At 42.0% G+C, this 72089-nt stretch overlaps 1 protein-coding gene across 1 annotated transcript; it reads right to left on the bottom strand.

Annotated features, from left to right (window-relative positions):
* Positions 1-39055: 39055 nt before the first annotated feature.
* On the bottom strand, positions 39056-65370 carry PRSS38 (serine protease 38). Its single transcript, XM_066360236.1, has 5 exons — positions 64938-65370; positions 64026-64188; positions 63136-63407; positions 39770-39912; positions 39056-39310 (listed from the first exon to the last, which is right to left on the bottom strand). Exons 1-5 carry the CDS (start codon positions 65368-65370, stop codon positions 39056-39058), a joined length of 1266 nt encoding a protein of 421 aa, XP_066216333.1.
* Between the last annotated feature and the right edge of the window lie 6719 nt (positions 65371-72089).

Raw genomic sequence — 72089 nt, 5'->3', positions numbered from 1 at the left:
CCTTGGCCCAGGAGTTCAGCTTTCTCTTACCACCTCAGACAGACCATTGGATTGCAAAGCCCTGTCTCTTCAGGGCTAGAGCCCAACCTCAAGGACCCCTGAAGCCCCAGGTCCAGGGTGGGTGCTGGACCCAGAAAAGTAGGGAAAGGGCAGAAGGGACAATAGGCCACCCCCCACCCCACAGAGCTTGGCACTCACCCACCTTGCACCCACACTCCCTCTTAGGCCATGCACCTGTGGCATGACACCATCCAGGAAGGGTACCCTACCCCCATGGAAAGGGGTTTGGGATACTGAGGGGAGGGAGGGAGGGAGGGAGGGGGCAGGCAGAGACCAGTGGGAAGAGCAGGCTCTAGGCCCTCCCATGGGTGGGCCACTCTGGTTTCCATCCCAGTGAGTGTCTACTCCCAGGACAGAGGTATGCCAGGTAGAGGAGAGGTGGGTGGCAACCCAGAGCCTCCACTGGGCCCAGGGAAGGAGACAGGCTGAATGAAGACCTGGAAAAAGGTTCTCACTGTGAACTGTAAACAGGGCTCTGCCTCCACCAGATGTTCCTGGAAAATATTTTAGAATCTGTGTGGACAAAATGAAATTTCCATCAAACCTTTATTAATGGAGACATTTGCAGCCAACTCCCACCTGACCCCTCTGGACGTTCCTGAGAGGGCTTGGGCATGGGGGTGGTCTAGCTCTGCCTTGAGGTCAGCTGGAGGGTCGCAGTGCAGGGCTGCAGCTGTTTGCACTGTCTCAGGCCAGACTGGCTGCACCCGAGGCCATCACAACCAGGCCCAGGCCCGCTGAGAGACCAAGACCAAGAGGCCATCTCTGTGGGCATGCTCTGAGAACACAGGGTGGGGCAGGTAAGAGAGGGGTGATCTGGGGCCCGGCAGAGCCTCAGGACTGCGGACAGCTGTTTCCAGAGGTTCTGGACTGTGCACAGTGGCAATCTTTTTATGGAGTGGGTTGCTTGTAAAGAACCATCAGCCCCATTTAGGAGATGAGAGCTGGGTTGGCTCCCTGGCCAGGGAGAGGGATGGCTAGCAGGACTCCTAGGGGAGGGTTCCTGGGGGAAGAGGGGTGACCTGGTGGGGCTCCAGAAACCACCCAGGATTCCCTCCTGATCGGGACTGAGACAGTGTGGGTGTGATCCCCCAGACCTGGAGCCCCACAGGCCCATCTCTGGGCTTGCACATGCTCCTTGCAATGGCCGCACACCTTCCCCAGTACCCCCTTTCCAAGGTTTGTGTTGGTGGGTCAGTCTCTCCTGTTGTGGGAAGGAGACACGGGTAGGGGTGGCTGGACGCTGATACACATAGAATCACTGGCTGCTTTCTTAAAGGCAGCATGGACCGATGTATGTACAGTATTTCCCCCAGCTCTGGCCAGGGTGAGGGAAATGGTAGAGCATTAGAATAGCCCCCCACCCCTGTTGGGCCACCCCACTGACCCATGACCCTCTGGGATAGAGATGAAGGGAAGGAACACTGCAGTCTGCTCTGGGGTCTGTCCTGGCCCGGCCTCAGAGAGCCTTGGGCCTGGGTCTGCCGGTGTGTTAAGCTGCATGCTAGAGGCAGTGGTGGCTGTGAGTGGGTGACCAGCAGGGTCTGTGCCATCTGGGCTACTGAGCTTGAGAGGGCCCACTCCCCACAATTCCAGTGGTGCCTGCTTACTCAGGTCTCCCTTCGGCTGTGGGGGTGGTGGCTCTGACTGAGACTGAGGCTGGGGGCTGAGGGTAGGGGGGTTCGTGGAAAGCATGACCTTAGATCCTGTGCACCTGGTCAAAGGTGGTGTGCCCTCATCTCAGTCCTGCCTGGGTCCCAGGGCTCAGTCATCAGTGAGATCTCAGGGAGCTGGCCTGACCACAGAGCTCGGCTAGGGGAGCAGCACCAAACATGACCTGTCTCTTGAAGCAGTTCTGAGACCATCAAAGGTGGAAGACTCCCCCCTGTTCCAACACACAGGGTTGGTGGGGGGCCCATGCCACCCACTTGTTTGTGGTGGGCAGCTTTGCTCCAGCCCTTCTTAAAGCCATAGCTGTGTGTCACCCCCTGGCACTTATTAAGGATGCCGCACCAGGAGCTGTGCTGAGTGGAGGATGGAGGGCCCTGGTGGGAAGGGACAAGGAGGGGTGTTTAAGCGAATGGCCTGGGTTGCATCCCTCTAGGTTACTCACATGCAAATGGAAAGAGGACCCCTGCCTTAGGGTGTGTAAGCACTTTTCCATGGGCCCCCTAGAATAAGGGGCAGTCAGACAATGGCCTGTGGCTGCACCACTCCAACCCCAGTTTGTACAGAACAGATATCAAACTTAATTCTGCTTCTCCACAAAGGATTGCTTCAGGCCCACCCTGTGCACCAAACTCAGAGCAAGCATAGCACCTAGAGGCATGGGGTGAGGAGAGGGGCTTTCCCAGAAAAGGTGGGGGCTGGGGAAGGGTAAAGAGGGGGTTGGACAGAGGCCTGCCAAAGCTCCAGGGTGATCAGAGCTGAGGTGGTGGCCACATCAGCAGGCTGGGAGAGGAGGAGGGCAGCAGACCCACTGCCCGAATGTTCTGCTTAGTCCTAAGGAGTCCCAGGCTTCTGTATCCTGGAGCCCTCTTCCTGTCACTTCCATCCCTTCGGTCCCAGTTCCACCCATGCCAGGGACCCCAGCTGGACTGCTCAACAAACATTCACTCAGAAGCCATGGGCTGCAGGAGATCTGAATGAGTCTGGGAGGAAACAGCCCTCGTGGGCCCCAGGCAGGCAGCAGAACCAAGGGACAGCCTGGTGCCTGGGGTGGTTGGCCTAGTCTCTGTGACCTTCCCGGTGCCTTGCCATGAGATGGGTCTCACAGCCTTCTCCCTGACCAAGGAACAGCTGGTAGCTGCTGTCTTGGCCGGACCCCTAGGGCTTCCTGGAGGGTCTTCCCAGACCGTTGTGTGGAGAGGGCTATGCTGGGCCCATCTGTCCCCACACTCTCTTGTCCATCTGAGCATGAGGATCAGGGTGGAACATCTTCCTCAGGGACCTGTTAGGCTCTACCTTGTACAGGGCTTAGCCACTGACCCAGTAGACAGGGACTGGAGAGTCAGCCTAACCATGGATACTGGCTCAGAGCACTATTGAGGGCAGTGTGTTATGATCAATCTCAGGTGAGGAAATAACTTCAGAGGTTAAAATACCTCCTTATTCCCAGGTAGGAATACAGCTGGACTCAGATTCCATGGGGGTCTCCTTACCTGGCAGATTGGGATGGCATAAGGGGCCATGTCATCCCTTCGTTTGGAAGCTGAGAGGCTGGCTGGGTCTTGGTTGGGGTAGTGGGGGCTATCTGACTTTTGGGATTTGGGGGCATGAGAATATCCCTTCTGTTGATCTGTGAGAAGTTTTAAGGAATAGGAGTCTTGCTGGTCCCCACCCCTACTGTATGAGGTGAGAGGCAAGGGTCAGCAAATGCCACACCCTGTCTCCGAACACCCAACAATCCACATGGTGTTCTCACCAGATACATAATCAATTGAGGCTTTGAGAGACTGAATGGTCAGCCTGAACCCACACTGGAAGCAGGGTTGAAGAGGGAGGTAGACCCATCTGACGATGGGTATCCATGTGCCAGAGAGACGGACAGTGAGACTGACAGGAGGAACAGCAGGTAGAGGGATGGGTGTGGTGGCCAGGCCCTAAAAACTAGAAGCACAGGTAGGGTGGCCCATGGAAGATGTACTCTATCAGCCTGCCTGCTCTTCCCATTGCCCAGTCCTTGAGCATCCAGCACACAGCTTTGTCCAGATCCTCAACCCAGCAAGCTTCTCAGGCCTCACCTTCCATCCCACTTCCGCCATCTGTCCTCTCTGCTCCTGCCTAGAGCAGCTCAGTCCTGCTGAGTGCACTGCTCTTGCTGACTAGTCTTTCTCCTGTGACCAAGAGTCAAGTCCAGGGCAAGGGCTTCCCAGAGTGGGCCCAGCTTCTGCTCAGTGACCTTGCTGATCCCAAGGCTCAACCAGGGGCTGAAACCTCCACCCTATCCCAGGTGGCAAGTCTGGCATGGAATGCAGGAGCCTGTGAGGGATGACCTTGAGCCAGGGGAAGGGGACAGTGGCCTCCCTGATGGAGCCTCACCCCTAGCCTTGCAGAGGGGCCTTCAGCCTACCTTCTACTGCACCTCTGCAAGGAGAAGCTTGTTTTGGCCATTGAAGACTTAGACACTATGTGTCCAGTTCCCTGCAAAGTCTGCCTGCTACCTGTTCCCTGTGGTACCCTGGGGACCTAGCCTGGGACCCAGCATGCCCCCAGTGGCCATGTCTGAAAGGTGGGGAGACCGTGGATGAGAAGCGCTTAGGCCATCATGTCACCAGAACCCTCAGCTTGCTCGCTATGTCCCATCAGGGTGCATAGTTTATCTGGTCCTCTGGCTTGTCCAGCTTCATTTTTTTGAGGTTGGTATACCTGTGAGGACTCAAATCCTTGATTCTAATGAATTTGAGGGGAAGGGTGACCCGGGTTCACCATCACGGGCCACAGAGGCCTGGAGAGACCTGTGCCCTCCCCTGTGAAACACTGGCCAACCCCCCAACAAATGCTGTTCAGCCCTGAGCACACCCCTGACCACTGACCTTCCCATCACTGGATCTTGGCAGCCTTTGCTTCTGGCCCCTCAAGATAGGGCACTGGGGTGGGAGCCAGTCCTGCCATGCTGCTTTCCCTGCTCCCTTCTATAGTCTGCCTCCACCTCCCTCACTCCTTCTCCTCCTTTCTTAGCCTTTCCCACCCCCCAGAACCCCCAGGCACAGAAGAGTGGCTCACTCTCATCTCAGATTCATGTTTTCAGTTCTAGGGTAGGGACACACCCTGGGTACACCTCAGCATGGTTGGCTAATGATAGAAACTATGAGCAGTACATTTTAAAAACATTCAGGAAAAGGGATGTCTAAAGGTCATGAAACCTTCCTCAGCTTCATAATCCTGTCTTCTTCCATGCTGGACTCAGCCCCAGCATCTGACTCCTAATCTATGTTCCCGCGGGGCATCACTACCACCCACGGCACTCATTGACTTCTCCCCACGCTCCTGGATGCCAGCCTATCGGCCCACCTGCACCTCCCAGACACGTGTGCCCTTCTGTGGCTGGAGTCTTTTTTCCTGTTTGATACAATTGTGAATAATGAGGCTACAAACCAAACTTCTTCGTATTTCCTGGTGTACATATGTATGCATTTGTGTGTGTGTGTGTGTGTGTGTGTGTGTGTGCTTAAAAATAGATTGCTGGTTAAAATATGAAAGCCTATTCAACTTTAGTCGCTAATACTTGACTGTTTTCCAAACCAATTGAACCAATTAAAAATTTTCCCAGCAGTGCATAAAAATTTTAGTTTTTCCACATGGTCAGGCTTATTTTTCTCTTTAAATTAGGTATTGAGCTGCGTACGTCGTTGTATCCTGTTATAGTTTTAATTTGCACTTCCCTGATGACTAATCATGTTGGTAATTTGAATATTCTCTTATGAAGTGCCCATTCAAATTTCTTATCCATTTTTCTATTGGGTTATCTGTCTTCTTCTTGTTTTGGGGGGAATTCTTTATATTTGTCAGTTTTGTAAGTTACAAATATTTTCTTAAACTCTGTGGATTTATATTTACTATCTTAATAGTCTCTTCTTCTGATGAATAGAAAATTTAAATTGTGATCTCAAAAATTTTACATTTTCCCTCATGGTTAATGCTTTTTCTGTGTACACACCTTTTTAAGGAAATATTTGCCTACAACCAGGTTGTAAAGATATTTCACATCATCTTCTAGAAACTTCATCTTCCCGGCCCTGGCCGGTTGGCTCAGCAGTAGAGCGTCGGCCTGGCGTGCGGGGGACCTGGGTTCGATTCCCAGCCAGGGCACACAGGAGAAGCGCCCATCTGCTTCTCCACCCCCCCCTCCTTCCTCTCTGTCTCTCTCTTCCCCTCCCGCAGCCAAGGCTCCATTGGAGCAAAGATGGCCCGGGCACTGGGGATGGCTCCTTGGCCTCTGCCCCAGGCGCTAGAGTGGCTCTGGTTGCGGCAGAGCGACGCCCCGGAGGGGCAGAGCATCGCCCCCTGGTGGGCAGAGCGTTGCCCCTGGTGGGCGTGCCGGGTGGATCCTGGTCGGGTGCATGTGGGAGTCTGTCTGACTGTCTCTCCCCGTTTCCAGCTTCAAAAAAAAAAAAAAAAGAAACTTCATCTTCCCTAGTGAGATTTAAGTGCATCTAAAATTGACAGTGTGGGAGGGAGGGGTTGAGTTTCATTATTATTCCACATAGATACTGAAATACCACTTTCTCTACCACCCTGCAGAGTTAGTTTTTCTTTTATCAGACGTCCACATGGAGATGTGTCCACTTCTCAGCTCTCTGTTCCCACCCACCTGGCCTAATGTCCACTGTCTGAACTCTGTGGCTTGATTATGCCAAGTGGAGAAAAATCCTTCCACCATTTTCTGTCTTTAATAATTGTATCTTGGCTACTTGTACCTATGCACTTCTATATAAATTTTAGAGTCAGCTTGTCAATTAACAAAACTCAATGGAATTTTTGTTGCGATAGCATTGACTTCATAGTTTGGGAAAAATTGACACCTTACAGGATTGGATGTTCTGACTCATGGCCATGACATAGCTCTCTGTTTATCTACAGATTCTTCCATTTCTCTCAATACTGTTCTTGTAGTCTTTTGGGTAGAAACTATGTATATACTTTGCTAGATTTATTCCTGGGTGGATGATATTTTTTATCCTGCTTTAAATGGCGACCTATCTTAGGCTGACCTTAACAAAGCAGACTTGTGGGGGGAGGCTGCTCAGGAGAAGTACACTGAACAGTCAGGCAGAGGAGGGAGCTGAGCCAGGATGTGGCTGGCACAGAAGCCACAGGAAAGCTCCTGCCCAAGAGCTGTTGGATGGCCATCCCATCAGTCCATCGGGCTGAAGTTTTCCCTCAGGGGATGATGCTAGCCTTCCAAGCCAGGTACTCCCACTTGGGCAAGGATGGCCCTCCGAGAAGGAACAGCTGTGAGCTGTTTCAGACAATACTAACGGCAGCTGGCCAGTGGGCACTGCTCATATATATACAAAGGATCTAGGAGCATGCTTCTCTTGGTAATTCACTCTATCTAGACAGCTTCCTTAGGATTCTGCTGGTCAAAATTTCTGAAAAAGATTGAGGAGAACAGTTAGTGGGATGAACACAATCTGACTGTGGCAGTTGCTCCTTAGCTCTGATTCTTAATGTCTTCCCCATTCCCTCCATTCTACATTCATTCCCCTTTGCTGGCCTTCCAGCTTACAAGGGTGAGAGATAAACCAGGTCTTTCTCCCCGAGGATTCTGAGACCCTTCTTAGGCCATGGTGACTGCATTTGGCACTTATGGGCATGGGAAGAGCGAGAGACACCCCCAGGGTTCACCTTGGTCCCACATACATATTTCTGCTCCTGCCTCCATTATGTGATCCCGGACCATAACCTCGTGATGACCAAGGCCCACTAGGCCTGGCAGAATAGGGGTTGATCAGGTGGAAGCTACCTCTAGAAGTCTGGTGAGACTCTTACTGCATCCCCAGGTAGAGATGTCTTCACGTTTGGTGTATGCCACATCCTGAGATGGCACTTACAAATGGTCCTTATAGGTTTTTGCCTCCAGGCTGGTGCCTCAGCTGCATCTCTCAGAGGTCAATCAAAATCAGCCTCTGAACTGTGAGAGCTGGTGGGACCAGTGGCTCCCATGGTCATGTAAATGGGATCCTTTGATGAGGTTCTGTGGGACCCTGTGTAAAAAAATCAGACCTCAGTGAACTGAGATTGGGTTTGGCTAAACCACTGTGAGCTGAAAAAGCAAGCCATCAGGCAAGCCCATTCTTGGAAACAGATCAGTTTTGGTCAGAAGGAAGCCTTGTCCTGTGTAGGCAATGTGGCTCCAAGTTGGTTGGTTGGTCTCTTCAAGGGGTTGTAGTGTATTGGCTTTCAGCTTTAGTCTCTCTGGCTGGCAAGTGGGCATTGAACGGGGCAGCAGCAGCCAGATCATCCTTGGGGAGAGGCAGAGATCCATCCACATAGTGGTTGCTGCCTTTTCTGCAGTGGATATTCTCAGGTGGCTTCAGCATTTGCTGAAACAATTGTACTAACTCCCATAAGCCACCACTGTGGCCTCTTCCCCAGACCTCTTTCCCCCTAGTCTTCCACTTTAGCTCCTTCCAGGCCCCTGACAAACCAGCTAAGTCCTTTGTTTCTCATCTTTAGCTAGATTTTCACCCCTGATCTTTAATACCCTTATCTCGGGCCACAAGTTGGATGGCCAGGTGCCCTACCAGGAGTTCCGCCTAGTGGGGGATCTCACCACTGCTTTCAAGACTTGTTCTGGGTGCAGCAGCAGCAGTTTGCTCATGGAGCCAGCTCAATATTGAGCCAATGTTGGGCTTTTTCCTTCCCTGTCAGCCAGATTTAGGGGCCCCCAGGAGGCCAGGTGGGGTTGAGAAAATGCATCCAGACAATACCAGAGGGTGGCAGGGAGGAACCTCCATGCAGTTTACTGCCCTCCCCCCCCATATTTGAGTGGAACCAATCCCAAGGAATCACGATAATGAGAAGGCCCACCTGCCCTTATGTCTGGTGGGTAAGCTTGTCCTGGGCAGCTCTGGCCATGTGGCCACTTGGATTTCACAAATCGAATGCTCACTTTCTGCTCTAAAATATTAGTTCCTTATTTGCTTCTAACTTGGGTTTAGTTCCCCTCTTCTCTGTCTAGTTCCTTAGGATATACAATTAGGTTATTGATTTGAATAGTTCTTTCTTTATGTAGATGTTTTCAGTTATATATTTCTCTCTGAGCACTGCTTTTGCTGTATACTCAGACTTTGGTATTTGTATTTTTGTTTTATTATTCATAAAATATTTTCTAACTTCCTTTTGTGATTTCTTCTTTGACCCATTAATTGTTTTAAAATAACATGTTGTTTAACTTCTACATATTTGCGAATTTTAAAGTTTTCCCTTCTGTTACAGATTTCTAGTTTTATTTGATTGTGTTTGGAGAAGATACAGTGTACGATTTCAATGTTTTTAAATTTATTAAGACTTGTTTTGTGATCTAATCCTGTGGTATATCCTGGAGATGTGCATTTGAGTGAAATGTGTATTTTTCTGTTGTGGGGTGGAGTGCCTGTGTAAGTCAGTTAGGTCTGGTTGGTATATAATGTTGTTTATGTCTTCCGTTCCTCACTGATCTTCTCTCTGTTCTGTCATTGAAAGTGGAACACCCACACCTTCAGCTATTCTTGTAGAACTGTCCATTTCTAACTTCAATTCTGTTGATTCTTTTTTTTTTTTTTTTTGCTTCGTATACCTTAGGGATCTCTTGTTAGGTGTACATACTTTTACAATTGTTATACCTTTTCTAATGTATTGCTCCTCCTTTCAATATATAATGTCCTTCTTTATCTCTTGTAACAGTTTTTACTTAAAGCCTAATTTGTCTGCATAACCACCTCAACTCTTTGTTGGTTATTATTTGCATGGACTATCATTTTCCATTTTTTCATTTTCAACTTGTGTCTTTAGAGCCAAAGCAAGTCTCTTCTAGACAGCATATAGCCAAATTTGGTTGTGTTTTGTATCCATTCTACCAATTTCTGCCTGATAAGGAATAATTTTGTTCCTTAATTCCTTCATTACTGCCTTCTTTTCTGTTTGAGTTTTTCTAGCAAAACATTTTGATTCCCTTCTCATTTTTATTTCTGTATTTTTTTGGTTATTTTCTTAGTGATTACTTTGAGGATTACAATAGACATCTTAAAGTTATAATAATCTAGTTTTAATTAGTAACAAGTTAGTTTTAGTAGTGTATAAAACCACACTTCTGTCCTCCTGTATGTTGTCATTGTCAAAAATTACATCTTTATGTCTTGTGCCCATTAACTTTGGTTTATAACGACAGGGGGTCCTCGGGTTACAACAGTCCTGACAAACGATGTTTCAAGTGTACGACACTCATTCCCATAAAAACTTAAAATAATTGAGACGTGAGTGTTTCGGCTTATGCCGTTGGCATTGTACTTAGGGCTATGTGGGCTATTGCATACGGCAGAATACGCAGCAACGTGGTGTGTTTATGTTTTTACGTTCTAGGTTATGATGTTACAACTGTATTATAATAGGTAGTGACATAGGCTAGGGTGTGTTTCAACTTACACCAAAATTTGGGTTTTGTCACTGTCGTGGGAATGAAACTGTGTCATAACTTGAGGACCCCCTATATTACTTTATGCATTTGTCTTTTCAATCATATAGAAAAGGAAGAGTTACAAACCAATAATACAATTCAATGAGGGCTTCATTCTTATCAATATAGCCTGTACCTGTGCTGTTTCCTCGTATGGCTCTAAGCTGTTATCTAACATTTTATTGCAGCCTGAAAGACACACTTCATGTTTCTTGTAGGGCAGGTTTTAATATTTCCTATTTTCATTATAATTCAGTTTACTAAAAGGTTATTTAGAAGTGTATGTCTTAATTTTGAACACATGGGATTTCCTAAATATCCATTTGTTACTATAATCAGAGACTATACCTCTGAGAGCATTTGTCTTTTTACTGCAGTATAGTTCATAGCAACTTCAGTGAGCTTCTGTGTGTGGTTTACAGTGTGTTTCACAAAACTTTTGTATTTCATTCCTACTTGTGTATTTTTATTTGACTGAGTGTGGAAATTTAGTTCAAATTTATTTCCTGTCAGTCTTTAAAGATAAGACTTTATTATCTCTGGTATCCAGTATATTCCTAGGTCTAATTTTTCATTTGTATCTCCTTTTTGCCTTTTTATTTGAAGCATTTAAGATTTTCTGTTAATTATTGGTTTTCATAAGATACATCTAAGTGGACTTTTATTTATTTATTTATTTTTATTGATTTTAATTTATTGTGTTTACATAGATTCTAGTGTCGCCCTGAATGCATCCCTCCTCCCCCGTATTCCCCTCAACATCTCCCTTGCCACCCTCCCCATAGCGCCCTCCCCCCTTCCCTTCAGGTTTATTCCATCCTATCATCCCCTTTCCCTCTGTTCTCTTTTCCTCTGATTCCTTTTATCTCTCCTCTGTCTCAATTCCATTCCTTAGTTCATATTGTTCATTGGATTCCTCAAAGGAGTGAGGTCATATATATTTTTCTTTCTCTGACTAACTTATTTCACTTAACGTAATAGTTTCCACATTCATCCATGTTGTTGCAAAAGGTAAGATTTCCTTCTTTTTCATACCCCATAGTATTCTATTATATATATATATATATATATATATATACCACTGCTTTTTAATCTACTCATCCAGTGACGGAAATTTGGGCTGTTTCCAGATCTTTACTACTGTGAACAATGCTGCCATAAACATGAGGGTGCATTTCTCCTTTTGAAACAGTGATATGGTGTTCTTGGAATATATTCCTAAAAGTTTGATGGCTGGGTCAAAAGGCAGTTCTATTTTTAATTTTTTGAGAAATCTTCATACTGTTTTTGCACAGTGGCTACATCAGTCTGCATTCCCACCAGCAGTGCAGGAGGGTTCCCTTTTCTCCAAATCCTCACCAGCACTTATTCTGTGTTGTTTTGTTGATGAGTGCCATTCTGATTGCTGTGAAGTGATATCTCATGGTGGTTTTAATTTGCATTTCTCTAATGATTAGTAATGTAGAGCATTTTTTCATATGCCTATTGGCCATCTGTATGTCCTCTTTGGAGAAGTGTCTATTCATTTCTTTTGCCCATTTTTTGATTGGATTGTTTGTCTTCCTGGTGTTGAGTTTTACAAATTCTTTATGAATTTTGGTTCTTAACCCCTTATCAGACATATTGTTGAATATGTTCTCCCATTGTGTAGTTTGTCTTTTTATTCTGTTCTTATTGTCTTTAGCTGTGCAAAGGCTTTTTAGTTTGATATAGTCCCATTTGTTTATCCTGTCTTTTATTTCATTTGCCTGTGGAGATAAATCAGCAAATATATGGCTGTGAGAGATATCGGAGAGCTTACTTGCCTATATTTTCTTCTAAGATGTTTATGGTTTCATGACTTACATTTAAGTCTTTTACCCATTTTGAGGTTTTTTTTGTGAATGGTGTAAGTTGGTGGTCTAGTTTCATTTTTTTTGCAGGCAGCTGTCCAATTTTCCCAACACCATTTGTTGATGAGGCTGTCTTTACTCCATTGTATGCCATTACCTCCTTTATCAAATATCAGTTGTCCATAAAGGTGTTGGTTTATTTCTGGATTCTCTGTTCTGTTCCATTGATCTCTATGCCTGTTATTATGCCAGTCAGGCTGTTTTGAGTACAATGGCCTTGTAGTATAACTTGATATCAGGAAGTGTGATACCTCTCACTTTATTTTTCCTTTTCAAGATTGTTGAGGCTCTTCATGTTCTTTTTTGGTTGCATATAAATTTTTGAAATATGTGTTCTATATCTTTGAAGTATGTCATTGGTGTTTTAATAGGTATTGCATTGAATTTATAAATTGCTTTGGGGGAGTGACGTCAGGGAAATGGCTCTGTGAGGAGCGCAACCAACAAATCTCCCAAAAATTTCAACAAGTTCATCAACCAGAGACAGAAAAATTTATCATTGGAGCATCTGGGTGTTCCACACACTGAAAATTAAGTGCTATCAACAAGATCACCATCAGATGCCATTAAGAAAAAGGAAATCGAATATCAAGGATACAAAATATAGAGAAGTAACACAGATAGATGTGGAAAAATCTATGGAGAAAAAATTTAATATATTGGAAACCTTGGAGCTAAATGACAGAGAATTTAAAATAGAAATCCTAAAAATACTCAGAGACATACAAGAAAACACAGAAAGGCAATTTAGGAAGCTCAAAAACAACTCAATGAACACAAAGAATATATTACCAAGAAAATTGAAACTATAAAAACAAATCAAACGGAGATGAAAAACTCAATTCATGAACTGAAAAACGAGGTAACAAGCTTAGCTTATAGAACAGGCAAGATAGAAGGTAGGATTAGTGACACAGAAAATAAGCAACTTCAGGTACAACAGAGAGAAGAGAAAGACTCAAAAATTTAAAAAATGAGAAAGCCCTACAGGAATTGTCTGACTCCATCAAAAAGACTAACATAAGAATAATAGGTATATCAGAGGGAGAAGAGAGAGAAAATGAAATGGAGAATATATTCAAACAAATAATAGACAAGAACTTCCCAAGCCTGTGGAAAGAACTAAAGCCTCAAGTTCAAAAAGCAAACAGAACACCAAGTTTTATTAACTACAACAAACCTACTCCAAGGCACATCATAATGAAATTGGCACAAACCAACAGCAAAGAAAAAATTCTCAAGGCAGTCAGGGAAAATAAGAATACAACATATAAAGGAAGGCCTATTAGATTATCATCAGATTTCTCAGCAGAAATTCTACAAGCTAGAAGAGAGTGGACCCCAATATTTAAAGCCCTAAAGAGAGAAACTTTCAGCCAAGAATACTATACTCATCAAAGCTATCCCTCAAATATGAAGGAGAAATAAAAACATTCACAAATACAGAAAAGATGAAGGAACATCAGAAAACCCCCACTCCAGGAAGTACTAAAGGTGGTTTTCCAACCAGATACAAAGAACAAAACAAAACAAAACCACAAGTAAAAGCTCCACCAAGAACACAATAAAACCAAATTTAAACTGTGACAACAAAAACAAGAAAAAGGGGAAAGGATGGAGATTAACAATAGCAAAGGATGATGGAGTACAGAAACACTCATAAGATAGGGTATTACAATGAATATGTTAGGTACCCTTTTCATTACTGAATGGGAACCACCCTTGAAAAAACCACCACAGAAGCACATGACTTAAAAAAAGTAGCAACAGAGAAAAGAAGTATGGAATACAACCAAACAAAAACAAATGATAGAAAAACGAAAGAGAAGAATCAAACAAGATACAAAACTAACAGAAAGCAATTTATAAAATGGCAATAGGGAACTCACAAGTGTCAATAATTACACTAAATGTAAATGGATTAAACTCACCAATAAAAAGACACAGAGTAGCAGAATGGATTAAAAAAGAAAATCCAACTGTATGCTGCCTACAAGAAACACATCTAAGCAACAAGGATAAAAACAAATTCAAAGTGAGAGGCTGGAAAACCATACTCCAAGCAAATAACATCCAAAAAAAGCAGGTGTAGCAATACTCATATCTAATAATGATGACTACAAGACAGCAAAAGTACTCAGAGACAAAAATGGTCATTTCATAATGATTAAGGGAACACTGAATCAAGAAGACATAACAATATTTAATATATATGCACCAGAACAAGGAGAACCAAAATATACAAGACAGTTACTTATTGACCTAAAAACAAAACCCGACAAAAATACAATCATACTTGGAGACCTCAATACACCACTGATGGCTCTAGATTGTTCATCCAAACAGAAAATCAATAAAGATATATTGGCCTTAAACAAAACACTAGAGCACCTGGATATGATAGACACCTACAGGACACTTCATCCGAAAGCGAAAGAGTATACATTTTTCTCTAGTGTACATGGAACATTCTCAAGAATTGACCATATGTTGGGCCACAAAAATAACATCAGGAAATTCAGAAAAATCAAAATTTTACCAAGCATATTTTCTGATCATAAAGCCTTGAAACTAGGATTCAACTGCAAAAAAGAAGGAAAAAACCCCACAAAAATGTGGAAACTAGGCCCTGGCCGGTTGGCTCAGTGGTAGAGCGTTGGCCTGGTGTGCGGAAGTCCCAGTTCGATTCCCGGCCAGGGCACACAGGAGAGGCGCCCATCTGCTTCTCCCCCCCTCCCCCTCTCCTTCCTCTCTGTCTCTCTCTTCCCCTCCTGCAGCCGAGGCTCCATTGGAGCAAAAAATGGCCCGGGCACTGGGGATGGCTCCTTGGCCTCTGTCCCAGGCGCTAGAGTGGCTCTGGTCACGACAGAGTGATGCCCCAGATGGGCAGAGCATCGCCCCCTGGTGGGCGTGCCAGGTGGAACCCGGTCGGGTGCATGCAGGAGTCTGTCTGACTGCCTCCCCGTTTACAGCTTCAGAAAAATACAAAAAACAAAAAAAAAAAGGTGGAAATTAAACAACATACTTTTAAAAATGAATGGGTCAAAGAAGAAATAAGCACAGAGATCAAAAGATATATACAGAAAAATGAAAATGACAATACGACATATCAGAATCTCTGGGATGCAGCAAAAGGAGTAATAAGAGGAAAGTTCATATCACTTCAGGCTGATATGAACAAACAAGAGAGAGCCCAAGTAAACTACTTAACTTCACACCTTAAGGAACTAGAAAAAGAAGAACAAAGACAACCCAAAACCAGCTGAAGAAAGGAAATAATAAAAATCAGAACAGAAATAAATGAAAATAGAACAGAAAAACTATAGAAAAAATTAATAAAACAAGGAGCTGGTTCTTTGAAAAGATCAACCAAATTGACAAACCCTTGGCAAGACTCACCAAGGAAAAAAGAGAAAGGACTCATATAAACAAAATCCAAAATGAAAGAGGAGAAATCACCACAGACATCATAGATATACAAAGAATTATTGTAGAATACTATGAAAAACTATATGCCACCAAATTCAACAATCTAGAAGAAATGGATAAATTCCTAGAACAATACAACCTTCCTAGACTGAGTCATGAAGAAGCAGAAAGCCTAAACAGACCAATTAGCAGGGAAGAAATAAAAAAAAACTATTAAAAACCTCCCCCAAAATAAAAGTCCAGGCCCAGATGGTTATACTAGTGAATTCTATCAAAAATTCAAAGAAGACTTGGTTCCTATTCTACTCAAAGTCTTCCAAAAATTTGAAGAAGAAGCAATACTTCCAAACACATTTTATGAGGCCAACATAACCCTTATACCGAAACCGGGCAAGGATGGCACAGAAAAAGAAAACTACAGACCAATATCTCTAATGAATACAGATGCTAAAATACTAAACAAAATACTAGCAAATCAAATACAACAACATATTAAAAAAATAATACATCATGATCAAGTGGGATTCATCCCAGAATCTCAAGGATGGTTCAACATACGTAAAACGGTTAACGTAATACACCATATCAACAAAACAAAGAACAAAAACCACATGATCTTATCAATAGATGCCGAAAAGGCATTCGATAAAATACAACACAATTTTATGTTTAAGACACTCAACAAAATGGGTATAGAAGGAAAATATCTCAACATGATAAAGGCCACATATGATAAACCATCAGCCAACATCACATTAAATGGCATAAAACTGAGGACTTTCCACCTTAAGTCAGGAACAAGACAGGGTTGTCCACTCTCTCCACTCTTATTTAAGGTGGTGCTAGAAGTTCTGGCCAGAGCAATCAGACAAGATAAAGAAATAAAAGGCATCCATACCAGAAAAGAAGAAGTAAAGGTATCACTTTTTGCAGCTGATATGATCCTATACATCGAAAACCCCAAAGACTCTACAAAAAGATTACTAGAAACAATAAACCAATACAGTAAGGTCTCAGGATACAAAATTAACATACAAAAGTCCATAGCCTTTCTATATGCCAACAATGAAATATTAGAAAACGAACTCAAAAAAATAATCCCCTTCACGATTGCAACAAAAAATAAATAAAATACCTAGGAATAAACATAACAAAGAATGTAAAGGACCTATATAACGAAAACTACAAAGCATTGTTAAGGGAAATCGAAAAAGATGCAATGAGATGGAAAAATATTCCTTGTTCTTGGATAGGAAGAATAAATATAATCAAAATGGTCATATTACTCAAAGCAATTTATAAATTTGATGCAATTCCCATCAAAATTCTGATGACATTTTTTAAAGAAGTGGAACAAAAAATCATCAGATTTATATGAAACTATAAAAAACCCCAAATAGCCAAAGCAATCCTAAGGAAAAAGAATGAAGCTGGGGGCATTACAATACCTGACTTCAAACTATATTATAGGGCCACGACAATCAAAACAGCATGGTATTGACAGAAAAATAGAAACTCAGACCAATGAAACAGAATAGAAAGTCCAGAAATAAAACCACATATATATGGTCAAATAATTTTTGATAAAGGGGCCAACAACATACAATGGAGAAAAGAAAGCCTTTTCAACAAATGGTACTGGGAAAACTGGAAAGCCACATGCAAAAGAATAAAACTCGATTACAGCCTGTCCTCTTGTACTAAAATTAATTCAAAATGGATCAAAGACCTAAATATAAGACCTGCGACAATAAAGTATATAGAAGAAGACATAGGTACTAAACTCATGGACCTGGGTTTTAAAGAGCATTTTATGAATTTGACTCCAAAGGCAAGAGAAGTGAAGGCAAAGATAAATGAATGGGACAACATCAGACTAAGAAGTTTTTGCACAGCAAGAGAAACTGACAACAAAATAAACAGATAGCCAACTAAATGGGAGTTGATATTTTCAAACAACAGCTCAGATAAGGGCCTAATATACAAAATATACAAAGAACTCATAAAACTCAACAACAAACAAACAAACAGTCCAATAAAAAAATGGGAAGAGGACATGAACAGACACTTCTCCCAGGAAGAAATATAAATGGCCAACAGATATATGAAAAGATGTTCATCTTCATTAGTTATTAGAAAAATGCAAATCAAAACTACAACGAGATACCACCTCACACCTGTTAGATTAGCTATTATCAACAAGACAGGTAATAGCAAATGTTTGAGAGGCTGTGGAGAAAAAGGAACCCTCATTCACTGTTGGTGGGAATGTAAAGTAGTACAACCATTATGGAAAAAAGTATGGTGGTTCCTTGAAAAACTGAAAATAGAATTACCTTATGACCCAGCAATCCCTCTACCAGGTATATACCCCCAAAACTCAGAAACATTGATACGTAAAGACACATGTAGCCCCATGTTCATTGCAGCATTGTTCACAGTGGCCAAGACATGGAAACAACCAAAAAGCCCTTCAATAGATGACTGGATAAAGAAGATGTGGCACATACACACTATGGAATACTACTCAGCCATAAGAAATGATGACATCGGATCATTTACAACAAAATGGTGGGATCTTGATAACATTATACGGAGTGAAATAAGTAAATCAGAAAAAAACAAGAACTGCATGATTCCATACATTGGTGGAACATAAAAAAAAGACTAAGAGACATGGACAAGAGTGTGGTGGTTACCGGGGGTGGGGAGGAGGGAGGAGGAAGAGGGGAAGGGAAGGGGGAGGGGCACAAAGAAAACTAGATAGAAGGTGACGGAGGACAATCTGACTTTGGGTGATAAGTATGCAACATAATGGAACAACAAGATAACCTGGACATGTTTTCTTTGAATATATGTTCCCTGATTTATTGATGTCATCCCATTAACACTAATAAAAATTTATTTATAAAAATAAATAAATAAATAGCTTTGGGTAATATAGACTTTTAATGATGTTTATTCTTCCTATCCATGAACACGGTATATGCTTCCACTTGTTTGTATCTTCCTTGATTTCTTTTATCAATGTTTTATAATTTTCTGAATACAAGTCTTTAATCTCCTTGGTAAATTTACTCCTAGATACTTTTATTTTCTTTGTTGCAATAGTGAAGGGAATTGTTTCCTTAATTTCTCTTTCTGACAGTTCATTTTTGGTGTATAAAAATGCCTCTGATTTCTGAGTATTAATTTTATATCCTGCCACATGTTGAATTCATTGACCAGATCCAGAAGTTTTTTGACTGAGACTTTAGTGTTTTCTATATACAATATCATATCATCTGCAAATAATGATAGTTTTACTTCTTCTTTTCCAATTTGGATGCCTTTTATTTCTTCTTCTTGTCTGATTGCTGTGGCTAGGACTTCCAGAACTATCTTGTATAAGAATGGTGAACGGGGACACCCCTGCCTTGTTTCTAATTTTAAGGGGATTGCTTTTAACTTTTTCCCATTGATATGATGTTGGCTGTGGGTTTGTCATAGATGGCCTTTATCATGTTGAGGTATGTTCCCTGTATTCCCACTTTGCTGAGAGTTTTGATCATGAATGGGTGCTGGATTTTATCAAATGCTTTTTCTGCATCTATTAAAATTATCATGTGGTTTTTCTCCTTCCTTTTGTTTATGTGATGAATCACATTGATTGATTTGCGAATATTGTACCAGTCTTGCCTCCACAGAATAAATCCCACTTGATCATGGTGTATGATTTTTTTTTTCATCTATTGCTGGATCCGGTTTGCTAATATTTTGTTGAGGAATTTAAGCATCTAAATTCATCAGGGATATTGGTCTATAATTTTTTTTCTTGGTGTTGTCTTTGCCTGGTTTTGGAATCAGAATTACACTGGCCTCATAACAGGAGCTTGGAAGTTTTCCCTCCTCTTGATTTTTTAAAAATAGCTTGAGAAGGATAGGAGTTAGTTCTTCTTTGAATATTTGGTAGAATTCACTTGTGAAGACATCAGGCCCAGGGCTTTTGTTTGTTGGGAGTTTTTTGATAACTGCTTCAATCTCATTTGTTGTAATTGGTCTGTTTAGGTTTTCTGATTCTTCCAGATTGATTTTTGGAAGATTGTATGTTTCAAGGAATTTTTCCATTTTATCTAGGTTGTCTAACTTTTTGGCATACAGTTCTTCATAGTATTTTCTAACAATCCTTTGTATTTCTGTTGTGTCAGTTGTTATTTCTCCACCCTCATTTCTAATTTTATTTATTTGAGTCCTCTTTATTCTTGCTGAGTCTGTTTAAAGGTTCATCGATTTTGTTTACCTTTTCAAAGAACCAGTTTGTGGTTTCATTGATCCTGTGTATTGTTCGTTAGTCTCTATGTCATTTATTTCTGCTCGGATCTTTATTATTTCCTTAATTCTACTACCTCTGAGCTTTACTTGCTGTTCTTTTTCTAGTTCTTTTAGATGCAGGGTTAAGTTGTTTATTTGAGCTTATTCTAGCTTCTTAAGATATGCCTGTAATGGTATGAACTTCTCTCTCAGTTCTGCTTTTCCTGTGTCCCATAAATTTTGAGGTGTTGTATGCTCATTATCATTTGTTTCTAGGAATTTTTATTATTTTTTCTTTGATCTTATTGTTAACCCATTCATTATTTAATAACATGCTATTTAGTTTCCAAGTGTTTGAGTATTTTTGAATTTTTCTGTTTTGGTTGATTTCTAGTTTCATGCCATTGTGATCAGAGAAAATGCTTGATATGATTTCAATCTTTTTAAATTTGTTGAGACTGCTTTTATGCCCTAATATGTGGTCTATCCTAGAGAATGTACCATGAGCACTTGAAAAGAATGTATAATCTGTTGCTTTAGGGTGAAAGGTTCTGAAGATATCTATTAACTCCAGTTGATCTAATGTGTCTTTTAAGTCTGCTGCTTCTTTATTAATTTTTTTTCTTGAGGATCTCTCTAGTGATGTTAGTGGGGTATTGAAATCCCCTACTATTATAGTATTGCCATTGGTCTTGCCCTTTATATCCCTCAAAGTCTGCTTTATATATTTAGGTGCTCCTATATTAGGTGTGTAGATAATTTTAATGGTTATATCTTCCTGTTGGATTGCTCCCTTTATCATCATGTAGTGACCTTCTTTATCTCTTACTATATTTTTTGTTTTAAAGTCCATTTTGTTTGATATAAGTATTGCTACTCCAACTTTTTTTCATTTCCATTTTCTTAAAATATTTTTTTTCATCCTTTTACCTTCTGTCTATGTGCATCTTTTGTTTTGAGATGTGTCTCTTATAGACAGCATATGTATGGGTCCTGTTTTTTTTATTCATGCAGCTACCCTATGTCTTTTGATCGGATCATTTAATCCATTTACATTTAAGGTTATTATTTATATGTAGTTCTTTATTGTCATTTTATTCTTTAAGTCTATATTCTTCTTTTACTATATATTTTTTCCTGCTTTGTTCTGTCTATAGCAGGCCCCTTAAAATTTCTTGCAGTATTGGTTTTGTTGTAATGAATTCTTTTTTGAGTGTTTTTTTTTTGTTTTTTTTTTTTTGTCTGGGAAGCTTTTTATTTCACCTTCAATTTGAAATGATAGCCTTGCTGGATAAAGTAGTCTTGGTTGTAGGCTCTTGTCTGCATTCTTTTGAATATTTCTTGCCATTCTCTTTTGACCTCAAGTGTTTCTGTTGAGAAGTCGGATGTCATCCTTATGGTGGCTTCTTTGTAGGTAATAGCGTTCTTTTCTCTAGCAGCTTTTAATATTTTCTCTTTATCTCTTAGCTTTGGTATTTTAGTTATGATGTGTCTTGGTGTTGATTTCTTTAGGTTTTTCTTTAATGGAATTCTCCATGCTTCTTGACCATGTGTGATTTTTTCCTGCATCAATTTAGGTATGTTTTCAGCTACGATTTTTTTCAAACAAGGCCTCTATCCCTTGTTCTCTCTCTTCTTCTTCAGGAACCCCTATGATGCAAATGTTATTTCTCTTCATGTTGTCACAGAGCTCTCTTAGAGTTTCCTCAGACTATTTGAGTCTCTTTTCTTTTTTCTGCTCTGCTTCCATGCCTTTGTTTATCTTGTCCTCTAACTCACTGATTTGATCCTCAGCTTCATCCATCCTGCTTTTAATTCCTTTCATTGTGGTCTTCATTTCTGATATTGTATTTATTATTTCTGACTGATTCTTTTTTATTATTTCACTTTTTTATACTTACTATCTCTTCTATTTAGGTGTTTGTTATGTCCATCTATTGTTAGACTAAGATCTGTGAGCATCCTAACTATCATTATTTTAAACTCTGCATCTGACTCATTCAATTTTTTTTTTCTGGGGATTTCTCTTGGTTCATTTGGATTGCATTTCTCTGCCATCCCATTCTGTGTATAAGAAGGGTGTGGCCACTGAAGTCCAATGGGTGTAGCCTCTGTGTTCCCTAGGTGTGGTCTGTCTGCAGGCCCTCCACCCCCTCTGCTGCTGCTTCGGTGGTTCAGGTATGAGTATTGCCGGCACTGGCTCACTGCAGCAGTGGCTGAGGTTTCTCCATGGGAGGGGCTGTGTTCACGTGCCTGGGTCTACAACCGTTGGCCAGCCTCGGCCCCTCACCCCACTGCTGCTTGTGGTGCTGCGCACTGCATCAGGCTGTAAGCCTCCGCACGGGGGCACGGCTGCACACCTATGCTCAGCAGCGGGTGTCCGCTTGTTCCCTGGCTTTTGCCATTCCCCTGCCAGCGGCATTGCTATCAGGACCGCTCTTGCTCGCCTGGTCTGCAGCCAGGTTGGACCACTTTTGTGGGTCTCCTCCACCCCCACCAGGTGAGACTGAGCTCACGCCGAGCCTCAGTCATGGCCAACCTGGCTTCTGCCCCTGACTACAAGACCCTGCTTCTGCGTCCCGCCACCGTCCACCCTCTTCCAAGTCCTCAGCAGTGTGGGTGGGGGCAGTGCAGCTCAGGCCCTAGCACTCAATACTATATTTCTGAAGGCTTCCTCCTTCTAAGCAACTCTGCTCTGAGTCCTGTGGAAGAGCTTGTTTGGCTGGTATCCTGCTTCCCTTTGCTGATATTTCTGGTTCAGTCTCAGTGTGGCTTCCTCAGTGTTCCTTGGTTAAAGAGTCCTCTTAGTCTAGTCTAAAGTTGGTTTTTCCGGATGATGGTTCTTAAAATTAAGTTGCAATTCACTTTGTTTCTGGGAGGTAGAAGTTGGTACGTCTGTCTACTCTTTCGTCATCTTGCTGCTTCTAAGTGAACTTTTAAAAAGAATATGCATTAGATTTTTGTTGGTATTGTTCAGGCAGAAGAACAATACCTTTCTTTTCCTCACTGATAGGAAATAAATGGAAGTTGTATATTCAGATCTTACCTCTCTACCACTCCATAGATTCTCTCTTTTCACAGTTGCTATTTGATGTTGTAGCTTCTCATGTCTTTCACTTTCCCTAACCTTTATTTTCATTTTCCTATCTGTTTAACCCTGTTTTGCAGGCTAGAAATTTCTCTCTAGTTGAGCTGCCAGTAGACAAACTGACCTGTTAGCAAAACTTGTTCTGCCCTTCAATTGTGGAACATCCAAATTCCCAGGACTCCCGTCACCATTTCTGTTTGTTCACAGACTGTGTTGTGCTAGGACTTCAATCACTGGTGCCTGGGTGTGACCTCCTTTGGCAAGATAACCTTGACTTCTGTAATTACTGTGCATTCAGAGAGCAGGAAGTTCCTAGAGTGGACCACAGCCAGTGAAAGTTGGTTGAGAGTGTTTGAAAAGCCAGATGCCTTGTCTCAGGTCAGGACACCCTTGAGGCACTCATGGTCCTGGCCCAGGGCTAGGCCAAGACCATTTCTCGGTGGACACTGCTGCACTGGGTCTTTTCCTCTCTGCCTGGTTCCTCACATTGCCTGCATGCATTCTCCTGGGAATATTTCCTTAATCAACTGCCTGTACAACAAATCCTCATCTCAAGGCCTGTTTGTCGGAGCCTGACCCAAGAGAGCCCTTCTGTTGATTATATCTATTCTTATTAAGATAGACTTCTTGTAATATCAAATTAATCATTAACTACTTAAAGTCTAATTTCACTGGCATTTAGAATATTCATATAAATTATATCTGTATATTGTTTACCCATTATCACAGATTTATAATTGTTTTATGCTTGTATTTTTTAAATTTTTTTGAAAAATATTTTTTTATTTGTTCATTTTTAGAGAGAGAATAGAGAGATAGAAAGAGAGAGAAGAGGGAGAGGAGCAGGAAGCATCAACTCCCATATGTTCCCTGACCAGGGAAGTCCAGGGCTTTGAACTGGTGACCTCAGCATTCCAGGTTGATGCCCTATCCACTGCACCACTGCATGTCAGGCTCTTTTTTTTATATATATAAAGTGAGAGGAGGGGAGGCTGAGACTTCCGCATGTGCCCCTACAGGGATCCACCCAGAAAGCCTACTAGGGGGTGATGGTCTGCCCATCTAGGTGTTGACTGGTTGCTCAGCATCTGAGGCAAAGGCCATCCTCAGCACCGAGGACCAACTTGCTTGGACCACTAGAGCCATGGCTGCAGGAGGAGGGGGGAGAGAGAGAGAGAGAGAAATAAAAAAGGGGAGGGGGTGGAGAATCAGATGATTGCTTCTCCTGTGTGCCCTGACTGGGAATTGAACCCAGGACTTCCACACACCAGGCCAACCCTCTACCACTGAGTCAACTGGCCAGGGCTTGCATTTGTTTTTTAAATCATACAGAAAAATAAGGAGACTCAAACAAACAAAAAAACCCCAGTAATACCAATCTTTATAATTCCCTATATGGTCACCATAACCAGTGTTCCTTCTTTTTCACAGAGCTTCAAGTGACTGTCCTTAATTCTACCCAGAAGTATGTTCTTAGCCAGGGGTCTCCAAACTTTTTACACAGGGGGCCAGTTCACTGTCCCTCAGACCATTGGAGGGCCACCACATACAGTGCTCCTCTCACTGACCACCAATGAAAGAGGTGCCCCTTCTGAAAGTGCGGCGGGGGCCGGATAAACGGCCTCAGGTGGCCGCATGCAGCTCGTGGGCCATAGTTTGGGGATGCCTGTAGCACTTCTCAGTCAGCTTGAAACACACTCCCTCAGCTTGCCTGATCTGGGAATGTCTTTATTCCTCCTTCATGGAAGAAGAGTTTTGCTGGTATAGAATTCTTCATTGACACTATTGATTTTTAGACTTTAGTAACTATATATTTTTAATTTCCAAAAATTACCATTTTTTAGCCATTGGTATATTTATCTCAGGACATCCTGTTCTCATACCCAGGGTGCTGTTTGCTGTTCTATTCTCTGAATCTATTAAAGTTACCAATTAAAGTCTTTTTTAGAACTTTATTTTTTACATTTCTTTGGATCTACATTCTACTGTCCATGCTATTTGCCAGCTGACTTTGGGTTACAGGCACATGTTTTCAGACTTTTGTGTGTGCACTCTTAGGTCATACCAAGCAAGTAGTTTACCTCAGTCCTGGGCTCAGAGTCTCTTAATTTTCAGGTGATTTATGACCTAGATTGGAAACCTAGAAGAACCCACAGTTAGAGAGTTAATCTGGTTCAGTGGACTGGAGGTTAATATGCAGAATCACTATAGTTCTCTCTCAAGCAAAAAGCAGCAAGGCAGGACATTCAGAAGTGGCTGCTGAGGGGCTTCATGGATCTTTGGTGGCTTTGTCAAGCCCAGGGATCCAAAGTTGAGTCCACAGCCTACCAAGGGATGGTTGGGATGGAACTGTTTAGAAACTAGTTGTGGGTGTGGTTGATGCATTCTGTGTGCTCCTAGGAGATCAGAGACTGCACTCTGAGTTCCTGCCTTCCCCAGGCCCAAGGTGACCTCTGCAACCATAGACATGGCCCCGTGGTCCATGGCCACTAATGCCAACAGGTTGGCAGAGATCTGGGTGGATGTGTGGGCCTGAGTGACACCAGGCCTGCTGAGGACTGCCGCTGTATAGGCAGCCAAGGTGGAATCCAGGCTAAGACTCTGGGAAGACCATCCTGTAGTGCTGGGACATCCAGGCCAGGGAATGGGTAGGGACTTGGAGTGACTGTTGGATCAAGAAGACTTATTGCACTTGCCAGTTACTGGTGTCAGATAAGCCATGTAAGGGCATGTCATGGTATTGGTGCCTGGGGAGAACCCTGGCAGCTTGCCAGGCTGGGGACAGACTTCATAATCCACAAACAGAAAGCCTGTTTCCCATGAGGAGAATCTCTAAGTTCTGAAATGTCAGACAGGATGGAAGTCTTGGGGGGCACAGCTTAATTTTCAGTTGTCCTTGGTGGAAGACCACAGGGCCAGCCTGAGGAGGATTCCCTTGAGACCTTAGCAGGTTTGACCAGAACCTGGGCACTGGTCCTGAGTGGTCTCCATATAACTAAGGTCATCAGACCCCCACTACCTACCATGTGAAGGGAGTCTGAAAAACAGAAAAACCTGGCATTCAAGGAAAACTTAGTAGGGCTGCCCAGAGGCATGAACATGTCCCCCACAGCAGAGGACCTCTGATGATTTTGGAAAGCACCTCAAGGGTTGAAGAATAAGCTTATGTTGGTTGCAGGCCGATACCTCTCATGTCACCCCAGCTCTGAGTGTCTCCCCTATAAATAGATGTCAAATTGAAGCTTATGAGTATCTTTTCTTCATTGACTGGGATAATCACATGATTTCTCTCTGTTAATCAATTAATGTTTTCTGCTTCCGTAAAGGCTAAGTAATTCCCATTAGACCATCCTTCCTGCACACAACAATTATGAACTCAGATAAAACATAAAAACATAAAAAGTGAACAGTCTTTTCAAAGTTCCCCCTTTTGACTTTATTGATACTCTCTATTGTACATTTAGTTTATATTTGATTTTTAATTAATTGATTTGTCTTGTTTTAGGTGTGTCTTTTTTTTTAGATTTTATTTATTCATTTTAAAGAGGAGAGAGAGAAGGGAGGGGGAAGTAGGAAGCATCAACTCCCATATGTGCCTTGACCGGGTAAGCCCAGGGTTTTGAACCGGTGACCTCAGCGTTCTAGGTCAATGCTTTATCCATTGCACCACCACAGGTCAGGTATAGGTGTGTCTCTCTTACAGCATATATGTTTTTTTTGTTTGTTTGTTTTTGTTTTGTTTTTTTTACCAGACTGAGCACTGCTCTGTTAACTGGAGTATCTTGTACATTTACATTTAATGTTATTGTTGATGTGTTTGATGGTGAATCTCAACCCTATTTCATGTTGTTTATTCTTCCTTCCCTTTCTCTGGTTCTTTTTCTCTTTTTTTTCCTGCTTCTTTTGAATTGGCTGATTTTTTAAAATTCCTCACTTCTCTTTATTATTTAGAATTATACAGACTATTTCTATTCTTTCAGTTTTATTCTTTATTTTTTTAAAAATTAAGTGACAGGTAGGCAGGCAGAGAGACAGACTTTCACATGTGCCCTGACTGGGATCCACCTGGCAAGCCTATTAGGGGGTGATGCTCTGCTCATCTGGAGCTGCTGCTCTGTTGCTCTTCAACCGAGCTAATTTAGCATCTGAGGTGGAGGCCATGGAGCCATCCTCAGCACCCAGGGCCAACTTGCTCAAACCAATTGAGCCATGGTTTCAGGAGGGAAAGAGAGAGAGACAGAGAGGAAGGGGAGGAGTGGAGAAACAGATGGCCACTTCTCCTGTGTGCCCTGACCAGGAATTGAACTCAGGACTTCCACATGATGGGTCAATGCTCTACCACTGAGCCAAACAGCCAAGGCCTAGTTTTATTCTTAAAACTATAACTTGCGACCTTAATCTTCAATAAATACTAAAGTGAACCCAAATTTCACCCATCTGGATAGTCTGGATTAAAGCTGGGTTCCCTCTCCTCTACCCAAGTGCAGGTTCTGTGCTATGCTACTTTATCTTCATCTTTTTTCAAACACCATCAAATAGGACCAGTACCTTTGTACCACCAGTGTTCATCTACATCTGTCAAGTGAATTTTTTTTTTTGTATTTTTCTGAAGCTGGAAACGGGGAGAGACAGTCAGACAGACTCCCGCATGCGCCCAACCGGGATCCACCTGGCACGCCCACCAGGGGGCGAAGCTCTGCCCACCAGGGGGCGATGCTCTGCCCCTCCGGGGCGTCATTCTGTTGCAACCAGAGCCACTCTAGCGCCTGAGGCAGAGGCCAAGGAGCCATCCCCAGCGCCCGGGCCATCTTTGCTCCAATGGAGCCTCTGCTGCGGGAGGGGAAGAGAGAGACAGAGAGGAAGGAGAGGGGGAGGGTGGAGAAGCAGATGGGCGCTTCTCCTGTGTGCCCTGGCCAGGAATCGAACCTGGGACTTCTGCACGCCAGGCCGACACTCTACCACTGAGCCAACCGTCCAGGACCTTCAAGTGAATATTCTTAACAGTACAGGTACCCCTGAGAAGTGAGGAGTCCCAGCCCGACAGCAGGTGCTCCCAGCCCAGGGTTCTAGTGTGAGCAAAAGAAGTCCCCATAACTTCCGGCTGTGAAAACTAGGGACTATGGCTGAGTGAGATGGAGGGCAACTGGAGACCCAGGCATTCCTCGTAAAGGGCCTGTGCCTACACTTACTTAGGCTGGGGTAGCAGCTTGAAAGGCACACTAGAGACATGTAGGAGGAACTGAACTGTCTGGCATCAGTGTGAGAGAGTTGGAGGGGAAGCTTTTTCCTAGACAAAAGTACTGGCAGAAGCCATTGTTCCTTTGATGAGCACCTACCCCCCAGAGCTGGCATGGAGTTGCCATATCTGAGTCTTTATCATCCCAGCTAACACTGTTCTCCGAGCCCTGGTAATTCCTTAAGACCCCACCTACCCAACTTTCAGGCCCACCCAAGCTGTTTCCAGTGGCTTTTCCATAAAAATGGCCTGTGTTGGCTCATGCTGCAGACTTTCCTAAAATCTCTTAAACAAGCAGCATCTGGCCTTGGTGTGCCCTCTACCTATTTGCTACGCGGCCCCAGGCCTGGCTCTAGCAGCAGCTGGCCTTGGTTTGGAGCTTGGCCTCTCCCAGACACCTCCACGCCTAGCTCAAGTAGCAGCCATCCATAGATTGCTTTATAGCTCATGCCAGGTGGCCCTGAGAAGGGTAAAGGTGACATCTGACCCTGGCCTGCACCTCCTAGAAGGCTCCAGAGCTAGCATACCTGGTGGAAAGCATCAGACCATGCAGGAGCATCACCGAACCGTCTCTGTGAACAACAAACCCAAACCACAAGCTCAGCAGGCACCAGAGCCCTGCTAAAGTGAGTCATCCCACAGAGGTGGCCCCTGGATGGCAGTTCTTCTGCTGTGGTCTTGGCCAGTCCTCTCAGCCAATCTGCCTTGTGGTAAATCCATCCCAACAACATGCCAACAGCAATCAAGGCTGAACTGCAACAGGAGGATGCACACAACCCACGGGGGATGGGGATACCAGGAGCATCCAGATCTGGTTACCAGTGAGGCTGCATGTGCCACTGGTTCCTACAGGACATCTACTACATAAGTCCATTCTACAAAGAACAGAAGATGTAGCAGCTCTGCCTAATACATAGGAACAAACACAGAGAGGATGCCAAAATGATGAGACAAAGAAACATGTCCCAAATGAAAGGACAGAACTGCACAAAAAGAACTTAATAAAATGGAGACCAGCAATATACCAGTGCAGAGTTCAAAACACTATTTATAAGCAAGTTCAATTAACCTAGGGCAGTGGTTTTCAACCTTTTTCATCTCATGTCACATATAAACTTATAAAATTCTGTAGCACACCATAAACATGTGATATATTTTTAGCTAATCTAACAAAAAATTCATAATTTTGATTTATGTTGGCTATTACTTTTTTTTTTAATTTAAAAAATTGTGAAAAAGATATCAGTGCCCCTGACTAAATTGGTATTGAATGTTTTAAAAATTCTTGCTGCACACTGGTTGAAAATTGCTGACATAAGGGAAGAATAGATGAACTTAGTTAGAACTTCAACAAAGAGATAAAAAACATAAAAATGGAGATTGAGAACAAAAAAGAATCAGTCAGAAGTGAAGAATACAATAACTGAAATGAAGAATACGTTACAGAGAAACAACAGTAGAGTAGATGAAGTAGAGAATCAAATCAGTGATTTGAAATATAAGGAGGCAGAAAACACCCAATCAGAATAGCAAAAAATAGCCTGACCAGGCAGTGGCACAGTGGATAGAGCATCAGACTTGAATGCAGAGGACCCAGGTTTGAAATCCCAAGGTCGCTGGCTTGATTATGGGCTCATCTGGTTTGAGTGCGGGCTCATCAGCTTGAGTGTGGGGTCACTGGCTTGACTGTGGGATTATAGATATAACCTCATGGTTGCTGGCTTGAGCCCAAAGATCACTGGCTGGAAGCCCAAGGTTGTTGGCTTGAGCAAGGGTTCAGGCTGTAGCCCCCTGGTTCAGGCATATATGAGAAAGCAATCAAGGAACAACTAAGGTGCTACAATAAAGAATTGGTGTTTCTTATCTCTCTCCCTTCCTGCCTATCTATCCCTATCTGTCCCTCTCTCTGTCTCTGTCACACACGAAATAAAAGAACAGAAAAATGTAAAAATAATCTAAAAATGAGGATAATTTAAGAGCCTCTGGGACAACTTCAAGTGTACCAACATTCACATTGTGCGGGTACCAGAAAAAGGAGAGAGAGAACAAAAAATTGAAACCCTATTTGAAAAAAAAAGGCAAAAATCTTTCCTAACTTGGTGATGGAAATAGACACACAAATCCAGGAAGTGAAAAGAATCCCAAACAAGATGAACCCAAAGAAGGCCACACCAAGACACATCATAATGAACATTCCAAAGGTTAAAGACAAAGAGAGAATCTTAAAAGCAATAAGAGAAAATCAGTTAGCTACCTATAAGGGAGATCTCATAAAACTGCTGGCTGATTTCTTAACAGAAACTTTTCAGGCCATGAAATGTTGAAAGTGGTGAAAAGCAAGGACCTGCAACCAAGTCTACTTTACCAAGCAAGGTTTCATTTAAAATTGAAGGAGAAATAAAGAGCTTCCCAGACAGGAAAAAGCTAAAGGAGTTTATTACCACAAAATGAGTACTACAGGAAATGTTAAAGGGCCAGAAGGAGGAGAAGGAGAAGGAGAAGAAGGAGAAGGAGGAAAAAGAGAGGAGGAGGAGGAGAAGGGGAATGGGTAGGGGCAGAGGGTTGAGGGTGGAAAGAAAAACAAGTGGAGGAACACAGTTAAAAGAATAAAATGGCAATAAATATGTAAGTATCAATAACAACTTTAAATGAAAATGGCTTAAATGCTTCAATCAAAAGACATAGGGTAGTTGAATGGATAAAAAAGCAAGACCCATATATATATATTGTCCACAGGCAATCCACCTCAGAAAGAAAGATACACATAGGCTAAAAGTAAAGGGATGGAAAAAGATATTTCAAACAAATGGAAATGAAAAACAAAGCTGGGGTAGCAATACTTATATTTGACAAAATAGACTTTAAATCAAAGACAGGAGCATCTAAATATGTAAAGCAAATCTTGATGGACAAAAAGAAAACAATAAAGAGCAATACAGTCATTGTAGGAGATTTTAACATCCCACTGACATCAATTAATAGATCTACCAGACAGAAAATTAACAAAGAAGCAGTGACCTTAAATGACATAGTAGCTCAACTGGATTTGTTATTTTTACAGCATTTCACATAGAAGCAGCAGAATATACATTCTTTTCAAGGCACGTGATACATTTTCTGGGATAGACCACATGTTAGGACATAAAACAAATAAATTTAGGAAGATTGGAATCAGATCAAGCATCTTCTCTGACCATAATGGTGTGAAACTAGAAACCAATTACAAGAAAAAGAACTGAAAAGCACACAAAGACATGGAGGCTAAATAGCATGCTACTTAACAATGAATGGGTTAACAATGAGATCAAGGAAGAAATCAAAATATAACTTAAAACAAATGAAATGAGAAAACAATAACCAAAAATCTATGGAACACAGCAAAAGCAGTCTAAGAGGGAAATTCAGAGCATTATAGTTCTACCTGAAGAAACCAAGCTTAAATGAACACTCTAACTTTATACTTAAAAGGAACTTGAAAAAGAAATACAAAATCCAAAGTGAGTAGAAAGAAGGAAATAATAAATATCAGAGCAGAAATAAATAAAACAGTTTTAAAAAAAATAATACAAAAGATCAATGAAACCAAGAGCTTGTTCTTTGAAAAGATAAACAAGATTGACAAACTGTTAATCAGACTTATCAAGAAATAAAAGAGAAAGGATTCAAAGAAATAAAATCAGAGATGGAAGAGAAAAAGTAACAAGAGACACCAAAGATATACAAAGAATTGTAATAAAATATTAGGAACAACTATATGCCAACAAATTGGACAATCCAGACAAAATGCCTTCCAAAACAGAATCAGGAAGAATCAGAGAATCTGAATAAACAGATTACAACTAGTAAAATTGAGTCAGTAATAAAAAAAGACCCCAACAAAGTCCCAGACTTAATGGCTTCAATGGAGAATTTTACAAAACATTTATCCTTCCCAAACTATTCCAAATAATTCAAGAAAAGGAAAGTCTCTCAAGCTCATTTTACAAGGCTAGCATTATCCTAATTCCAAAACCAGATAAAGACACTATAAAGAAAGAAAATTATAAGCCAAAATCCCTAATGAACATAGATGCTAAAATCCTCAACAAAATATTAGCAAAGGAATCCAGCAATAGATTAAAAAGATCATACACCAAGATCAAGTGGGATTTATTCCAGGTATGCAAGGCTGGTACAATATTTACAAATTCATAAATGTGATACAACACATAAGCAAAATGAAAGATAAAAATCACATGATCATATCAACCCAGCACCCATTTATGTTAAAAATTCTCAGCAAAATGCAAATAGAGGAAATATATCTCCCATCCAAGTACTAACCAGGCCCGATCCTGCTTAGCTTCTGAGATCAGACGAGATTGGGCACGTTCAGGGAGTTATGGCCGTAGACGAGGAAATATATCTCAGTGAAATAAAGGGCATACATGACAAACCAGTAGCCAACATCATACTCAATGGGCAAAAACTACAAGCATGTTCCTTAAGATCAGGAACAAGACAAGGATGTCTACTATCACCACTCTCATTCAATTTAGTACTGGCCACAGCAATCACACAGGAAGAAGAAACAAAAGGCATCCGAATTGGAAAGGAAGAAGTAAAACTGTCATTATTTGCAAATGACATGATACTGTATATAGAGAACCCTAAAGAAACCATCAAAAAGCTTCTATAACTAATAAATAAATTCAGTAAAGTAGCAGGATACAAAATAAATATCCAGAATTCAGCTGCATTTTTTACACCAATAATGATCTATCAGAAAGTGAAACTAAAAAACAATACCATTCACAACTGCTTCAAAAAAAAAATTAAGTACCTAGGAATAAATTTAGCCAAGATTGTAAAAGACCTATACTCAGAAAATTATAAGGCACTGAAGAAAGAATTTTAAAAAGATACAAAGGCCCTGGCCAGTTGGCTCAGTGGTAGAGTGTCGGCCTGGCGTGCAGGAGTCCCGGATTCGATTCCCGGCCAGGGCACACAGGAGAAGCACCCATCTGCTTCTCCACCCCTCCCCCTCTCCTTCCTCTCTGTCTCTCTCTTCCCCTCCTGCAGCCAAGGCTCCATTGGAGCAAAGTTGGCCCGGGCGCTGAGGATGGCTCTGTGGCCTCTGCCTTAGGAATGGCTCTGGTTGCAACAGAGTGACACCCCAGATGGGCAAAGCATCACCCCCTGGTGGGCATGCTGGGTGGATCCCGGTCGGGTGCATGCGGGAGTCTGTCTGACTGCCTCCCCGTTTCCAACTTCAGAAAAAATACAAAAAAAAAAAAGATACAAACAAGTGGAAAACATATACCATAATCAGGGATAAAAAGAATTAACATCATTAAAATGTCCATATTAGCCAAAGCAATCTATAGAGTCAATGTGATTCCTATCAAGATACCAATGGTAGTTTACAGAACTATAACAAATATTCCAAAAGTTTATACATAACCATAAAAGACCCAAAATAGCCACAGCAATTTTAAGAATGAAGAACAAAGTTGGAGAAATCATGTTACCTAATATTAAACTATACTATAAGACCACAGTAACCAAAACAGCATAGTACCAGCATAAAAACAAACATATAATATATATCAATGCAACAGAATACAGAACCCCAAAATCAAACCACATTCACAAGGTCAATTAATATTTGACAAAGGAAGCAAGAATATATATATATATATATATATATATGGGGTAAAGACAAACTATTCAATAAATGGTGCTGGGAAAATTGGACAGACATGTGCAAGAATGAAACTAGACCACCTTCTTACACCATACACAAGAATAAACTCAAAATGGATTAAAGACTTACAGCATTAGACAGGAAACTATAAAAATCCTAGAAAAAAAACATAGGCAGTAATATCTCAGACATTTTTTATACCAATGATTTTTCAGATATATCTCCTTGGGCAAGGGGAATGAAATAAATGATAAACAATTGGGACTAAGTCAAACTAAAAAGTTTTTGCACTATAAAGGAAACCATCAACAAAATGAAAAGACAACCCATTGAATGGGAGAACATATTTGCCAAGATACATCTGATAAGGGATTACTATCCAAAATTTATAAAGATCTTATAAAATCAACACACAAACAAAAAAAATAAACCTGAAAAACAAACAAAAAATCCCCAAACAGTCCAATTAAAATGTGGACAAAAGACCCAAATAGACACTTTGATTTATTTATTATTATTTTTTTAATCTTTTTTTTTTTCCTTTTTGTATTTTTCTGAAGCTGGAAATGGTGAGGCAGTCAGACAGACTCCGCATGTGCCCGACTGGGATCCACCCGGCATGCCCACCAGGGGGCGATGCTCTGCCCATCTGGGGCATTGCTCTGTTGCAACTAGGGCCTTTCTAGCGCCTGAGGCAGAAGCCATGGAGCCATCCTCAGCACCTGGGCCAACTTTGTTCCAGTGGAGCCTTGGCTGCGGGAGGGAGAGAGAGAGGCAGAGAGGAAGGAGAGGGGGAGGGGTGGAGAAGCAGATGGGCGCTTCTCCTGTGTGCCCTGGCCGGGAATCGAACCCAGGACTCCCGCACGTCAGGCTGACTCTCTACCACTGAGCCAACCGGCCAGGGCCCCAAATAGACACTTTTATAAACAGGACATACAGATGGCCAATAAACCTATGAAAAAATGTTCAACGTCACTAGTCATTCAGAGAAATGCAAATTAAAATCACAATGAGATAACACCTCAGATCTGTTGGAATGTTTTTTTGTTTTTGTTTTTTTGACAGCGACAGAGTCAGAGGGAGGGACAGATAGAAACAGACAGGAAGGGAGAGAGATGAGAAGCATCAATTCTTCATTGCGGCACCTTAGTTTTTCATTGATTGATTTCTCATATGTGCCTTGACTGGGGGGCTACAGCAGAAAGAGTGATCCCTTGCTCAAGTCAGTGACCTGGGGCTTCAAGCCAATGACCTTTGGGCTCAAACCAGTGACCATGGGGTTATGTTTATGATCCCATACTTAAGCCAATGACCCCCCGCTCAAACTGGTGAACCTGTGCTCAAGCCAGATTAGCCCACGCTCAGGCCAGTGACTTCCGGGTTTTGAACCTGAGCCCTCTGCATCCCAGTCTGATACTCCATCCACTGCGCACTGCCTGGTCAGGCTCTGTTGGAATGTTTGTCATCAATAAATCAATGAACAACAAGTGTTGGTGAGGATGTGGAGAAAAGGGAGCCCTCATGCACTGCTGTTGGGAATGCAGACTGGTGCAGCCACTATGGAAAACAGTATGGAGTTACCTCAAAAAACTAAAAATAGAGCTGCATTTTGACCCAGAGATCCTATTTCTTGGAATATATACTAAGAATTCAAAAGATGATATGTACCCCTGTGTTCATTGTAGCTTATTTACAATAGCCAAGATTTGGAAGCAGCCTAACTACGCATCAGTAGATGAGTGGATAAAAAAACTGTGGTACATTTACACCACAGAATACTATATGGCCATAAAAAAGATAGAAATCTTACCTTTTGCAACAGCATGAGTGGACCAGGAGAGCACCATGCTAAGTGAGATAGGCCGGTCAGAGAAAGACAAGCACCATATAATTTCATTCCATGTGTAATCTAATGAACACATTGAACTAACAAGCAAAGTAAATTCATAGGTAAAGAGCAGGATGACAGCTATTGGGGTTGCTAATGGCTGGGTGAGGCAGGTGGAGTGAGTGAGTAAACAAGGACAAAAAGAAAAGAAAACCTCATGGACATAAACAACTGTGGTGACTGCTGGGGTGGGGGCGAGGTGTGGGGTGGGAGGTGAAGGAGAGTATGGGGGCACGAGTGGTGGTGGATGAAGATTTAACAGTATACAGAGATGTGTTGTAGAATTGGGCACCTGAAACATGTATAATTATGTTAACCAGTATCACCCCAATAAATACAATTTTAAAAAAAGAACTAAACCCTTGCTTATGGACTAACTTCTTCTGGTCTATACCCAGTGCCACCCCAAGTGCTCCCACAGGGCTGCTGCAGCCAGATGCCTGGTAGTTGTTTCTTTGTAGAAGGAGGTACCCTATAAAAACAAGTGTGATGCAAGAAGACACACCTCGACACTGACTTCCCCTTAGGTGGGTCCCCAGTAAACCCAGATGACTGAGGACAGGTGGGGAAAGACACCAAACGCAGCTAAAGTTGGTCTTATCTAATTGCTGCTAACACATAGGTACAGACAACAGGGTAGCAACAGCCAGAGGGAAAGAGGGGAGGTGGAGGAAGGGGGACACAGGAAAAGGGCGGGGGGGGGGGGAAGGGAGGAAAAGAGAAGAAATGAGGGTGGAAAGAGACTTTGCATGAGGCATGGAGGGGCACGATGTGGTGTGTAGGTGATGTTATATTGAGTGGGACACTTGAAATTGTCAACACATTTAAAAAATAAATTAAAAAATAAAATTATTAAAAATTGTGTTTAAAGAAAAAACACAGTTAAATGCTCACAATACAATACTTAAAAGTAGGCTGTAAAAATTAACACCTGAGTGTTGTCAACATTACAGACCACAGTGATGGGAACACATTGCTGGGACCCTGCGTGCTGCTCCTGCTCAGTCACATGCCAGAATGCAGGCCTATGGCCTTGGGGACAATCCCTTTGAAGCCTCTTTTCAATCCATAGCCCCAATAGGGCTTGACACAGGGCATGACTTTACAAATACTCCATGCGTATCTCATGTGTGCTTTGTGCATGGATGACTGAGGTGATGCTTTGAACTACTGAAGGAATTCTAGTGTTCACTCATTTTTAAATTCCTGTCATAAAGTTGCTTGTCAGAATAAATAGTGTTTCTGGGACCAACCCTATTTGGCCATGCCAAATGGCACTACTGATTTAAATGGACACATTTATCATACATGAATTTTCCACATGAACTTGGGCCTAGTTCTGAAGGTTTTATCTACTGGTGTGTCTGCACAGATGCAAACTGCTGGGTCTTTACAGCCTGGTGGAATTATGGAAACTTTATGGGAGTTTTGAATATCTGCTGGATTAGTTCCCACCATATATTTTCTTTAATTCCTGGAGTTTCTCGCTTATGTTTATTGCTAAAAACTTTGAAATCAATTTATCTAGCTCCAGAAAATAAAAAGAAAACACATTTTGATTGATCTGTTTGAGAATATAAGCTATCTTATCATTCATTTAAATCTTTTTTATGAATATCTCAAAGATTTCCTATATCTATTTTCACATCTGCTGCTAAAGCCACAGGGACCTCATCTTTTTCATCATCGTTATAGTTGGTGTGTCTTCTCGTCAAATGTTATGTCTTCTAAGTGGAATATAGAATGATTTTGTCATGTTTTACCTTATGAATGTGCTAAATTTTCTTACTATTTGTGGCAGTTTTATGTATTTCTTGTGGAGGTTCTGGATATGCTCCAAGCTTCTTTTTACAACGAGAGAGTTTCAATGACTTCTTTCCATTTGTTTTTCTGGATGGTTCTCCTCTGCAGCTGGAGTGGTTTATCTTTTGTGGGAGGAGCAGGGCATGAAGGAGCACCTGCCCTTGACCCTAATTTTAGCAGAAATGCATGCATGTTACCCACTAAGAAAAGGCTACCTTTTAGATGGAAGTATATGTATCTTATTATGCATTGACTTCTTTTTATAAATTGGAAATTGGTTTTTAATTTGTTAAAAGACCTTTCATTAATAATATTCTTTTTAGTAAAGCACCACTATGGCAAATTTGATCTGTGGGTTTCTTGAATTACTGGAATAAATCCTCCTTGATTACAATATACTATTAAAAAGAAAAAAGTTGGATTCTGTTTGCTAATCCTTCACCAGGGTTTCTGAATTCATAAGTTGGGTTGACCCAGTTGTTTCTTTGTGCGTGATACACATGTTGCCAAGGGGTGTCTGGAACTGTGGGCAGCGTGGGGACTGTTCTGCAGTGGAAGGTGTGGTGTGATTCCCAAGGAGACCATCTCAGCCTACGCCTTTTACGGGGAGGGCTAAGCTCTTTCTTAAATTTCTCTGTTTCTTCTATGAAATTTGGTCTAGTTAACCCTTCTATCTCTACTAGGGTTAATTTTGGTAAATTATTTTTTTTCCTACAAAGTGACACTTTACATTTTAAATTTATTTACATACAGATGTACGAATCTCTTATGAGTTCTTAAAATTTGTGTTTAATGGCTATTTCTCCCTTGTTTATTTCTTGTATTTTTTGTCTCATTTTATATATTGATTAGGTTAGTGATTTCTTTTCCTGTTTGAGTCTTTTCAATACCAGATTTTAAAAATGTTAAAGTGTTTTTCTGGTGCTTGGCTCATTGATTTCTCTGCTTTCATCTTTTTAATTCCTTCCATGTGCTTGCTCTCAGCTCATGTTTCCCAATTTCTGAATTGGAATTTTAAGTATTTAACTACTCTGTGATACCATAGTTGTATTTAAACTGGCGCCTTTCCCTGGGGCCCGGCCTCGAGGCCCAGACATGTGTTTGCGTGGCCATTCTTTCTAGAAGGCAATGTTGGAAGAGGCCGCCCAGGAATGCTGCCTGTCATCCTGACAAGGGCACTGTGTCTGCACGAGCGTCTCTACTCTGTATGGAAAGATGGCCGCAGGACTTCCAGGACATTCGCTTTATAAATATTTAATGTCTTACCAAATATCAGCTGCCAGAGCACTTGGCCAAGGCACCCCGTTCTCCCTGGGTACCCCAGCCCTTCTGTGGTGAGACTGGGTCTGCCTCTTGAGGTATGGCCCTGGCTCAGCGGCTTCCTTACCTGGAATTGGCCTGGCTAGAGGCCCTCCCCTCATTCACTTGCCCAGGGACCTGAGGGGCTGAGCTGGACAGGGAGAGAGGCATGCAGGGGAGAGTGGGGCTCGGGCCAGTGGAGCGGGGGGGGGGGGGGGGCTTTCCTCACAATATTGGCAGGAAGGCCATCATGGTGACAAGGACAGTGATGGAGGCCCCCAGAGTGGAGGAGAGAGTGGGAAGCAGCTGAGGAGGTGGGCAGATGCTTGTAATCTGATGATGGATCCATTCTGAGAAATAGGAGACTCGAGCATAAACTGCAGGATACATAGGGAACATGCAGCCGCGGCCCCAGCTCACTATTCCAATCTGCACCCAGATGCGGTTGAATTCACAGACGAGTGGGCCCCCAGAGTCACCCTGGAAGGAAAGAGGAGTTTCTGGTTGACACAGAGACTGGGGCCTGCTGTCTCCTGCATGAGGGTGGCCCAGAGCCCAGCCCTGAAGGGCCAGGGCCAGAGCACCTTCACTCTGGAGCCCTACCTCACCAGTGCCAGGCTCTGCTATGGGAGGGCAAAGCAAGTACCCCAGGGCAACAGTCAGCAGGCAAGGCCCCAGGTAGGGGCAGAGTCCTGGGCTGCTTTGGCCAGCATAGGGACCCAAAGGTCACCGGGCACTGACTGGACCTGTGTCCCATCTACAACTAGGCCACCTATGGTCCCAATCAGCCTGTGGTCGTATGACTGTGTGCTTGAAGCCCCATAGAAACCTGGCCTTCAGGTACCACCCACCCTCAATACAAGTGCCTCTGATGGCTCCAAGCAGATGAATATGCGAGCGCCATGGGCTTATCCCCCCCATCTCCACAGTAGGATGCACCTCGCACACGGTCTTCATGTTCCTGAGGTCCCCAGCACACAACATGTCTGGCTGAACGTATGATGTCTGTCCATAGAGCAGCTGGCACAGGGTAAATGGGATCAGAGGCACCTGGATCTCCTGCAAGTAGTTTGAGGTATCACCTGTCAGAAAGAAGCACAGGTCCAGTAAGAGGTCCTCCCAACCTTGTTCCCCAAGGGACATGCCCAGCCCAACCCCAGGCCCAGGAAGGTCAGGCAGCAACTTCGTCTCTTGCTCCTGCCCTCCAATGGCTCTGTTCTCTGCACTGGGGCTGAGGATTTGGTCAATGAAATGTGAGTATATATATGTCACATGGAACTTTACAAGAGAAATATTGAGACTCAGGAGCCCATTCATTCTCATCAGCTGTCCCTGGGTGGCTATAAGGCTGACACTATGTGTACAAGAAAGGAACCTTCAAGTTTTGTAGGGTGTCACTTGTGTCCTCTCTATGCTGAGAGATACAGTAATTGGTTCCAGAAACCTTGAGCTTCCCTGACTTATGTGTGAGTGAATCTCAAGGCTTAATGTCAGCCTAAATGGAAGGAGCTATTCTCATGGGCTGAAGATCCTCTGACCAAGATCGAAGGGGGGCTGTATGTGGGGAGTCAATTTTGAAGCCGATGCATGTGTACCTTGAGGGAAAGAGACAGAAAGCAGAATGTCAGCAATGTCTGTGGTGCTGCTGGCTGTGTTGAAGAAGGTACTTAATCAGGAAAGAGGCACATGGGAATTAGCTGGTGCACACAAGAATGTATAACAGTAGAGAGAGTCCACAGACTCAGGATATAGAGTTGGAAGAGGTCATCCAGGAATGCAATTAGGAAACTACTTTGAAAGATGATGGAAAAGGCAAGTTCTAGAAGGGTCCACATCCTGCCTGGTGTGCTTTCCAGTTTGTGGAGTACAAGAAGCACAGGCAGTTGGAATCTAACAGGCAGACGGATGCCAGAGGAGGAAGCTCAAGAGAGAAAGAGCCCCAGAGAGTACACGGGATTGGTTTATCACAGTCTGCTGCTGGACCCTAAGACAAGTATGCAGAAGGTACATTCCACAGAGAGGGCAGAGAATGACCAGGATAGAGTTCACAGTGCCCAGAGCTCAAGGGAACTGAGAAGCTAAGTTCCAATCAGTCAAGAGGCAAGAGTGAAGAGTCTTATGGAATATCAAGGACATTGGGGGAGACAGTGTCGAGGTGGGGGGAAGTGTCCTCATCATGCTCACATGGACACTGAGGCCACAGAAAACTAGGGAGACAGAGGACCACAATGATGAGCCTGGCACAAACTGTTTCACCTTTGGCAGAGCACTGAGGAGGAGGTGCAACACAGACCTGGGTGGGAAGATTGTACCTAGTAGATGTTCCCTGCTGGACAAAGGGGACTCTAGAAATCCTAAGAAGGTGGTCCCATAGTACCCTAATGTGTCCAGAGAGGCAGTGACTGCACTCAGAGGTGCAGTTCTCAAAAAAATGGGGTGAGTGGCTCATATTTGTCCCTTTTTATACCCTGCCCCCACCCCTTCTTTAATCCCTGTCCCCCATGTCCCTTTCCCCCGGGTAATCACTGCACATTTATCTGTGTCCATGAGTCTCACTTTTATGTCCCACCTATGTTTGAAATCATACAGTTCCTAGCTTTTTCTGATTTACTCATTTCACTCAGTACAATGTTCCTAAGGGCCATCCATGTTGTCGTAAATGGAAATATGTCATCATTTTTATGGCTGAGTAGTATTCCACTGTATATATGCACCACATCTTCTTTATCCAATCCTCTATCAAGGGACATTTTAGTTTTGGTCACTGTGAACAATGCTGTGATAAACACTGGGTTGCATCTGACTTTTTTTCTTTATTCTTTTTTTAATTGATTTTAATTTATTGTGCTTACATAGATTCTAGTGTCACCCTGAATGCATCCCTCCTCCCCCGTATTCCCCTCAACATCTCCCTTGCCCCCTCCCCATAGTACCCTCCCACCTTCCCTTCAGGTTTATCCCATCCTATCATTGCCTCTCCCTCTGTTCTCTTTTCCTCTGGTCCCTTTGATCCCTCCTCTGTCTCAATTCTGTTCCTTAGTTCTCATTATTCCTTGGATTCCTCAAATGAGTAAGGTCATATGATATTTTTCTTTCTCTGACTTATTTCACTTAACATAATAGTTTCCAGGTCAATCCATGTTGTTGCAAAAGGTAAAATTTCCTTCTTTTTCATGGCCCCATAGTATTCCATTGTATATATGTACCATAGCTTTTTAATCCACTCGTCCACTGACGGACACTTGGGCTGTTTCCAGATCTTTGCTATTATGAATAATGCTTCCATAAACATGGGGGTGCATTTCTCCTTTTGAAACAGTGCTCTGGTGTTCTTGGGGTATATTTCTAAAAGTGGGATAGCGGCCCTGGCCGGTTGGCTCAGCGGTAGAGCGTCGGCCTAGCGTGCGGAGGACCTGGGTTCAATTCCCGGCCAGGGCACACAGGAGAAGCGCCCATCTGCTTCTCCACCCCTCCGCCGCGCTTTCCTCTCTGTCTCTCTCTTCCCCTCCCGCAGCCAAGGCTCCATTGGAGCAAGGATGGCCCGGGCGCTGGGGATGGCTCTGTGGCCTCTGCCTCAGGCGCTAGAGTGGCTCTGGTCGCAACATTGCGACGCCCAGGATGGGCAGAGCATCGCCCCCTGGTGGGCAGAGCATCGCCCCATGGTGGGCGTGCCGGGTGGATCCCGGTCGGGCGCATGCGGGAGTCTGACTGTCTCTCCCTGTTTCCAGCTTCAGAAAAAAATAAATAAATAAATAAATAAATAAATAAATAAATAAATAAATAAAAGTGGGATAGCTTGGTCAAAAGGCAGTTCGATTTTTTAAATTTTTTGAGGAATCTCCATACTGTTTTGCACAGTGGCTGCACCAGTCTGCATTCTCACCAGCAGTGCAGGAGGGTTCCATTTTCTCCACATCCTCACCAACACTAACTCTGTTGTTTTGTTGATGAGCACCATTCTGACTGGTGTGAGGTGATATCTCAATGTGGTTTTAATTTGCATTTCTCTAATAATATTGAGCATTTTTTCATATGCCTATTGGCCATCTGTATGTCCTCTTTGGAGAAGTGTCCATTTATTTCTTTTGCCCATTTTTTGATTGGAATGTTTATCTTCCTGGTGTTGAGTTTTACAAGTTCTTTATAAATTTCGGTTACTAACCCCTTATCAGACGTATTGTCGAATATGTTCCCCATTGTGTGGGTTGTCTTTTTTTTCTGTTCATATTGTCTTTAGCTGCACAAAAGCTTTTTAGTTTGATATAGTCCCATTTGTTTATTCTGTCTTTTATTTCCCTTGCCCGTGGAGATAAATCAGCAAATATATTGCTGAAAGAGATGTTGGAGAGCTTACTGCCTATGTTTTCTTCTAAGATGTTTATGGTTTCATGGCTTACATTTAAGTCTTTTATCCATTTTGTGTTTATTTTTGTGAATGGTGTAAGTTGGTGGTCTAGTTTCATTCTTTTGCAGGCAGCTGTCCAATTTTCCCAACACCATTTGTTGAAGAGGCTGTCTTTACTCCATTGTATGCTCTTACCTCCTTTGTCAAATATCAGTTGTCCATAAAAGTGTGGGTTTATTTCTGGGTTCTCTGTTCTGTTCCATTGATCTATATGCCTGTTCTTATGCCAGTACCAGGCTGTTTTGAGTACAATGGCCTTGTACTATAACTTGATATCAGGAAGTGTGATACCTCCCACTTTATTCTTCCTTTTCAAGATTGCTGAGGCTATTTGTGTTCTTTTTTGGTTCCATATAAATTTTTGGAATATGTGTTCTATATCTTTAAAGTATGTCATTGGTATTATAATTGGTATTGCATTGAATTGCTATGGGTAATATAGACATTTTAATGTTTATTCTTCCTAACCATGAGCACAGAATATGCTTCCACTTGTTTGTATCTTTCTTGATTTCTTTTACCAATGTTTTATAATTTTCTGAGTACAAGTCTTTAATCTCCGTGGTTAAATTTACTCCTAGGTACTTTGTTTTTTTGGTTGCAATAGTGAAGGGCATTGTTTCCTTAATTTCTCTTTCTGACAGTTCACTGTTGGTGTATAAAAATGCCTCTGATTTCTGACTATTAATTTTATATCCTGCCACATTGCTGAATTCATTTATCAGGTCCAGTAGCTTTTTGACTGAGACTTTAGGGTTTTCTATATATAATATCATATTATCTGCAAATAATGATAGTTTTACTTCTTCTTTTCTAATTTGGATGCCTTTTATTTCGTCTTGTCTGATTGCTGTGGCTAGGACTTCCAGAACTATGTTGAATAAGAGTGGTGAAAGGGGGAACCCCTGCCTTGTTCCTGATCTTAAGGGGATTGCTTTTAATTTTTTCCCATTGAGTATAATGTTGGCTGTGCATTTGTCATAGATGGTCTTTATCATGTTGAGGTATGTTCCCTGTATTCCCACTTTGCTGAGAGTCTTGATCATGAATGCGTGCTGAATTTTATCAAATGCTTTTTCTGCATCTATTGAAATTATCATGTGGTTTTTCTCCTTCCTTTTGTTTATGTAATGAATCACATTGATTGATTTGTGAATATTGTACCAGCCTTGCCTCCCCAGAATAAGTCCCACTTAATCATGGTGTATGATTTTTTTTCATATATTGCTGGATCAGTTTGCTAATATTTTGTTGAGGAATTTAGCATCTAAATTCATCAGGGATATTAGTCTATAATTTTCTTTCTTTTTTTTAATAAATAAATTTTTATTAATTTTAATGCGGTGACATCAATAAATCAGGGTACATATATTAAAAGGAAACATGTCCAGGTTATCTTGTCATTCAATTATGTTGCATACCCATCACCCAAAGTCAGATTGTCCTCCATCACCTTCTATCTAGTTTTCTTTGTGCCCCTCCCCCTCCCCCTCTTCCTCCTTCCCTCCCCCCACCCCCCAAAACCACCACACTCTTGTCCATGTCTCTTAGTCTCGTTTTTATGTCCCACCAATGTATGGAATCCTGAAGTTCTTGTTTTTTTCTGATTTACTTATTTCACTCCATATAATGTTATCAAGATCCCACCATTTTGTTGTAAGTGATACGATATCATCATTTCTTATGGCTGAATAGTATACCATGGTGTATATATGCCATATCTTCTTTATTCAGTCTTCTTCTTTTTTTTTTTTTTACAGTGATTAAAGCCTTTAAGCAAACTCTTGTCCAATGCAGCAAGAATCCATAAAAGAGTAGTGTCCTTAACATGTTCACCAAGTCCAAGTTGGCTCCAACACCATGCCAAATCCCTGAAAAATGCAACCCAACCCCAGTTCAGTCTGTTAGGAGCTGTCACAAGGAGCAGGAGTCCAGGAAAAGTCCACATCCAGGAAAAGTCCGCATGGCACTGGAATTGTTGTCACAATTCTATACTTTGCAGCTCACGTCCAAGTCCGAATTACCGCTGCTTCTAGCTGGTAATGATTCAGGTAGACTGGAAAAGCCATCTGCAGCATGTGTGGAGATGGAGTTTCTGTTTTTCTCTGCCTGGAGAGATGAGATCAGGTTGCTTTTCCCTTGAGCTCTGAGACTGTGGCTTGGTAAAGAGAACCTTGGGATACACTAAGCTGGGTGGCAAAGGTAGATTCATAATAGAAGTTGGCAAAAGGGGGAAAGAGAGCTCTAAATTAGGAGTAGGTCCCAGCCTGAAATATGAGTGGGGCATTGAGGTAGGAGGAATAAAGGAAACACTATATATTAAACAAAGCAGCAGAAAATAGGACTATCAATACCCACAACAGAGATCTTCGAGGGAAGAATAAAAAACCTGACTATTTAGGCAAGACATAGTTAAGTGGCCCTTGTGCAAATGAGATCAGTTTACCTGCTTCATGGAAGAAATACCCTAGGCTCATCCACAGTGTCATAGATGGGGCTGACGGTCCTGGGCACCTTCAGCCTTCAGTGGCAACCCTCAGCATTCTGGGCAAGGTTAGGTCATAGGTGCCTGGAGAAGGGCTGGAAGAGACTGAACCCTCCCTTAGAGGAGCGAGGGGGAAGCCTACCTTCCAGTGTCCCTGTTTCCTCACAGCAGAGGCATGTAAGTCTGGCAGGCTTTAGCTCAATGACCTTTCTTTCCACTATTGAAGCAGGACCCAGATGGCATCCTATGAGACCCCTTTGGGGCATTGGAGCCTTTAAGGGCATATCCTAAAAGCTGGTAGTTCCCTTGGTCTCTATTGGGCTTTTTCTGCCTCTTGGTATCTTAAAAGCCATGCTCAGAAGATCTCGCTGAGGGGTTTGAGGATCCCCATCAACCTATATAAATCTTTTCCATATATCTGGAGCTATTTAGAAAAAGATAAAACAGTATTATTAGCTGGATCAAATAAAGAAGGTAGTAGTTTACAGGAGAAAAAGACTTGGCATCTCCTGTTCATCAGCATTCAAAAGAAATTTAAAAAATTTTAAAGTAAAAAGCATGATATGGTAGACCGGTAGGAGTTCCAGGATATGACGCCCCCCTTTTAAATTTTTTGAAATTGACCTTAAAATATTTGCTGGGTATACTTTAATAATACCTTGACTTTAAAGATTGGAGGAAATACACATAATTCGAAAGGTTTGACAAAATACAGTAAATGCTTTTCCTCCATATGCAGGAGCATTGTCAGTTTAACCAGTTTAGGAAATCCAATAATAGAACAATGCATAAAGACAATGAGCTATAACATGCTTAGCAGCCCTTCCTGTTCTGTCAGAGGTTACCACAAATCCAGAATCTGTATTCACTGTAACGTAGACATAGGACTGTTTGCCAAATGAAGGTATATGAGTAACATCCACTTGCCAAAGTTGTCCTGATAGGGGTCCTTGAGGGTTAACTCCAAATGAAGGGACAGATTGTAGTATAGGACCCCTTGGACAGGATTTCCCAATCTGCTGAGCTGCTTCCTGAGAAAGTTGAAACTGTAAACACAGGGCTGCAGCGTTCTGGTGATGAATAGTATGAGACTGAATTGCTCAAAATGTCATGGTTGCTCCAAATAATTTTCTTTTGGGTAGCTTGATCAACAAGCGCATTCCTAGGCTCTGGCCGGTTGGCTCAGTGGTAGAGCGTCGGCCTGGCATGCAGGAGTCCTGGGTTCAATTCCTGGCCAGGGCACAGAGGAGAAGTGCCCATCTGCTTCTCCACTCCTCCCCCTCTCCTTCCTCTCTATCTCTCTCTTCCCTCCCGCATCCAAGGCTCCATTGGAGCAAAGTTGACCCGGGCGCTGAGGATGGCTCTGTGGCCTCTGTCTCAGGCACTAGAATGGCTCTGGTTGCAACAGAGCAACACCCCAGATGGGCAGAGCATCCCTCCTTGGTAGGCGTGCCGGGTGGATCCCGGTCAGGCGCATGCGGGAGACTGTCTGACTGCCTCCCCATTTCCAACTTCAGAAAAATACAAAAAAAAAAAAAAGGCATTCCCTTGTGCTAAAGCTCCAAGGAGCATGGAGTGAGCTTGAGTATGTCCTATAAAACATGGAGCTCTATGTTGACATACAAGTCTTTGAAGAAGGAGGAACTGCTGAAATAGTTCATCAGCATTTGTCCCTAAGACAGCAGTCTTTATAGTGGAAACACCATAATCAAATGTTTGATTAAAGGGGGAATATGGCAAATGCTGAAAAGCCAGAATAATGGCATATAATTATAGTCTTTGAGCTAATTTTAAGTTGACAGTTTCAGTATAAAGTTGTCCATTGATTGGCAAGAGCGATTTGCCATTTAGTGGAAGTTTCCCGGAGCCATTGTTGTTGATCCTTTGAAAAAGGAACAACAATAATTTTGAGGCTCAAAACCTATAAGTTGTAAGGGTCGCCTATGCCCCTTGATAATCCACGAGGCAAAGATCAAAATATGAAAGTGTATTCCATGGGCTATTAGATGGTTCAATGTGCCCAAACTGTAGCTGCTCTTGTATCAATTGAGCAGCTGCCCTAAGTTTCTCCTGAGAAAGAGGCCGTTGGTCTACCCATACAGGATTATCTGATTTCCAAGTAACTGGGTCTGCACAATGCATTATTGAGGTAGCAGGAGCTACCAAGGCCCCTATGCTAAATTTTGATATCCTAATCCACACCTTCTGGCATTGGGTGCCACTTCTATGGGGGTAAGAATTCCTCGCTGTTCTTTCCCTAGTCCCTTGGTGGGCAAAAATCCCCAATCAAGCATCTGAGTACTGACTAAACCATTAGGACTGACAAGCAATGCTCCCATATTTTTCAAAACATCTCTACCCCACAAATTAACTGGCCATCCAGGGAGCACATAAGGCTTAAAAAATCCAGAATGACCTTCTTAATCTTCCCAATGTAGAAAACTAGAACTTTGTTGAGGGGATTTACTCTGCCCTATACCTTGTAATTCTGTGGCTGATGCATGACTGGGCCAGGAAGGAGGCCAATGTAGCTTAGCAATAACAGATACATCAGCTCCAGTATCTAAAAGTCCTTTAAATTTATGCTCATGTATTGTTATTTCCATTTCAGGGCGTTCCTGACCTATTTTTTTTTAAATCCAATTGGCAAAATCAGAGGAGCCAAACCACCAATTTGCTTGGGGCCCCTTTTGCAGGATGTGGCCTGAGAAGCAGAATTAGCATCCTTATACTATTCTTCTAACTGCCTGAATTAGCCGTGAGACACATTCTTTTTTTTTTTTTTTTTTTTTGATTAATTTTAATGGGGTGACATTGATAAAATTGTCTTCCATCACCTTCTAACTGGTTTTCTTTGTGCTCATCCCCTCCCCCAACCCCTCCCTCTCCTCCTCCCCTACCCTGTAAACCCAACAAGGTTGTCCATGTCTCTGAGTCTCATTTTTATGTCCCACCTATGTATGGAATCATATAGTTCTTAGTTTTTTCTGATTTACTTATTTCGCTCAGTATACTGTTATCAAGGTCCATCCATGTTGTTGTAAAAGATCCAATGTCATCATTTCTTATGGCTGAGTAGTATTCCATAGTATATATATACCAAAGCTTTTTAATCCACTCATCCACTGACGGACACTTGGGCTGTTTCCAAATCTTTGCTATTGTGAACAATACTGCCATAAACATGGGGGTGCATTTCTTCTTTTCAAAGAGTGCTATAGTGTTCTTGGGGTATATTCCTAACAGTGGTATAGCTGGGTCAAAAGGCAGTTCAATTTTTAATTTCTTGAGGAATCTCCATACTGTTTTCCACAGTGGCTGCATCAGTCTGCATTCCCACCAGCAGTGCAGGAGGGTTCCATTTTCTCCACATCCTCGCCAGCACTTATTCTGTGTTGTTTTGTTGATAAGCGCCATTCTGACTGGTGTGAGGTGATATCTCATTGTGGTTTTAATTTGCATTTCTCTAATAATTAGTGATGTTGAGTATTTTTTTCATATGCCTATTGGCCATCTGTATGTCCTCTTTGGAGAAGTGTCTATTCATTTCTTTTGCCCATTTTTTGATTGGATTGTTTGTCTTCCTGGTGTTGAGATTTACAAGTTCTTTACAAATTTTGGTTATTAAACCCTTATCAAACATATTGTCGAATATGTTCTCCCATTGTGTAGTTTGTCTTTTTTATTCTGTTCTTATTGTCTTTGGCTGTGCAAATCCTTTTTAGTTTGATATAGTCCCACTTGTTTATTCTGTCTTTTATTTCACTTGTGTTTGGAGATAAATCAGCAAATAAAATATATCGCTGCAAGAGATGTTGGAGAGCTTACTGCCTATGTTTTCTTATAAGATGCTCATGGTTTTACGGCTTACATTTAAGTCTTTTATCCATTTTTAGTTTATTTTCATGAATGGTGTAAGTTGGTGGTCTAGTTTCTTTTTTTTGCAGGTAGCTGTCCAATTTTCCCAACACCATTTGTTGAAGAGGCTGTCTTTACTCCATTGTATGCTCTTACCTCCTTTGTCAAATATCAGTTGTCCATAAAAGTGTGGGTATATTTCTGAGTTCTCAGTTCTGTTCCATTAATCTATATGCCTGTTCTTATGCCAGTACCAGGCTGTTTTGAGTACAATGGCCTTATAATATAACTTGATTTCTGGAAGTGTGATACCTCCCGCTTCATTCTTCCTTTTCAAGATTGCTGAGGTTATTTGTGTTCTCTTTTGGTTGCATATACATTTTTGGAATATGTGTTCTATATCTTTGAAGTATGTCATTGGTATTTTAATTGGTATTGCATTGAATTTATAAATTGCTTTGGGTAATATAGACATTTTAATGATGTTTATTCTTCCTAACCATGAGCATGGTATATGCCTCCACTTGTTTGTATCTTCCCTGATTTCTTTTATCAACGTTTTATCATTTTCCGAGTACAAGTCTTTAATCTCCCTGGTTAAATTTATTCCTAGGTACTTTATTTTTTTGGTTGCAATGGTAAAGGGGATTAATTCCTTAATTTCTCTTTCTGATAGTTCATTGTTAGTGTATAAAAATGCTTCTGATTTCTGAGTATTGATTTTATATCCTCCTACCTTGCTGAATTCATTTATCAGGTCTAGTAGTTTTTTGACTGAGACTTTAGAGTTTTCTATATACAATATCATATCTGCAAATAATGATAGTTTTATTTCTTCTTTTCAAATTTGGATGCCTTTTATTTATTTATTTATTTTTTGTCTGATTGCTGTGACTAGGACTTCCAGAACTATGTTGAATAAGAGTGGTGAAAGGGGGCACACGTGCCTTGTTTCTGATATTAAGGGGATTGCTTTTAATTTTTGCCCATTGAGTATGATGTTGGCTGTGGGTTTGTCATAGATGGCTTTTATCATGTTGAGGTATGTTCCCTGTATTCCCATTTTGCTGAGAGTTTTGATCATGAATGGGTGCTGGATTTTATCAAATGCTTTTTCTGCATCTATTGAAATTATCATGTGGTTTTTCTCCTTCCTTTTGTTTATGTGATGGATCACATTGATTGATTTGTGAATATTGTACCAGCCTTGCCTTCCAAGAATAAATCCCACTTGATCCTAGTGTATGATTTTTTTCATCTATTGCTGGATCCGGTTTGCTAAGATTTTGTTGAGGATTTAAGCATCTAAATTCATCAGGGATATTGGCCTATAATTTTCTTTTTTGTGTTGTCTTTGCCTGGTTTGGGGATCAGAATTATGCTTGCCTCATAAAAGGAGCTTGGAAGTCTTCCTTCCTCTTGAATTTTTTTTAAATAGCTTGAGAAGGATAGGAGTTAGTTCTTCTTTGAATATTTGGTAGAATTCACTTGTGAAGACATCAGGCTCAGAACTTTAGTTTGTTGGGAGTTTTTTTGATAACTGTTTCAATCTCATTTGTTGTATTCAGTCTGTTTTAGGTTTTCTGATTCTTCCAGATTGATTTTTTGGAACATTATATGTTTTAAAATATTTTTTCATTTTATCTAGGTTGTCTAATTTTTTGGCATACAATTTTTCATAGTATTTTCTTACAATCCTTTGTATTTCTGTTGTGTCAGTTGTTATTTCTCCACTCTCATTTCTAATTTTATTTGAGTCCTCTTTTTTCTTGATGAGTCTGGTTAAAGGTTCATCAATCTTGTTTACCTTTTCAAAGAACCAGTTTGTGGTTTCATTGATCCTCTGTATTGTTTCTTTAGCCTCTATGTCATTTATTTCCACTCTGATCTTTATTATTTCCTTCCTTCTACTACCTCAGGGCTTATTTGCTGTTCTTTTTCTAGATTTTTTGGTTTTTGGTTAAGTTGTTTATTTAAACTTTTTCTAGCTTCTTAAAGTATGCCTGTAATGCTATGAACTTCCCTCTCAGTTCTGCTTTTGCTGTGTCCCATGAATTTTGAGTTGTTGTAAGCTCATTATCATTTGTTTCTAGGAATTTTAAATTTTCTTTTTTGATCTCATTAACCCATTCATTATTTAATAACATGATATTTAGTTTCAAAGTGTTTATTTTTCCATTTTTTTGTGTGGTTGATTTCTAGTTTCATGCCATTGTGATCAGAGAAAATGCTTGATAGGATTTCAATCTTTTAAAATTTATTGAGACTGCTTTTGTGTCCTAACATGTGGTCTATCATAGAGAATGTACCACAAGCACTTAAAAAGAGTGTATATTCTGCTGCTTTAGGGTCAAAGGTTCTGAGGAAAACTATTAACTCCTGTTGATCTAGTGCGTCCTTTAAGTCTGCTGTTTCTTTGTTACTTTTTTTTCTTGAGGATCTATTTAGTGATGTTAGTGGGGTATTGAAATCCCCTACTATTATAGTATTGCTGTTGATCTCGCTCTTTATATCCATCAAAGCCTGCTTTATATATTTAGGTGCTCCTATATTAGGTGCGTAGATATTTATAATGGTTATCTCTTTCTTTTGGATTGCTCCCTTTATCATTATGTAGTGACCTTCTTTATCTCTTACTATAGTCTTTGTTTTAAAATCCATTTTGTCTGATATAAGTATTGCTACCCCAGCTTTTTTTCATTTCCATTCGCATAAAATATTTTTTCCATCCTTTTACTTTCAGTCCATGTGTATCTTTTGTTTTGAGGTGGGTCTCCTGTAGACAGCATATGTACGGATCCTGTTTTGTTATCCATTTTGCTACCCTGTGTCTTTTGATTGGATCATTTAATCCCTTTACATTTAAGGTTATTATTGATATGTAGTTGTGAATTGCCATTTTATTCTTTAAAGCTGTATTCTTCTTTTGCTATTATCTTTTCCCCCTTTGATCTGTCTACAACAGGTCCCTTAGCATTTCTTCCAGCATTAGTTTGGTAATAATGAATTCCTTGTGTTTTTTTTTTGGTCTGGGAAGCTTTTTATTTCTTCTTCCAATTTAAACAATAGCCTTGCTGGATAAAGTAGTCTCTGTTGTAGGTTCTTGTTCTGCACTACTCTGAATATTTCTTGCCATTCCCTTCTGGCCTCAAGTGTTTCTGTTGAGAAGTCGGATGTCATCCTTATGGGGGCTCCTTTGTAGATGATAGCCTTTTTTCTTTAGCAGCTTTTAATATTTTCTCTTTATCTCTTAGCTTCGGTATTTTAATTTTGATGTGGCTTGGTGTAGATTCTTTGGGTTTCTCTTTAATGGAATTCTCTGTGCTTCTTGAACTTGTGTGACTTTTTCCTGCATCTATTTAGGGAAGTTTTCAGCTATGATATGACTGAACAAAGTCTCTATCCCTTGTTCTTTCTCTTCTTCAAGAACCCCTATGATGCGGATTTTATTTCTCTTCATGTTGTCACAGAGCTCTCTTAGAGTTTCCTTAGACTTTTTGAGTCTCTTCCTTTTGTTGCTCTGCTTCCATACCTTTGTTTATCTTGTCCTCTAACTCGCTGATTTGATCCTCAGCTTCATCCAACCTGCTTTTAATTCCTTCCATTGTGGTCTTCATTTCTGATATTGTATTTTTTATTTCTGACTGATTCTTTTTTATTATTTCAATGTCCTTTTTTATACTTGCTATCTTTTTACTTAGGTGTTTGTTATGTCCATCTATTGTTGTTCTAAGATCTTTAAGCATCCTAACAATCATTATTTTAAACTCTGCATCCAGTAATTTGGTTATTTCTGACTCATTCAAGTCCTTTACTGGGGATTTCTCTTGATTCATTTGGGTTGCATTTCTCTGCCTTCCCATTTTGTCTGTGTATAGGAAGGGTGTGGCCACTGGAGTCCAATGGGTGTGACTTCTTTTGTTTCCAAGGTGTGGTCTGTCTGCAGGTCCACTACCCCTTCTGCCGCTGTCTCCAGCTTAATTCTTTTTCCTCAGGATTGTTTTGGCTATTGGTTTTTTTTATAATGGTGGTAATTTTTTGTTCTATTTCTTTAAAAAATGACATTGGGAGTTTGATCGGATTGCATTAAATATGTATATTGTTTTGGGTAACATGGCCATTTTAACCATGTTGATTCTTCCAATTCATGAACATGGAATGTTTTTTCATTTCATTGTGTCTTTTTCCATTTCTTTCAATAATGTTTTGCAGTTTTCAGTATATACAAGTCCTTCAAATCCTTTGTTAAGTTTATTCCTAGGTATTTTGTTGTTGTTGTTCCAATTGTAAAAGGAATTGCTTTTTTTAGTTTGTTTTTCCGATGTTTCATCATTGGCATGTAGAAAAGCAGTAGACTTTTGTATATTGATTTTGTGTACTGTGATTTTATTGTATTGGTTTATTGTTTCTAATAGTTTTTTTGGTGGAGTCTTTGAGGTTTTTTATATATAGGATATCATCTTCAAAAAGTGATAACTTTACTTCTTTCCTGATATGGATGCCTTTTATTTCTTTCTCCTGCCTAATAGCTCTGGCTAAAATTTCCAGAACTATGTTGAATAAGAGTGGAGAGAGTGGGCAGCCTTCTCTTGTTCCTGATTTTAGAGGAAAAGCCTACAAATATTCCTCTTTGTCATATATGGCTTTCCTTCATATGTGGCTTTCCTGTGTCATATATGGTACTTTTCTTCCATTCTGATTTTATTGAGTGTTTTAAACATAAAGGGATGTTGCATCTTATCATGTCTTTTCTGCATTTATTGATAGGATCATATGATTTTTGTTCTTTGTTTTGTTGATGTGGTATATTATGTTGATCGATTTCCATATGTTGAACCATCCTTGTGCTCCTGGAATGAATCCCACTTAATGATCATGTATTATTATTTTAATGTGTTGTTGTATTCCATTTGTTAGTATTTTGTTTAGGATTTTTGCATCTATATTCATTGGTGATAGTGGTCTGTAGTTTTCATTTTTTCTGTTGTCTTTGCCAGGTTTTGGTATGAGGTTATGTTGGCCTTATAAAATGTGTTGGGGAGTATTGCTGCTTTTTCTGTATTTTTTTGGGTGGCTTTGAGAAGGATAGGTACCACATGTTCTTTAAATGCTTGGTAGAATTTACTAGTATAGCCATCTGGTCTTGGATTTTTGTTTTGGGGAGGTTTTTGATAGTTGTTTCTATTTCTTCCCTGTTTATAGGTCTATTTAGGTTTTCCACTTCTTCACAACTCAGTCTAGGAAGATTATATAGTTCTAAGAATTTATCCATTTTTTCTAGGTTGTTGAGTTTTGTGGCATATAATCTTTCATAACATTCTACTATGAACCTGTGTATATCTGTGATGTGTGTGGTAATTTCTTCTCTTTCATTTTGGATTTTGTTTATATGAGTTCTTCTTCTTTTTTCCTTAGTGAGTCAAGCCAGTGATTTGTTGATTTTATTGATCTTTTCAAAGAACCAGCTCTTTGTTGTATTAATTTTTTCTAGTTTTTTTTTTTTTTTTGTTCTCTATTTCATGTAGTTGTGCTCTAATTTTTACTATTTCCCCTCTTCTGCTGACTTCGGGTTGCCTTTGTTCTTTTTTTTTCTAGTTCCTTAAGGTGTGATGTTAGGTTGTTTACTTGGGATCTGTTTCTTGATATAAGCCTGTAGTGATATAAACTTCCATATTTTTACTGCTTTCATTGCATCCCAGAAAAAAAATTTTTTTTTGCCATTTCGACTGACTGAATTTTTTTCCCCCCATTTTTCTGAAGCTGGAAACGAGGAGGCAGTCAGACAGACTCCCGCATGCGCCTGACCGGGATCTACCTGGCATGCCCACCAGGGGGCGATGCTTTGCCCCTCTGGGGCGTCGCTCTGTTGCGTCCAGAGTCATTCTAGCGCCTGAGGCAGAGGCCACAGAGCCATCCCCAGCGCCCGGGTCATCTTTGCTCCAATGGAGCCTCGCTGCGGGAGGGGAAGAGAGAAACAGAGAGGAAGGAGAGGGGGAGGGGTGGAGAAGCAGATGGGCGCCTCTCCTGTGTGCCCTGGCTGGGAATCGAACCCGGGACTCCTGCATGCTGGGCCGACGCTCTACCGCTGAGCCAACCAGCCAGGGTTGAATTTTTTTTAAAAAACCATTTTTGTTGCTGTTACATAAAAGTATTTTAAAAATAATTTTCCCTCCAGGAAACACTTGAGGGCAGAGAATAAACGTAAAAAGGAGGAGGCAAACTTATCTACATCTCTGTGGCTGTCCCCAGAGTAGCTACTACCTACTATTCCTGCTTCAAAGACAGTGGGAAAGTCATGCATTGGAAACTCCTGGGAAGGACACCCTGAAATGATCAGTGATTCCGAGCTGTCCTCACTGTTCTGCTCCATCACACTATAAGTTTTGCCAGCCGAGATTTTTGCTGTCTTGGCAAACGTGATGATGGTGTCAACCTAATGCTGCCTAAATTTTTGCAGAGATGCTGAGAAAACTTCCATGGAGGCCTATTGCCAATTAGCTGGAAAAAGAGAACTTTGCCGACATTAGAGACAAAAATTGTGAAGTTAGACTCAGGGTTTTAACGAGAAGGATTCAAATGAGAATGTTGGCTATTTCCTACGACTTGCCAAAAATAACCTGAGGGCCTGCTTCCTTTCTTCACACTATACTTGCAGTGCCTGCATCCCAGAAATTTTGATGTCGTGTTGTCATTTTTGTTTGTCTGTATATATATTTTGATCTCTGCTTTTATTTCTTCTTTGACTCATTTTGTAGAAGTACATTGTTTAATTTCCAGTTTTGTGGGTTTACTTCCTTTTTATAGTTGAATCCTAATTTCAAAGCCTTATGATCAGAAAATATGGTTGATATAATTTCAGTCTTACTGAATTTGTTGATGTTAGTTTTATGGGCCAACATATGGTCTATCCTTGAGAATGTTCCATGCCCACTGGAGAAGACCATAATCTGAGTTTTGAGATGAAATGTCCTATAAATGTCTATTATGTCCATTTTGTCCAGAGTGTCTCTTAATGCTGATATGTCTTTCCTTTTTCTGAAAATTTTTTAGTGAGACAGAGAGAGGGACAGACAGGGAGAGACAGGCTAGAAAGGAGAGAGATGAGAAGCAGCAATTCTTCTTTGTGGCTCCTTAGTTGTTCATTTATTGCTTTCTCATATGTGCCTTGACTTGGGGGGGGTGTAGCAGAGTGAGTGACCCCTTGTTCAAGCCAGTGACTTGTGTTCAAGTGACTTGTTTTCAAGCCAGCAACCTTAGGCTCAAGCCAGTGACCTTGGACTTCAAGCCAGTGACCTGTGGGCTCAATTCAACAACCATGGGGCCATGCTATCATCCCATGCTCAAGCCAGTAACCCAGTTCTCAAGCCAGTGAGCCAACACTCAACTCAGATGAGCTCATGCTCAAGCTGACAACCTCAGGGTTTTGAACCTGGGTCCTCTGTGTCCCAGGCTGACACCACGCCACTGCCTGGTCAGGCCAATATTTGATTTTTCTGTTTGGATGATCTAAACTGTCAATGGTGTGTTGAGATCTCCAAGTATGATTGTTTGTGTCTGCTTCTATTTTTAGATAAGTTAGTGGATGCCTTATATATTTTGGTGCTCCCTGGTTTGGTGCATATATATTAAGAAGTGTTATGTCTTCTAGATACAAGGGCACCTTTATCATTACAAAATGTCAATTTTTGTCTCTGGTTACCTTTGTTGTCTTGAAGTCAGTATTGTCAGATATGGGTATGGCTACACCTGCTTTTCTTTGGATACTATTTGCTTGGAGAATTTTTTTCCCAACGTTTCACTTTGAAATTATTTTTGTCCTTGCAGCTTAGATGTGTCTCTTGAAGGCAGCATACAGTTGGATTTTGCTTTTTGATCCAATCTGCTACTTTGTGCCTCTTTATTGGTGAGTTCAGCCCTTTTACATTTAGGGTAATTACTGACACTTGAGGATTTCCTATAGCCATTTTATGTTTTGTTTTCTGGTAGCTCTGTCTTCTTTGGTTCTTTTCCATACTTCTTTCTCCTGTTTATTCCTTTTTTAAGCTGTGTGTTTCAGTAGTGGCTTTTTCATGGGTGGTTACCATTAGGTTATTAAGGAAAAAATGTTCATATGTACAAGAGTCCATTGATTTTTGAGTGCTTCTGCACTCCATCCTCCTTTGCTACTGCAGATTTTTATACTCTCCCCTTTTATGTTATTTTTGTCACAGATTATCTTGTTTTAATTGTCCCTTGTTGGAGCTTTTACTTGTAGTTTTAATTTTTTTTTTTCTTTGTGTCTGGTCAGATAACCTCCATGAGAATTTTCTGCAGTGGGGTTTTCTGGTGATAAATTCCTTCAGCTTCTGCATGTCTAAAAAAGTTTTATTTCTCCTTCATATTTGAAGGATACTTTTGATGGATATAGTATTCTTGGCTGGTAATTTCTCTCTTTCAGTGCTTTGAATGATTGGGTCCACTCTCTTCTGGCTTGTAGAGTTTCTTCTGAGAAGTTTGATGATAACCTCATCTCTCTCCCTTCCTATCTGTCTGTCCCTATCTGTACCTCTCTCTGTCTCTGTTTCTGTCTCCCATAACAAAAAAAATCACCAGTGAAGCCATCAGGTCCAGGACTTCTCTTTGTTGAAAAATTTTTGATTACTGACTCAATCTCCTTACTAGTTACAAGTCTATTCAGGTGATCTTTTTCATCATAATTTAGTCTTGGTAGGTTTTCTGATTTTAGGAGTTTGTCCATTTCATCTAGTTGGAATCTGTCCAACTTGTTGGAGTACAATTGTTCCTAGTCCTTTCCAAAATAATTTGTACTTCTGTAAAATTGGTAATAATGCCCCCAGTTTCATTTCTGATTTTAGTAATTTAAATTTTATCTTTTTAATTAGTCCATCTAGCAAAAGGTTTGTCAATTTTGCCTATCTTTTCAAAGAACCAACTTTTGGTTTCTTTGATTTTCTCCATTGTTTCCTATTCTCTTTCATTTATCTCTGCTCTAATCTCTATTATTTGCTTCCTTCTGCTAAAATTGAGTTTAGTTTCTTTTTCTAGTTTCCTAAGGTGTAAAGTTAGGTTGATGTGAGATCTTTCTTATTTTTTTCATGTAAGCATTTATAGTTATAAATTTCCTCTTTAGCAGCACTTTTGTTGTGTCCTCTCAGTTTTGGTATGTTGTGTTCCCATTTCATTCAATTCTAAATCCTTTACAGGTTCCCTTGTGATATTTTTCTTGATACATTGGTTGTTTAAAAGTGTGTTGTTTAGTTTACACAATTTTTGTGAATTTTCCAGTCTAATGTTCTTGATTTCTAATTTAATCCCAGTATGATCAAAGATACTTTGTGTATCTATCTTTTTTAATCTATTAAGACTTTCTTGCTCTATGGACAACTGATATTTGACAAAGGAGGTAAGGGCATACAATGGAGTAAAGACAGCCTCTTTAATAAACGGTGTTGGGAAAATTGAACAGCTACCTGCAAAAAAATGAAACTAGACCACCAACTTACACCATTCACAAAAATAAACACAAAATGGATAAAAGACTTAAACGTAAGCCGTGAAACCATAAGCATCTTAGAAGAAAACATAGGCAGTAAGCTCTCCAACATCTCTTGTAGTGATATATTTGCTGATTTATCTCCATGGGCAAGTGAAATAAAAGACAGGATAAACAAATGGGACTATATCAAACTAAAAAGCTTTTGCACTGCCAAAGACAGTAAGAACAGAATAAAAAGACAAACTACACAATGGGAGAACATATTTGACAGTATATCTGATAAGGGGTTAATAACCAAAATTTATAAGGAACTTGTAAATCTCAACACCAGAAAGACAAACAATCCAATCAAAAATGGGCAAAAGAGCCTGACCTGTGCTGGCGCAGTGGATAAAGCATCGACCTGGAAATGCTGAGGTCGCCGATTCGAAACCCTGGGCTTGCCTGGTCAAGGCACATATGGGAGTTGATGCTTCCAGCTCCTCCCCCCTTCTCTCTCTCTGTCTCTTCTTCTCCTCTCTAAAATGAATAAATAAATAAAAAACTTTAAATTTAAAAATGGGCAAAAGAAATGAATAGACACTTCTCCAAAGAGGACATACAGATGGCCAATAGGCATATGAAGAAATGCTCAACATCACTAATCATTAGAGAAATGTAAATTAAAACCACAATGAGATATCACCTCACTCCAGTCAGAATGGCACTCATCAAAAAAACAACACAGAATAAGTGCTGGCGAGGATGTGGAGAAAAGGGAACCCTCCTGCACTGCTGGTGAGAATGCAGACTGATACAGCCTCTGTGGAAAACAGTATGGAGATTTCTCAGAAAATTGGAAATCCCTTTTGACCCTGCTATCCCACTTTTAGGAATATACCCCAAGAACACCATAGAACTGTTCCAGAAGGAGAAATGCACCCTCATGTTTATGGCAGCATTGTTCACAATAGTAAAGATCTGAAAACAGCCCAAGTGTCCACTAGAGGACGAGTGGATTAAAAAGCTTTGGTACATATATACTATGGAATACTACTCAGCCATAAGAAATGATGACATCAGATCATTTACAATAACATGGATGGACCTTGATAACATTATATGGAGTGAAATAAGTAAATCAGAAAAAACTAAGAACTATATGAATCCATACATAGATGGGACATAAAAATGAGATTCAGAGACATGGACAAGAATGTGATGGTAACGGGGGGGGGGGGTGGAGTGGGGGGGTGGGGGGAGGGGAGGGGCATAAAGAAAACCAGATAGAAGGTGATGGAAGACAATTTGACTTTGGGTGAGGGGTATGCAACATAATCAAATGTCAAAATAATCTGAAGATGTTTTCTCGGAACATATGTACCCTGATTTATCAATGTCACTGCATTAAAATTAATAAAAATAAGATTTAAAAAAAGACTTTCTTTGTGGCCTAACATGGTCTATCCTGGAAAATGCCCCATATGCACTTGAGATAATGAGTATGCTGTTGTTGTTGGGTAGAGTGTTAGTCGGTTTATTGTGTTGTTTAAATTCTCAATATCCTTAATTATATACTGTCCAGTTGTTCTATCCATTCTTGTGAGTGGGTTTTTAAGCCTCCAATTACTTTTCTATAACTGCCTCTGCAATCCTGTTAGTTCTTGTTTCATATCATTAAATGGTCTGTTGTTATGTGTGTAAATGTTTGTAATTGTTATATATTCTTGATCTATTAAGCCCTTTACTAATATATAAAGTCTTCCTGTGTCTCTTGTAACCTTTTTTATTTAAAGTTTGTTTTGTCTAATATTAGTATAGCCAGTCTTGCTCTCTTTTGGTTACTATTTCCATGAAATCTTTTTCTATCCTTTTACTTTAAATCTTTTTGTGCTTTGGGTCTTGACAGAGACAGAGAGAGTTATAGATAGGGATAGATAAGGACAGACAGGCAGGAAGAGAGAGAGAGATGAGAAGCATCTACTCATAGTTGCAGCACCTTAGTTGTTATTGATTGCTTTCTCATATGTGCCTTGACCGGGGAATGACTGCTTGCTCAAGCCAGCAACCATGGGTTCAAGCCAATGACCTTAGGCTTCAAGCCAGCAACCTTTGGGCTCAAGCCAGTGACCATGGGGCCATGTCTATGATGCTACACTCAAACCAGTGACCCTACAAGCCAGTCATCCTACACTCAAGCTGGTGAGCCTACGCTCAAGCTGGATGAATCATGCTCAAGCTGGCAACCTTGGGATTTTGAACCTGGTCCTCTGTGTCCCAGTACAATGTTCTATACTCTGCACCACTACCTGGTCAGTCGTGCCTTTGAGTCTTAAGTGAGTCTCTTGTAGACAGGATATAGTTAGTTTCTTCTCCCAGTCTTTGTTTTTTATTGGAGACTTTAATCCATTTACATTTAAATTAATTACTGACAAGCAGGGACTTACTTCTGTCATTGTGCAATTTGCTCTTTATATGCCTTATGGCTTTTTTGTCCCTCATTTCCAGCATTCTGTCTTATGTTGTCTTAATTTTTTTATAGTAAGGTGTTTAAATTCTCTCTTAATTTCCTTTGAGTATATTCTATTGCTACTTTTCATAGTTACTATGGGGATTACACTTAATATCCTAGTTAAAACATTCTAACTTTAAGTTATAACAGCTTATCTTTAATAACATTTTTTTTTTTGTATTTTTCCGAAGCTGGAAATGGGGAGAGACAGTCAGACAGACTCCCGCATGCGCCCGCCCGGGATCCACCCGGCATGCCCACCAGGGGCGAAGCTCTACCCACCAGGGGGCAATGCTCTGCCCCTCCAGGGCGTCGCTCTGTTGCAACCAGAGCCACTCTAGCGCCTGGGGCAGAGGCCAAGGAGCCATCCCCAGTGCCCGGGCCATCTTTGCTCCAATGGAGCCTCGCTGTGGGAGGGGAAGAGAGAGACAGAGAGGAAGGAGAGGGGGAGGGGTGGAGAAGCAGATGGGCACCTCTCCTGTGTGCCCTGGCCAGGAATCGAACCCGGGACTCCTGCAAGCCAGGCCCGACGCTCTACCGCTGAGCCAACCGGCCAGGGCTTTAATAACATTTTTTAAGTCAAGTAAACTAGATTTTGAACTTTTAAACTTGATGTAAGACATCAATCTAAAATATCCAGACCAAACCACAAACTTAATAGTAAACCATTAGAAGTATTTCCATTAAAATAAAAAAAATTTAAAAAGGAGACCCAGCATCATTTTTACTGGCAGTTCCAATCATTGCAATAAGATAAGAAAAATATAGGATAAAATATAGGAAAAGAAGCAATAAAACAATCTTATTTGTAGTAAAAACACGATTTTAAAAAGTCTAGAACAGTCAAATAACCAACTGACAAGCTATTAAAAATGAGTTCTATACGGTAGCTAGAAACAAGCTTAATGTGAAAAAATCAACAGGTATGACTGGTTAGCTAATGCAATTTAAAATAATCTTTTACTTAGCCATAAAAATTCTACTAAAGTACCCAGGTAAAAACCTAGAAAGAAAATACAAGGCTTTTATGCAGAAAATGAGAACAACAAAGAGCTTTTTTATTTAGATTTTATTTATTCATTTTAGAGAAAGGAGAGAAAAAGAGAGAGAAAAGGAGGGAAGAGCAGGAAGCATCAACTCCCATATGTGCCTTGACCAGGCAAGGCCTGGGGTTTCAAACCAGCAACCTCAGCATTCCAGGTCGATGCTTTATCCACTGCACCACAACAGGTCAGGCAAATAATTGCTGTTTAATAAGCTAAAAAAGACTACTTCTAAGTTAAATTTACTATCTTAGGAAACTTTACTTTGAAGCTTGTGGTCTTGATATACTAAATATTAATTCCACACTCAAAGTAGAAGTAACGGCTTCTCTGTATAGAACAAAGCCAGCCAGGGATAAAAACAAAACTCTATGCTGACAGAGAATAGTGATTATTAGGTCAGGATTCCAGTTCCCAGAAACCCTGCTATCCTATAACTGACAGAATACATTTTTGTAGTGCCAAAGGGCAGTCATTCCTTCCACAAATTCCATTAAAGGGACTGACACTGCTCTTTGTTCTCCTACCTTTTGGGGAGATGAGACCCCATCCTGTAGCCCAGCAGGTATGGTTCTGAAGGTTCACATCTGGGGTTGCAATGCAGACGGGGAGTACAGAGTCAGAAAATACAATACGCGTTTTCAACTGTACCAGAGCGACATCGCCTCCAATAGGGTGGTGTAGTGCATATGTGTCATGCAGGATCACCTTATTCACCTCAAACCACTGGGTGTGACTGGCTGCGACCTGGAGGTCTACAAGGCCCACATACATATCAAATGCCTCAGTGTTCCTGGTCCTGTGGGGAGAGAGAACAAAGGCACAGTGGCTCAAGCACCTTGAACCCGGGGAGAGAAGCCACTGTTAGCTCACAGACACAGGGAGGGCTGGAGCACGGCAACCTGGTATTCAGGCTCTCAGCCAGAATGTGGAGAAGCATTCCCTTGCAGAACAGTGGGGACTTGGTTGTTTGGTAGAATTGCCCCTAAGGAAGTCCTGACGTGGGGGCTTGCAGGAGATCTGGGAAACCACCAGAACCTGCTGGCCACCAACCGCACACAATGGTGAGTTTTTCAGGCATAAAGTGGGCTCCCCAGAAGTAAGTCTCTCCTCTGCTCTCATCCTGTGATGTGCCTCTTCTCTTTCCCTCCTAGGATATGTCTCCTCGCCTGTAATCCTGTGATGTGTCTCCTCTCCTCACCTCTCATCCTATGATTTGGCTCCACACCTATCTCAAAGAACAGATGGCCCTAAGGATCCCTTAGCCCCATGCCAGGAGTAGCTATAGAGGATGGAGCTGTGCTGGGCTCCACTCTTTCGTCAGTTCCAAGAAGTTCTAGCTCCACGTGTCTTGTGTGGTCAGCCTCACAAGGTCTCTGGAACTCCACGGGAATGGCATCCGGTACCACTCACTCACCTGCCAAAGCAGTGGGCTGCAGACAGGATCCAGTACTCACTGATGATAGACCCGCCACAGATGTGGAAGCCCCCATAGTGCACGCTGACCTGCCATGGCCACTTCTTCTCAGGGGCGTCCTCACCCTCCAGGATCTTCCCCTGTACATGACGCTGGCCGCAGGCTGAGCGGATTGGAACAGAACACGTGAGTAGCAGCTACCTAGGGACATGCAGGGCACACCAAAGGGGGAGGGGCAGTGGTAACAGAGGAGGGGAGAGCATAGGGGAGGAGAGAGGACAGGGGAGGGGAGAGGACAGCGGAGGGGAGAGGACGGGGAGGAGAGAGGACTAGGGAGGTGAGAAGACAGGGGAGGGGAGAGGACTGGGGAGGGGAGAGGACGGGGGAGGGGAGAGGACAGGGGAGGGGAGAGGACAGGGGAGGAGAGAGGACAGGGGAGGGGAGAGGACAGGGGAGGAGAGAGGACGGGGAGGAGAGAGGACAGGGGAGGGGAGAGGACAGGGGAGGGGAGAGGACAGGGGAGGAGAGAGGACAGGGGAGGGGAGAGGACAGGGAGGAGAGAGGACACGGAGGGGAGAGGACTGAGGAGGGGAGAGGACAGGGGAGGGGAGAGGACAGGGGAGGGGAGAGGACAGGGAGGAGAGAGGACACGGAGGGGAGAGGACTGAGGAGGGGAGAGGACAGGGGAGGGGAGAGGACAGGGGAGGGGAGAGGACACGGAGAGGAGAGAACAGGGAAGAAGAAAGGACACGGAGGGGAGAGGACTCGGGAGGAGAGAAGGCAGGGGAAGGGGAGAGGGCTGGGGAGGAGAGAGGACACGGAGGGGAGAGGACAGGGGAGGGGCGGCGAGGGAAGAGCTCTCTGAACCCAGCTGCCTCCGGACCACCGCAATCCGTCTGGGAGGGGTCCTACCCACGTGGCGGGCAGAGACGTCCCGCTCGCAGTGGGCAGAGGCTGCTTCCTGGGCTCCGAGCAGAAGGAGCAGCAGCAGGTGGAGGCTCCCGGTGGCCTGCGAAATTCGGGGCCCGGCTCCAGGGCAGAAGAGCAGGATGGCCATGAGGCGGAGGCCCAGCTGCGAGGGCGGAGCGTGCGGGGCTCGTGGTGACTGCCCTGCGCGACCGAGCCTCTGAAGCACAACGGTCGCTGGGCACGCTACGCATGGTGGAGCCAGGGCCGCGCATGCCGCTGGGCAGCGCTGCGACCGCTGCGCGGGGTGGGGCCCCGAGCTCCGGTTCTGCCTGTTCACCGCGGCCTCGTGACGCGTCCAGCCCCTCGTCTCTGGTGTGGATGCGGCCCTCAGGAGGGTCTTCCTACGGGTCAGCAGGATGCTCTTGGGTGATACCATGGAGTAATTTCATGCCGTCTCTCCCAATATGCTGCAGTAAGTCTAGGTTGGGTCATACGTCCCAGGATTGTGGGAATGTGCCACGATTCCTTTATTTTATTTATTTATTTTTTTAAAATCAAATGAGAGGCAGAGACGCGGAGAGACAGACTCTCGAATTCGGCCCTACAGGAATCCACCTGGTAACCCCCATCTGGGCCTGATGTTCTGCCCATTTGGGGCACTGCTTTGTTGCTCAGCAACCGGGCTATTTTAGCACTTGAGGGAGGCTAAGCCATGGAGCCATCCTTAGCGCCTGGGGCCAACTTGAGGAAGAGGGATTATGAAGAAGCAGATTGTCACTTCTCTTGTGTGCTCTGATTGGAATGGATCCCCGACTTCCACATGCCAGCGGATGCTCTACCACTGAGCAAACCGGCCACGGCCGCATGATTCCTATCTTGATTTTATTTGCTAATATGACATTGAACAAGGCAAGTTATTATGACTGTCAGAGAAAAAAGGACTAGGAAAAAAAGTATGATAATTCCTCAAAAGATTAAGAATAGAGCTACCATATGACCCAGCAATCCCTCTACTGGGTATCTACCCTCAAAACTCGAAAACATTGGTATGTAAAGACACATGTACCTCCATGTTCATCGCAACGTTATTCACAGTGGCCAATACATGGAAACAACCAAAGTGTCCCTCGATAGAGAATTGGATAAACAAGACATGGTACAGCCAGACCAGGTAGTGACACAGTGGATAGAGCATGAAACTGGGAAGCGGAGGACCCAGGTTCAAAACGCCAATGTTGCCAGCTTGAGCGCAGGCTCATCTGGTTTGAGCAAGGCTCACCAGCTTGAGCCCAAGGTCGCTGGCTTGAGCAAGGGAATCACTCTGTATCCCCTCCCCCCCCCCCCAAGGCACATATGAGAAAGCAATCAATGAACAACTAAGGTGCCACAACAAAAAATTGATGCTTCTCATCTTTCTCCCTTCCTGTCTATCTGTCCCTATCTGTCCTTCTGTCTCTCTCTGTTTCTGTCACACACAAGAAAAGATGTACATATATACAATGGAATACTATTTGGCCATAAGAAATGATGACATATTGCTATTGACAACATGGATGGACCTTAAGAACATTATATTGAGTGAAATAAGTAAATCAGAAAAAGCTAAGAGCTATATGATTTCACACATAGGTGGGATATAAAACTGAGACTTGCCTGACCAGGCGGTGGCGCAGTGGATAAAGCATCGGACTGGGATGCTGAGGACCCAGGTTCGAGACCCCAAGGTGGCCAGCTTGAGCGTGGGCTCATCTGATTTGAGCAAAAGCTCACCAGCTTGGACCCAAGGTCACTGGCTCGAGCAAGGGGTTATTTGGTCTGCTGATAGGCCTGTGGTCAAGTCACATATGAGAAAGCAATCAATGAACAACAAAGGTGTTGCAATGCGCAACAAAAACTAATGATTGATGCTTCTCATCTCTCTGTTCCTGTTTGTCCCTGTCTATCCCTCTCTCTGACTCTCTCTCTGTCTCTGTAAAAAAAACACACACACACAAAAAAAACAAAACAAAAAAAACCCCTGAGACTCCTGGACATAGATAAAAGTGAAGTGGTTGGGGGGGGGGGGGAATGTGGAAGAGGGAATGGGGGAAGAAAGTAAAGAGGGACAAATATATGGTGATGGAAATAATTTTACTTTGGGTGATGGGTGTACAACATAATCCACAGTTCAAGTGCTATAAAAATATTTACCTGAAACATATGTACTCTTATTGATCAATGTCACCTCATTAAATTTAATTTTCTGAATAAAAAAATAAAAAAGAAATTGTTTTTCGTCTACCACTCTACTTTGTTTTTTTAAGTGAGAGGAGGGAAGATAGTGAGACAGACTCCTGCATGAGCCCCAATCAAGATCCACCCAGAAGCTGAGCTATTTTTAGCACCTGAGGCTGATGCACTCAGACCAAATGAGCTCCTGGGGCCAGTGCTTGAACCAATTGTGCCACTGGCTGTGGGAGGTGAAGAGAGAGAGAAGGGTGAGACAGAGAAGAGAAGCAGATGTTTGCTTTTCCTGTATGCCCTGACCGGAAATCAAACCCAGGACGTTCATATGACAGGCTGATGCTCTATCCACTGAGCCAACCAGCTAAGGCCTACTAAGATTTTAAAATCATATATTGCCCTGGCCGGTTGGCTCAGCGGTAGAGCGTCAGCCTAGCGTGCGGAGGACCCGGGTTCGATTCCCGGCCAGGGCACACAGGAGAAGCGCCCATTTGCTTCTCCACCCCTGCGCCACGCCTTCCTCTCTGTCTCTCTCTTCCCCTCCCGCAGCCAAGGCTCCATTGGAGCAAGGATGGCCCGGGCGCTGGGGATGGCTCTGTGGCCTCTGCCTCAGGTACTAGAGTGGCTCTGGTGGCGACATGGCGACTCCCAGGATGGGAAGAGCATCGCCCCCTGGTGGGCAGAGCGTCGCCCCTAGTGGGCGTGCCGGGTGGATCCCGGTCGGGCGCATGCGGGAGTCTGTCTGTCTCTCCCTGTTTCCAGCTTCACAAAAATGAAAAAAAAAAAATCATATATTTATGATGATCATTATTAAAAACCTTTTTACTATATATTGAATGAGATTTTTTTCTCTTTTATTAATGTGAAGTATATGTATATATTTATAATATGATTCCATCTTTACTTCCCTATAACGAAGAAACTAAAAAAAAATCAGAGGAAAAGGAATGGGAGAGAGGAAGTAAGTGTGATCTCTGTTTTAGTGTAAAATCTAGAATAATCCAACAACAAATTATTATAGTAGTAGAAAAACTTAGTGAATTGGCTGAATTTCAGATGAAATCTAAGCATTCAAATGTGTATATAACAGTAACAAGTATCTAAGACACAAACTTTAAAAAATGACAGCATTTACTGTACGACAAAAACATTTCTGAATTTGGATTGCCTAAATGCAGTATAAGAAAAATTATAAAACTTTATTGAGATTTTGAAGACCAAGAAATAGGTGATAGCCAGTGTTTTGGATATGAAGGCTTAATGTCATCAACAGGATTGCGTTCAGATCAATTTAGAGTCTTTGCCATTGCAATAAAAATCCTCACATCGCTTTTTGTTTAAATCAATCTTTTGGTTATAAAAGACTGTTACAAGCCTCTGGGTTACTCTACATCTCAATTTTCATTATTTACAACAGAAACTGAATAAGAGAATATAAGAGCTAAGCTTGCATACTAAGTTTGGAATATTCCTGTCCCACTTACTAGCCCTTAGTTTGCTAAGGTAGCTTTGTTTACTTTAGCTATTTAATTTTTATTTTAAAAAGTCTTTACATAGATTTTAAATGTACAATTAAAAACCAATTTTGTGGAAAGGTAAGGTATGAAAAGAATAAAGCAGATAAATTTTTCCTTCAAGATACCAAATTTTAAAGCAGTGCTGTATATGCAGGGATAAAAGGGACTGGTAATGGGTAAGTGATGGTAGAATAGAGGCAGGGGTTAGATCCTTACATACATACAACTTAGATACATGCCTGAGGTGGTGAGGGAGATCAATGAGGAGAGGAGGACCTATTCAACAAATGGTCCTTGGAAAAGTGGCTCCCACAGGGGGAAAAAATGAAAGAACTCCAACTGACACTTTCTACAAAAATAAATGTAAATGACAAAGACAACACTTTAAAACTTTTAGTTTAAATTATGAATAAGTTTTCACTAATGGCAAACATTGCATTAAGGGCCTCTCAATGAAAACTAAACTTTATCAAAACCATTTCCATAGGAGCAAGAAATGTCTAAAACGTGCCAAATCACCAAACCCAGGGGAGTGAGGAGATCCAGAGGCAAGTCAGGCACTCCAGGCTGTTTCTGCTCTTTTGGAAATGGCAGCTGTGATGTTGTGTCACTTTTGGCACTGTTTTTGGGCTAGGGAAACAAAAGTAGGAGGCCAGGATCCACCATGGGTGTGGGCCACTGTAAAGTACCAACCTCCCACCCCGCCAGGAAGAAAGAAGGGCTTATTTACCAAGTGTGGAATAACAAAAGCTTTATTCAGAATGCATCTCCCGCAAAGTTCTCTGGTCCAGGAGATGGGCTGGAGAAGTCACATGGATTCTTCTGCTGGGGGGTAATTTGTAGGGTAGGTAGGGTGATGGCGAGTTGATATGATGTGGCGAAATTTCATTGGCTGATAGACAGTCGTTCTTTTTCAAAGGGCTCCAGGCTGTTTCTTTTTGGCGGGCATGGGTGTGGGCAGATCCAGCCAAAGTTCCTGGGCCTGGTTCCTCACGTGACCTTCCCTCATTGCCAGCCGACCTCACAGCCACAACAAACCACACCTGCTTTGGTCTGAAACAAGAAGGGATGCACCCAAGGGGTGAGTCAGCAGTGAGCCAGCCTACTTATAGATGGGAGCCCAGCCTTGAATTACATGAATGGCTTAGAAAAATCTCAACTCAGACTTGGTGTAATAGACTTCCAGATCACTATTGTGTGCTGTGTCTAGCAGAGGAAAGCAAAAAATCCTCATAGGATAATGGTAATATCACCCTTAAATTATTTCTAAAAATAACATTTAAATAACTTTCTAGTATATAAACAAAGGTGACCAGAAATGTGGGATTATATACCATGACCAAGAACCAGCAGCAAAACAGACCCCAGGAAGTCCAGCTACTTGAATTACCAGCCAGAACTGTGAAACAAATGTGCTTGTTATGTTCAAGGGTATAAAATCATGCTGGTAAATTTCTGAAACAACTGGAAACTATGTATTTGACAAAGAAGATTTGCAAAAGAACCAAGTAGAACTTCAATGAATGAAAAACACAAAAATAAACATTCATAACTCATTGACTGGCTTTAACAGCAGTTTAGACACAGATGAGGGGAGACTCCGTGGATGAGGAGAGGAGCCAGAAGAAACTGCCAGGAATGGGAAGGAAAAAAGAAAAGTCCAAAAAGAAGTGTAAATTTACTTTAGTGCTACATGTGTGTGTTTTAAAAAGAAAATATGCTATTTTTCTTATTGTGTTTTAAATTAAATAAAAAAGAAAAGCTTCTGGCCAAGATGGAACAGAGACCAGAATTATCTTCCATCTAGCCTGACCAGGCGGTGGCGCAGTGGATAGAGCGTCGGACTGGGATGCAGAGGACCCAGGTTCGAGACCCCGAGGTCGCCAGCTTCAGTGCGGGCTCATTTGGTTTGAGGAAAAGCCCACCAGCTTGAACCCAAGGTTGCTGGCTCCAGCAAGGGGTTACTCGGTCTGCTGAAGGCCCGCGGTCAAGGCACATATGAGAAAGCAATCAATGAACAACTAAGGTGTTGCAACGCACAATGAAAAACTAATGATTGATGCTTCTCATCTCTCTCCGTTCCTGTCTGTCTGTCCCTATCTATCCCTCTCTCTGACTCACTCTCTGTCTCTGTAAAAAATAAAAAAATAAAAAATTTAAAAAAAAAAAAAAAAAAGAATTATCTTCCATCTAAAACAACCAAAAATACAAAAAGAAAAAATACAGGAAGCTGGCTCTCAAGACGTGAACATCAGTCAATGAATGATGTGATCCCCGAGAAACAAGAAAATAAATGGAATCAGTCTTATGACTGTTTCAACTTCTAGCAAAGGAAGGAGCCTGGAGTAGCAACTGAGTTGAGGAGATCAAGATGGTTCCTGTTCTCAGGACATTGGACCAGAGAGGCAAGAGCTGCACAAAGAGAGCTCTGTCCATGCAGGTGTTAGTGGAGTCTGATCAGCACAACCATGTGAGAGATCTTCCCAAAGCTGGGTAAAGAATCTTGCGAAAGAACTAAGGGAACCGTATTTAGCACTCATACTGAGCTGGGAATTATGCCATTCCCACCAGCCATGAAGAGCTTCTAATACCCAGAGTAGTGAGTAGAGTGCATGAAATTCTCACCTCAGCAACAAGAAATAATTAACATTAGACTGAGCACTGCCCCAGATCCACCTAACAAATTAGGAAAGCAAGACCTGAAATATCTATTTGTATTCAAGTAACTTAAATGGATTTACAGATTAAAGCTCAGGAAGATGTGTAGGAATCAAAAAGACCCAGCACCAACAAGGTAAATTTCACAATGTCTAACATCTGTAAAGAATACTGGGCATGCCCTGGGCGGTTGGCTCAGTGGTAGAGCATCCACCCAGCATGTGGAAGTCCCAGGTTTGATTCCCAGTCAGAGCACACAGGAGACGTGTTCACCTGCTTCACCCTTACCCCCTCCTTCCTCACTGTCTCTCCCCTCCACCCCCTGCAGAGTTGGCCCAGGCACTGAGGATGGCTCCATGGCCTCCCCCTCAGGTGCTAGAATGGCTCCAGCGACAAAGGAGCAACGCCCCAAATGGGCAGAGCATCTCCCCCCTGGTGGGCATGCCGGGTGGATCCTGGTTGGGCACATGCAGGAGTCTGTCTGATTGCCTCCCTGCTTCTAACTTCGGAAAAATACAAAAAAAAAAAAAAAAGAATACTGGGTGTCAGATTCAGGGAGTACTGGGGCTGCCAAAGAGTGTAACTATTGAAGGAACAGTAAGTGCTGATATGGCTCCTGTGAGGCTGGGAACAAAGAAGGTCAGAGACCCTTATCAGAAGTTTAGGTTTGAAATTCGCCACTAAGCTAAAACCGGCCCCTGTTGCTATGCCGGCCCCTGTTGCTATGCTGCGTGCGACCTCCCTAGCCAATAGCTAA

The sequence above is a fragment of the Saccopteryx leptura genome, chromosome 1, assembly GCF_036850995.1.
Source record: "Saccopteryx leptura isolate mSacLep1 chromosome 1, mSacLep1_pri_phased_curated, whole genome shotgun sequence".
Classification (NCBI taxonomy): Eukaryota; Metazoa; Chordata; class Mammalia; order Chiroptera; family Emballonuridae; genus Saccopteryx; species Saccopteryx leptura.
The sequence above is the reverse complement of the archived record's forward strand: the minus strand, read 5'-3'. Positions and strand labels throughout refer to the sequence as shown.

Excerpts from the sequence above, each read along its gene's own strand:
- PRSS38 (XM_066360236.1), bottom strand. The coding sequence starts at position 65,370 with ATGGTATCACCCAAGAGCATCCTGCTGACCCGTAGGAAGACCCTCCTG. Across the intron at positions 63,408-64,025 it reads GCAGCCCACTGCTTTGGCAG|GACCAGGAACACTGAGGCAT; the intron begins GTGAGTGAGTGG and ends CTCTCCCCACAG. Across the intron at positions 39,311-39,769 it reads ACATGAAGACCGTGTGCGAG|GGTGACTCTGGGGGCCCACT; the intron begins GTGCATCCTACT and ends CTTTCCTTCCAG.